Raw genomic sequence first — 72089 nt, 5'->3', positions numbered from 1 at the left:
TCGCAGCGACTCTCTCGGCTCTTGCTTGATGGCAAACAAGCTGACACTTGTCTTCTGATAACGTCGACTGCTGGCGAAGTGGTGGAGGAAGGCCGTTCGGAAGTCCTTGAAGCTAGTGATGGATCCGTCCGGCAGCCTCCGAAACCACCGTTGAGCCGATCCCGAGAGAGTTGTAAGGAAGACGCGGCACTTTACTCCATCTGTATATTGATGGAGTGTAGCTGTGTTATCAAACTTACCCAGATGATCATCCGGGTCCGTTGTTCCGTTGTACTCGCCGATCGTCGGAGGCACGTAGTGCTTGGGTAGAGGGTCTCGTAGAATAGCCTCCGAGAATTGGCGATTGATCCGCTCGGGAGATGAGTCCGCCCGGGGAGCTTTCCCTTTTCTGTCATCCCGCCTTGGCATTTCGTCTGAAGAAGATCCTCTATCTCTTCGAGCTGGTGCGGCTTCAGGGGTGCGAAATAAGGCCCGATGGAATGCGACGGTGGCTTGAGGTGCTTCCGCTCGGCCACCCGACGCAGATGTTGCTCGGCCGCTGCTTTCTGTTTTTGCTCCACAAGTTTGGCGGCCCTCATCTCGACCAGAGCGTCGAGTTCTTCTGTTGAAAGCGCCACCGTGTGTTGTCGTCCAGCCTCGTCCATCGTTCCCGTTCGGATGCAGGAGCGTTCCCACAGACGGCGCCAATTTGATCCTGTCCGAACCAGGAGTCAACGGACACTGGGCACGTGGCGCTCCCTGCTGGATCCTCGAGTGCTCCGGCGAACCTGCAGCAAAACCGAGCCGGGAGGGGTGTCCCGGCGACGGCCCTCCGACGCTCAAGTCAGGCGAGGAATAACAAAAAGGTGGCCTCAAGATGAAGACTTGCATACCTCCGGTGAAGAAATGGAGACCTTATATAGACCTCTCGAAGAAGCCTGGGCGCGCCAATCAAAGCAACCACCTGCTTTTGACCATGCCCAGGTATGGGTCTGTCAGAAGGACCATGCCCAGATATGGGTCTGTCAGAAAGACGTCCATGAGGCCATACTGCTACTGTATCAACCTTTCCATGATGAGACGGCAAGATCCTCCATCGTGCACTCTTGTGTACGGCGTAATCATCAGACATGCCGTTATTGACATCCCATATCCTGAGCCAAACGAATAGGCCGCTCGGCTAACCTTCGTACCCTCGCCCTTATCCTGGCCGAACGGACCACCCGCTCGGCCCTTCGGTCCCAGCCGGGCAGACGCCCCGCTCGGCCATTCGGTTCTCCTGCCTTGGCGTCGGAAACCCCAGCCCATGACTGGGTTATCTTTGGTTCCGCTCGGACCTACTCAGCTGCTCGGCGCGGCCATTAACCGCTTAGTCAGCCCTCCATCTGTCCTCAAGCTGAGACCCTTCAGGAAGTGGATCCCCCATTCTTACCGCCGGATCACTAGGGTTAGGGTTTCTCTTGTGCAAACTTGTAAGCTTTTGCTTGTATTTTGTTCCCTTTCCCTTTCTTCTTGTAGTGTGAACTTGTATGGCTTCTCCGCCTTTGGTAGTTACCATAAAGGAGTGTTTTCATAGTGGAGGGTGCGTGAGTGTGTGGATCCTTGGATTAGTCACCTCTTGTGAGGTGGATACCAAGTAAATCCTCTTGTTAGCGTTGTGTATTTTGTTTCTTTGTATTTTCCGCTGCATATCTTGAAGAAACAAGCAACGAAGAGCAAGACGAGCGTACCGAGCTATTCACCCCCCTCTAGCTACATAATCGGTCCCAACATAAGATTCAAAAAGTTAAAAATTGAGGTGTATTTGGCCGATAATGTTGCTAAAGGAAAGGGTAAAAGGAAGTGTCATTAATAAGTCAAAGATATAAAAGATCATGGAAGATGAATCATACGACCCTATTACTAAAATCGGTGTTAGTGATAACACTAACATAAGGTAATCATTACATAATGTAATTGCCAGAGAAGAAGACGATGATAACAAAATTCAAATTTTAAATTATAATATATGGAAAAGAGTAAAATGATAAATGAAATACCTATTATTATAGATAATTTATTAAAAAATGAAATAGTAGAAATAGTTAAGAAAGGTAGGATTATGTCTTTCAAAATAATGATTTCAAAATAAATTATATATACAAAAGTAGGATTTAATAAAAACATCAAATATAAATTTTAGTAATGTTAGATACATGATAACGCATATGTTGTACTATAGTTACAATTCAATTACCGAACCCTCTAACTAATGTAGTATAGGAGTATAAAACAACTTATATTGTCTCTTGCGGAATGCAACGGTGAGTGTGACAATCTCAAGATCAATTAGTCATAAATGGGGATTTATTTTTGGGATGCTAAAGCTAATTAGTGAATTGAAAGAAATGCAGGTAAAAGAAATCTAAATTCATTAAACTACCATGTGATAGAAATAATATCAAAATCAAAGTAACACAATCTAGTCTAATCTAACCTATCTTGCATTCCAAATGGACCACAAACACTTCTAACATTCAAACACAAATAAGGGATTGCAGAAATTAAACAACTAAAATGCATCAACTAGAGTAGCAAAATGTGAGAGGAATTAATTCAAATATGTTGCAATCAAGAAAACCAAATGAAGATTAAGTAAAGGATGTTAGGATCGATGATCGCGGCTAGAGAGGGGGGGTGTGAATAGCCGCCCCAAATTCTTCGCGTTTCTTACTACAATTAGGTTAGCGCAGCGGAAAATAAAACCGTAGAAACGAAAAGGAAGAAGACAAATCTCAACGCGATGATGTAACGAGGTTCGGAGATGAAACTCCTACTCCTCGGCGTGTCCGTAAGGTGGACGAAGCCTACCAATCCGTCGGTGGATGAGTCCCCGGAAAACCGGCTAATAAGAACACTCCTTCTGGGTGGAGAAACCTCGCCACAGAAACTTCTTGCAACAGCAAGAAAGATGTACAAAAATACAGCACAAAACAGAAGACAATATGAATGTACAAAACAAAGCTTGCCTACTATTCTTGTCGACTGGAATCCGGAGCAGCAACTTCAGGAAACTCACAGCAGCAGCTGATCACCCAGCCGACGGAAGCTCACACGAAGCTTCAGCAATGGAGAGCTCAGCAAAGCTCGCAGAAGAACTCGCAGCAGCAAGAAGAAGAAGAAGAAGAAGAAGAGAAGATGTCATAATGTAGAAGCCCTCAGCCCTTTATATGAACCTGCGAACCTGCAAGACAGAATCTAGCCGTTGTGACTCACAACGGCTAGGCCTGGACCGATCAGGCTCCACCCTGATCGGTCCAGGGTGCTGCTGATCGGTCATGGGGACCGATCAGGCCCTAGGTTGATCGGTCCCCAGACCGATCAGCTGTTCTTTCCCAGCTCTGTTGCCTTCTTCTGATCGGCCTCCTGATCGGTCTTCAGTCCGATCAGATAACACACAGAAGCTCACTGTGTGGTTACTGATCGGTCACCAGACCGATCAGCCGTATCACTGGATTGGTCCCCAGATCGATCCAGAGCTTGGTTTTTCCCAAAACCAAGTTCCAAGTTTCCCACACCAACATCCGGTCAACCTTGACCTGTTGGTACATCATGCTTAGCATCCGGTCACTCCCTTGACCTGCTAAGACTCCCCACAAAGTGTCCGGTCAATCCCTTTGACCCACTTGGACTTTCCAACACCAGATGTCCGATCACCCTTGATCCATCTGGATTTTCCCTTGCCTGGCTTCACTCACCAGGATTTCCAATCTGCCCGGCTTCACTCACCAGGACTTTCCAACTGCCTGACTTCACTCACCAGGACTTTCCCACTGCCTGGCTTCACTCACCAGGACTTTCACCTAGCTTCACTCACTAGGGTTTTCACAACTGCCTGGTTTCACTCATCAGGACTTTCCCACTGCCTGGCTTCACTCACCAGGACTTTCCCACTGCCTGGCTTCACCACTCCTGGCTTCACTCACCAGGACTTTCCACATCCGGTCCAGAGAACGAGCTACCGAGCCCTCTCTGACCACAGTCCGGAGAACGAGCTATCGAGCCCTCTCCGACTTCCATCCAGTCCAGAGAACGAGCTCCCGAGCCCTCTCCGACTTCCATCCGGTCCAGAGAACGGGCTCCCGAGCCCTCTCTGACCACAGTCCGGAGAACGAGCTACCGAGCCCTCTCCGACTTCCCATGTGCCAAGCTTCCATACTTGGACTTCTCCGTGCCAAGTCTCCATACTTGGACTTTTCCCGTGCCAAGCTCCCTGCTTGGACTTTTCACCATGCCAAACTCCCTGCTTGGACTTTTCCCGTGCCAAGCTCCCTGCTTGGCGAGTCAGGTCAACTTACCTCGGGTCAACCAGGTCAACCTTGACCACGGGTTGCACCCACAATCTCCCAAGCTTGTTCTCGTCAAACATCAAAATACAACTCGAGTCAAGTCAACTCAAGTCTGGTCAACCAGGTCAACCTTGACCTAAGGTTGCACCAACAATCTCCCATCATGTTCTCGTCAAACATCAAAATACAACTCGAGTCAGGTCAACTCGAGTCGGGTCAACCAGGTCAACCTTGACCTAAGGTTGCACCAACAAAGGATTGCAGTGAATTCTACTCAAGTCTATCCAAATCAATTAGCAACCAACATCAAAGTGTCATAGGAAGCTTTTGGGAGGTAGATGACTGGAGATGTGGGATGGTGGCACCTCTCCTAACTGAGAACAGAGCTTGTGGATGTGAGGATGGTCGAATGATAAACTTGCGGAAGCTAAGAAGTTGGAATACCTCCACACCTTCTTCACCTCTGCAAATGTCGTGTTCCCTTATGCAAGAACCTCCCAATCAGGGTGAGGATGGAGATGCTTCCCTCGATGAAGAAGGGAACCCCCTTACTTGAGGTGCTGATGATGATAGAGATGGCCAAAAGAACCCTTCTGGCCAAGCAAGGATAGAAGATGGTGTGTGGAAGATGGTGGCTCCTATGCTTGATGGAGAAAATGGAGATGAAGAGATGAAACCCTCAAATCTAGATGATGACCCTTTATATATGAATCCCTTGAATTGGCTCTCCTCAAGTGAATCAGCTCCCCTAATTTCACTGGTTGTGTTAGAGGACATGGCCAGACCGTGTCAGGAGACACGACCAAGCCATGCTCCCTACTGGAAGTGCCTCTGGGAAGGGTTGATGCTCTCCTTTGTTGCCCTACAAAATGAGAGATACTCATATTTCAATAATAATGCCATCAATTAGGAAGGATTTGAATAAAGCTCAAAATAAAGTCTTGCTCGTGAAATATGATATAAACACGAATTTAAGCACACGAGAGGTTTAAAATGTCAAGTATGAATGCAAAATAATAGTCATCAATACATGCTTCAAGCATAGTATTAGTATAAAAAAATATGAATGGCTGCTACGATCAAATAGTAAAAGTTAAAGGATGGAAAGCAAAGTATTTTTAAGGTGAGAATAGAAGCAAAAGTATTAAGAGAAATATATGACAACTTGACTAAGACATAGGATAAAATGACATCAAATTTGGAAATGATGACCGAGAGCATACTTCATAAGTCAAGAGAATGGATATCACCAAAGAAAGAATCTTGGTAGTGGAATGAGGAAGTAAAAAGAAAGTTGTGAAAAATGAATAGCTTATAAGTTACTATACACTTGTAAACAAAACTTAAATATGTTGGTGCTCGGAGCACAATATTCAACTCAGATTTTTTATGTATGACTAAGGTTAAAGTTAGGTTTATTGAGATCTAACAAGTTGGTGTTAAGCATGCAGGAGCAGGCTACTTGATAATGATAAAATCCTGGTTGGAGACCAGGCAATGTCTAAAGTCTTAGTGGAGCTAGGCAACTGAAGACTTGATTGGAAGTCAGGCAGCTGGAGCGAAGTCATGGTTGAGAATCAAACATGAAAATCCTAGTTGGGAACTAGGTGAATTAAGTCCAAGTGGAATCAGCTGGGAGTTTAAGGCTTTGCAAGACAAGTCCAAGTGGAGTAAACTGAGTGTTGAAGTTGGGCGAACAAGTCCAAGTGGAGTAACCAGGAGTTGAAACTTGGCAGACAAGTCCAAGTGGTATTAGCTAGAAGCTATAGCTTAGAAACTCAGTTTAGATGGGTCAGTTGGAGTTGGGCGTCTAGACCCAAAGTAAGTACAAGTAACTTTATATTCTCTATCATACTCATTAAGCGTAACCATTACTGGGAAGTAATGTGCGACTGACTGGGACCCAAAGAAGGTGACCAGAGGAATTCTGGGCGACTGACTGGTGATAACTCTAGACAAAGAAAATAGGAGAGTCCAGGTGATGTGTGCAAATCCATAAGTGCACGAAAGTATCATCAAGTAATAAAAAAATTGAATTCACAGGGACTGGAGATCGAATGCGAGCATATTAATCAAACTTAATTGTCTAGACTAATCGTAAATGGAGAGTGTTGTCATTGAAAAACTCAATAGGTAATGGTTGTGAGAAAAGAGAGGATGAGAGAGAAAGAGGTTGGGTGCTAGATCAGAAAGGCAATAGAGAGAGACATAGGGCAGGCAATAGCTAGTGAATCTAAATAATGAAAGTGATTCTAGAACTTCGATTTCACCTCATTGTTAGTAAACACTTGATCCTTGTTTAAATTCACATTCTCAATGATGATTAATGTAGGTAGATCCTATGTATCCGGTGTAAACTTTTGGAACTACACCACCAATCCTAATTATTGCCTACTTTCGAAATAGTTGAAATTAGAGATTTCTATCTAGAGAGACCCTGTCATGAGATCCCATAATCCCCAGTTAACGTATTTCCTACTATGTGATGATGAATTAGTGTTGATCCACTAAACTTTGTGACAACCTAGGGTTCCTTGCAACATACCAATCTACTTTCATAGCCGACTCTCCGTGTCTCAGTTTTCTACGGGTCGAAGGATTGAGTTCTTATTTTGGTTCATTCCCAAACCCTCGTGGGCTATAATTTTTATGCTTTTGGCATTAAGATCGTGTTAACATAGTATATCCAGACCACAATTCATCACATCACAGAAATTAGAAGATCAATTAAACTCAGAACATTCAAGATTGTGTTTACATCATAATGAGCTAGTCCCTAATCCTATAATCCAAAGTTTACCCCATAGACTCGAGTTTCAATCATAGATCATGTTCAAATCACAAGAGTTCGAATACAAGTTCAGAAAATCAGAGTAAGATGAGAGTATGCATAGGCTCGATCTATGAATCTTCCTCCTAACCACTGTTGATCGCTCCTTGAAGCATAATTGGCGTTAGATCCACTGGAGACTACCTCTTGAAGTTTTTTTGGGGCCCTTGGATGACCCCATGTTGATATCTCCTTTCAAAATGGTGTGATCGACTTAAATAAGAAATGGAGCAAATGAGTAACACGGGTCGTGCCCGATGGCACAAGTGCCTGTGTCGGGCGCGACGACTTCAGAGCAAGGGAAAACAAGGGCTCGTGTCGGTGGGCACAGATGCCTGTGTTTGGTACTGTATCTTGAGCACGACCAGTGTCGGCTGGTACGAGCACTCCATATCTAATGGCCGAACAGAACACTGCCCAAGCCACTAGCACGGACACCTGTGTAGAGGTGGTCGAATAGAACACGGCCTGTGCCGTTGGACACGGATGCCCGTGTTCAGCTATGGAAGCTTTCCACCTTCATCTTCAATCTTTAGTTTTGCTCCATTTCATGTCCTAACACAGGAACTACACAAGAGTAGTATTCCAAAATAGAGATGTATTGAAATGAAACATAAAGAGATGAAATCATGAAAAATATACATGCACAGTGGGTCAAGAAATGTATTAAAACATATCAAAATCCCTATATAAATTAGGCACATCAAATCCCCCCGACCAAACCTTTATTTGTCCTCAAGCAAACACTAATCTAAAATGCATGTGAATAACATTCTCCCCAACTTCAATGAGCTCATCGAATCCTATCATATAGTATCATCCTCAAGCGCAGACACTCAATCAGTTTCACCTAGCCTACATGCTAGTTACGTGTGCACAGTGCATGGTTTGTTCCTAAAGTTTCAAATTCTTTCCTAGTTAATTCATCATTCAATTATGTTCCCAAAGTTTCCAGCGTTAGACACTTACTTGCTATATGTGAGGTTCGTTCCCTCTTCAAGGGGTCATCACAAGGTCATTCATTACTTGATTGTTGTGCAAAATATGTCCTATCACCAACATGCTCGAAAAAAGGTTGGTTAGTAGCTTTAGATATATAAAATAAAATCTTACCATTACCAATCACTGAAGAGAGTAAATCATCGAGCATGGTTTCAGATGTGGGTAGGGGAGACTTTAGCTTCGGTGGTGAATCTAATAAAATAGGTGATTCTTGGGATTTTGCCTCTACTATACAAGTTCTTACACTTTTAACATAAAAAAAATTCAAATCCTACAACATCCATAGTGTTAAGTGGTTATGTGACCAAAGAAAGTGATTCTTGGAGAATTTCTTCCATAGTACAAGTCCCTACACTTCCATCCACAACATCATCATAGATAGGACAGAATATATCAGCATCAACAACAAGAGTATCAATAATATCAATAGACACAACTAAATCTTTTTCTTTAATTGATGCCTCAATTACATCATCCGCTTTGTCCTGGTTGTTCTGAGTTGCAACAAAATTTTTCCACTTGATTAGTAAGTTATGAAACCTACTACAAATATCGATTGTATGTCTTATTGCTTCACACATCTCACAATTCAACTTTTCTAGCCATAGAAGGTAGTCAGGGAGGATACTCCATTTTGTTCCACCTACTCAATATATATGGTCAATATTCATTAGGCAATAATTGATATCATGCCATGTCATACCATAGAGCTCACAATAATAATGAGAAAAATTCACACATCAAATTGATTGAACCATTGAATTTAAACATCCATTTTGCTTATCAGAAAAAAGAAAAGAAAATGTAGAAAAAGAGAAGAAGAAAAAGAAATTTTGATTAACCACATTGCTATCCAACTAATATTAATCGAAACAGTCTTTGGTAATGACACAAAAAAATATGATGTGATAAATTTACAAGTGCATGAAAATATTGTCAAGTAATAAAATATCGATCCACAAGGACTGTTGATTAAGCACTAATTGAGTTTGCAAAGTTAGTTATCTGGATAATCAAAAGTTGGTTGGAGTCACGAACAAGATTAGAAGAAAAAGAGAGAGAGACAAAGAGAGAGAGAGAGAGATCACTAAGAGAGCAAGAGGGAAAGGTTTGAGAGAGGGCTGAGAGCAGAGAAGGTCAAGGGAAGATGAGTGGTGAAGGAAAAAGTTAGAATGGGGGGGAACAATTCTAGGGCTTTTTTTTCACTATGATACTTGTAAATACTCGATCTATATTTGGTTTCTTATCCTCAATGGTTACTTATATAGGTAGACTATCCTAGGATATCCGATGTAGACTTTTGGAATTACACTAGCGTATTCATTCCAATTCATTGTCTACTTTCAAAGCTACATAACTGAGGTATTTCTTGCTCAAGATGATCCCTATCACATGATCTCGCAACCCCTGAGTTGCCTTCTCCTACTATGTGGCTATGAAATTCAATCCATTAAGATCTATGACAACCTATTGCTTCTCATGACATATTAATCTACTCTCGTAGCCAACTTTACACAATCTAGGATTTCTACAGGTCAAAAGATTAGGTTCTCCTGTTGGTTCATCCTCAAATCCTTGTAGGATACGAATCTCGTACTTTTAACATCGAGATCGCGTTTAGAGAGTAGGCTGGACCACAAACAGTCATATTATGAACATGGAATTAACTAAATACATAGTTCATACATCAACAATCATATTACAGTTACTCCATACTCCTAGAATCCGGAGTTCTACTCTATGGAGAAGGAAATATAACTAAAAGATAAAGAATATAGTAATCTACAACTCAATACATGAAATAGAGAGGAGATAATGCATATTAATGCATTGCCGGTCTTCTTGGATGAAATCCTTACTCCGAAGGTGGACATTGTTAGGACCTTCGGATAGCGGCTAGAGAGGGGGGGGGTGTGAATAGCCGACCTCAAATTCTCGTTTCTTCCTACAATTTGAGTTAGCGCAGCGGAAATAAAGAGTAGAAACGAAAATGGAGAAGATCAAACCTCAAACGCGACGATATAACGAGGTTCGGAGATGAAACTCCTACTCCTCGGCGTGCCCGTAAGATGAACGAATCCTATCAATCCGTCGGTGGATGAGACCCCGGAAAACCGGCTAATAAAAACTCCTTCTGGGTGGAGAAACCTCGCCACAATCTCTCTTGCAACAGCAAGATCAGTGTACAAGAAATACAGCAAGAAGCCAAGAACAATATGAATGTAAAAACACTAGTTTGCTTGCCTTCTCGTCGACTGGTGATGAAGCAACCACTTCACGGCAACAACAGCAGCAACTGATCAGTTGGAGTCCAGCCGAGGGAAGCTCACACGAAGCTTCAGGGATGAAGAGCTCAGCAAAGCTCAGATCGCAAGGAGGAAAAGTCAAAAAGAAGTCCCAACAGTAGAGGCCCTCCACCTTATATCAACCTGCGAAGAAGACAAAGAAGAAAGCTAGCCGTTGTGACTCAACGGCTAGACTTGGACCGATCAGGCTCCACCCTGATCGGTCCAGGGTGGATCTGATCGGTCAGGGGACCGATCAGGCCCTACGCTGATCGGTCCCCAGACCGATCCCAACTCTCACAGAGAGTTGGTTGCGATCCCTGATCGGTCTGTGGACCGATCAGCCTTCTTACTGATCGGTCACCAGACCGATCAGATAACTCACAGAAGGTTTCTGTGTGGTTACTGATCGGTCCACAGACCGATCAGAAAACCCAGTGTTTCACTGGATCGGTTAGCAGACCGATCCACTTACCCAGTCTTAAACCTAAAGCCTTCTTGATCTATAGAACGAGCTACCGAGCCCTCTCTGACATAGTCCGGAGAACGAGCTACCGAGCCCTCTCCGACTTCCACCTCCGGTCCAGAGAATGAGCTACCGAGCCCTCTCTGACCTAGTCCGGAGAACGAGCTACCGAGCCCTCTCCGACTTCCACGTCCGGTCCAGAGAACGAGCTACCGAGCCCTCTCTGACCTAGTCCGGAGAACGAGTTACCGAGTCCTCTCCAACTTCGTCCGGTCCAGAGAACGAGCTACCGAGCCCTCTCTGACCTAGTCCAGAGAACGAGCTACTGAGCCCTCTCTGACCTAGTCCGGAGAACGAGCTACCGAGCCCTCTCCGACCTCCCATGCCAAGCTACCATACTTGGACTTTTCCCCGTGCCAAGCTCCCTGCTTGGACTTTTCCCGTGCCAAGCTCCATGCTTGGACTTTTCCGTGTCAAGTCTCCATACTTGGACTTTTCCCGTGCCAAGCTCCCTGCTTGGGCTTTTCCGTGCCAAGTCTCCATACTTGGACTTTTCCCGAATCAGGTCAACTCAAGTCGGGTCAACCAGATCAACCTTGACCAAAGGTTGCACCCATAATCCCCCAAGTTCCTATTCTTGTCAAACATCAAAATACAACTTCTCTATTCTTGTCAAACATCAAAATATACCTCGAGTCAGGTCAACTCGAGTCGAGTCATCCAGGTCAACCTTGACCTAAGATTACACCAACAATCTCCCCCTTTTTGATGTTTGACAAAAACCATAATCAAGTTAGGTTAACTCGATAACCTAACTCAGGTTTTCCAATAGTTCTCCAATGTTCTTCCTTGAACATTCTCCTCAAACTCCAATGTTCTTCCTTGAACATTCTCTGGACATTCTCCCCCTTTTTGACACACATCAAAAAGAGTAAATCAAGGTCAAGAGTTTCTTCCTAATGAAAGTCCCATACCTTTCATTGAAACCCTTAATTTCCCCCTTGATACTAAAATCAACAATCAACTTAGTGATAATCCCATATCACTCATCCTCAGAAATCTTGACGAGTAAAAACTCCCTCTAAAGGTCAACTCCCCCTGACCATTAGGTAAAACTCCCCCTAAAGGTCAACTCCTCCTTGACCATTGCACCAACAATATCTTGGAGAGTTTCAACCCTTTAGAAATCTAAAGAACCAACTTCCATAGCTGAAATTTCAGACAACAGTCGAAAATCAGCATTTTGGCACGCTCTGATCGGTCACCAGACCGATCCACACTTCCCTGGACCGATCAGGATCCCCTCTGATCGGTCCACAACTCTTTGATAACGATTTCTGATTTTTCTCCCGAAATTCAGAAACCCCTAAAAAATCACAGAAAATTCCAAAAATTGTAAAATTTTGAGGATACATTCCTCATGACATATATTATCATGGAAAAATAGTTTTCTATGAAAATAACTTCCATTTTTAAATCTTGATACAAAGTTCGAAAGACTTTGAAATAGCTCAAGGTTAATCCATCTTTGTATCAACTTGTTCAATGATGAATGCTATCACTAGAAAAGCTTCATCAAGATTTTTCAAATCAATTTTGAAATGATTTTAAACCATTCAATTTAGGACCACAATCTTAGGACTAAATGTACATGACTTGTACACAAGTTTTCCCTATGATCCTCAATTTCGAATTAGGCTCAACTAGGTACAAGAACTATGCACCTTGATCCTAACTCATCATCCTAATATCTCACACACATCTAAGGTGTATCAAACACATCCAAGTCAATTTTGATGTGAGATATGAGTTTAGGTCATCTTAAGTTAAGTTCTCATACATTTTATAAACAACAATTAGATTTCCATATCAAATTGTGTTTTTATCCTTAAATCAATTTAATTGGTCATAAATGCAAGAGATGATGACATGGCATAAAATAATATCATAAGTGGAAATAAGTGCCAATGCCATGATGTCATGGCATAAAGTATGAAACTTAAATAAGGCATGACATATAACTAACCTAAGTATTATCATGACATTTCAAATAATAATAAGTTAAATATGATGTCATGACATGACATATGACAAACAATGTATGACAAATAACATATAAAGGTATAGAAAATATCTAATTCTAGCCTTAGTTGTCATTTTTGATAATTTTGATCATTTTACCATAAATTCTATATTCCTAAATGTAATAGACCTAAAATCATATACTAAAGATTTTTAGATCACTATGTGCCAATTAAATTGAGCCTAGAAAACTCCTCAAATGTGGTTGGCACATCCTAATCACCTTAGGAATAATTTTTAATTTCATTTTCAAGGCTTGATTACACCTTGACAATTCCTAAAATGCCACCTTTTGCCATGAGTAGGTTAACTACCTATCCAATTAAGGTTGGCACACCCTAAATCATCTAGCGTGAAGGAATCACGCTCCTAGGAACCCAATACCTATTTGAGCTCATTGGGTTCACTAAATATTCACTAGGGATAACTTCCCTAGCAACCCTCCTAATGACCCTCCTAGGCTTTAAAGCCTTGGTCATTTGGGACTCATCAAGATCAACTCTAGGGGTGACTCCCCTTGTGACCTTGATGATGGTCTTCCTAGCCCTAGGTCTTGTTCCATAATCGAATGGAACATTATGATACGTGGACTTGACCACTTGAGACTTAGGTTTGTGACCCAAACCTCTCATGTCCTTGGGCTTTGATTTTTGACCCTTAGACCCTAGAGTTGACTTCTCCAAATTCTTAAGAGCATTTTCTAAAGTGTCAAGTCTTGACCTCAAGACTTGATTTTCCTTCTTTAATACCTCAAGCTTTAATTTTCCATTTTTCTTTGAGGTATTCCTAGGCATATGTCTAGTTGTTTTGGGATTCCTATCTAGGTTTTCCTTAACCTTAGATGAGTTAACTCTAGGGTTGGCATTTCTAGCATTGTCCTTATCTAGGCTAACATGTTTGGCACCAAAGCACATGTATCGGTTTCTATGGTTCTCATGCTTATCATTATTGACAATTGCAATAAAACTACTAGCATGTGTCTTATTAGAATTGCAAGAATGTGCCTTAAAGGATACCTTAGGGTTTGCCTTAGCTCCCCCCATAGATGTGCTTGGTCTCTTTTCCTTGTGAGGTTGCCTCCCCCTTGGACATTGACTCCTATAATGTCCCCTTTGCTTGCATTGGAAGCACATCACGTGCTCCTTGCCCTTGCGTATCGAGACTCCGGCTTCCTTGACTTTTGGTGCCGGTGGAGTCTTCCTAATCCTCTTTGGACATTTACTTTTGTAATGCTCATATTCCCTACACTCAAAACACATTATATGTAATTTACTTGAAATTAAGTTGCTTGAGTTACCTAGGGTTGAGGATGGATATAAGCTCTCTCCTTCATCCCTTCCGGAGGTAGAGGCTTCTTCTTCTTGCTCCAATCTTGAAGAAAAACTCTCCTCCTCTTCTTTCTTAGATGTTGAGTAGCCCTCAACTTCTAATTCCATACCTCCATGATGTGAGCTACTTGACTCACTTGACTCCTCTTCATGACTTGAATTGGAGCTCTCCTCATGGAACTTAGCCAAGTTGTTCCACAACTCCTTGACATTATTGTATCTACCTATCTTACACAAGATATCATTAGGTAATGAAAATTCAAAGATTTTTGTTACCTCGTCGTTGATTATGGATTGGTGGATTTGTTCTTTCGTCCACTTCTTCTTCTCGAGAGGTTCTCCTTCTTTATCCACCGGATGAATAAAACCTACTTGTACACAATTCCAATTTACTAGGTTAGTCATAAGAAAATACTTCATTCTTACCTTCCAAAACGCGAAGTCGTTGCGATCTCAGAAGGGTGGAATCGTGACGTCTTCTCCAAGTTGATCCATTCTCTAGCTCGTGCTCCCCTGGGTATTAATCCGACGAAGAGCGACCTCGCTCTGATACCACTTGTTAGGACCTTCGGATAGCGGCTAGAGAGGGGGGGTGTGAATAGCCGACCCCAAATTCTCGTTTCTTCCTACAATTTGAGTTAGCGCAGCGGAAATAAAGAGTAGAAATGAAAATGGAGAAGATCAAACCTCAAACGCGATGATATAACGAGGTTCGGAGATGAAACTCCTACTCCTCGACGTGTCCGTAAGGTGGACGAACCCTATCAATCCTTCGGTGGATGAGACCCCGAAAAACCGGCTAATAAAAACTCCTTCTGGGTGGAGAAACCTCGCCACAATCTCTCTTGCAACAGCAAGATCAGTGTACAAGAAATACAGCAAGAAGCCAAGAACAATATGAATGTAAAAACACTAGTTTGCTTGCCTTCTCGTCGACTAGTGATGAAGCAACCGCTTCACGCCAACAACAGCAGCAACTGATCAGTTGGAGTCCAGCCGAGGGAAGCTCACACGAAGCTTCAGGGATGAAGAGCTCAGCAAAGCTCAGATCGCAAGGAGGAAAAGTCAAGAAGAAGTCCCAACAGTAGAGACCCTCCACCTTATATCAACCTGCGAAGAAGACAAAGAAGAAATCTAGCCGTTGTGACTCAACGGCTAGACCTGGACCGATCAGGCTCCACCCTGATCGGTCCAGGGTGGATTTGATCGGTCAGGGGACCGATCAGGCCCTACGCTGATCGGTCCCCAGACCGATCCCAACTCTCACAGAGAGTTGGTTGCGATCCCTGATCGGTCTGTGGACCGATCAGCCTTCTTACTGATCGGTCACTAGACCGATCAGATAACTTACAGAAGGTTTCTGTGTGGTTACTGATCGGTCCACAGACCGATCAGATAACCCAGTGTTTCACTGGATCGGTCAGCAGACCGATCCACTTACCCAGTCTTAAACCTAAAGCCTTCTTGATCTATAGAACGAGCTACCGAGCCCTCTCTGACCTAGTCCGGAGAACGAGCTACCGAGCCCTCTCCGACTTCTACGTCCGGTCCAGAGAATGAGCTACCGAGCCCTCTCTGACCTAGTCCGGAGAACGAGTTACCGAGCCCTCTCCGACTTCCACATCCGGTCCAGAGAACGAGCTACCGAGCCCTCTCGAACTTCGTCCTGTCCAGAGAACGAGCTACCGAGCCCTCTCTGACCTAGTCCGGAGAACGAGCTACCGAGCCCTCTCCGACTCCATCCAGTTCAGAGAACGAGCTACCGAGCCCTCTCCGACCTCCCATGCCAAGCTTCCATACTTAAACTTTTCCCCGTGCCAAGCTCCCTGCTTGGCCTTTTCCGTGCCAAGCTCCCTGCTTGGACTTTTCCGTGCCAAGTCTCCATACTTGGACTTTTCCCGTGCCAAGCTCCCTGCTTGGACTTTTCCGTGTCAAGTCTCCATACTTGGACTTTTCCCGTGCCAAGCTCCCTGCTTGGGCTTTTCCGTGCCAAGTCTCCATACTTGGACTTTTCCCGAATCAGGTCAACTCAAGTCGGGTCAACCAGATCAACCTTGACCAAAGGTTGCACCCATAATTCCCCAAGTTCCTATTCTTGTCAAACATCAAAATACAACTTCTCTATTCTTGTCAAACATCAAAATATACCTCGAGTCAGGTCAACTCGAGTTGAGTCATCCAGGTCAACCTTGACCTAAGATTACACCAACAATCTCCCCCTTTTTGATGTTTGACAAAAACCATAATCAAGTTAGGTTAACTCGATAACCTAACTCAGGTTTTCCAATAGTTCTCCAATGTTCTTCCTTGAACATTCTCCTCAAACTCCAATGTTCTTCCTTGAACATTCTCTGGACATTCTCCCCCTTTTTGACACACATCAAAAAGAGTAAATCAAGGTCAAGAGTTTCTTCCTAATGAAAGTCTCATACCTTTCATTGAAACCCTTAATTTCCCCCTTGATACTAAAATCAACAATCAACTTAGTGATAATCTCATATCACTCATCCTCAGAAATCTTGACGAGTAAAAACTCCCTCTAAAGGTCAACTCCCCCTGACCATTAGGTAAAACTCCCCCTAAAGGTCAACTCCTCCTTGACCATTGCACCAACAATATCTTGGAGAGTTTCAACCCTTTAGAAATCTAAAGCACCAACTTCCATAGCTGAAATTTCAGACAACAGTCGAAAATCAGCATTTTGGCACGCTCTGATCGGTCACCAGACCGATCCACACTTCCCTGGATCGGTCCAGTGACCGATCCAGACTTCCCTGGACCGATCAGGATCCCCTCTGATCGGTCCACAACTCTTTGATAAAGATTTCTGATTTTTCTCCGGAAATTCAGAAACCCCTAAAATATCACAGAAAATTCCAAAAATTGTAAAATTTTGAGGATACATTCCTCATGACATATATTATCATGGAAAAATAGTTTTCTATGAAAATAACTTCCATTTTTAAATCTTGATACAAAGTTCGAAAGACTTTGAAATAGCTCAAGGTTAATCCATCTTTGTATCAACTTGTTCAATGATGAATGCTATCACTAGAAAAGCTTCATCAAGGTTTTTCAAATCAATTTTGAAATGATTTTAAACTATTCAATTTAGGACCACAATCTTAGGACTAAATGTACATGACTTGTACACAAGTTTTCCCTATGATCCTCAATTTCGAATTAGGCTAAACTAGGTACAAGAACTATGCACCTTGATCCTAACTCATCATCCTAATATCTCACACACATCTAAGGTGTATCAAACACATCCAAGTCAATTTTGATGTGAGATATGAGTTTAGGTCATCTTAAGCTAAGTTCTCATACATTTTATAAACAACAATTAGATTTCCATATCAAATTGTGTTTTTATCCTTAAATCAATTTAATTGGTCATAAATGCAAGAGATGATGACATGGCATAAAATAATATCATAAGTGGAAATAAGTGCCAATGTCATGATGTCATGGCATAAAGTATGAAACTTAAATAAGGCATGACATATAACTAACCTAAGTATTATCATAACATTTCAAATGATAATAAGTTAAATATGATGTCATGACATGACATATGACAAACAATGTATGACAAATAACATATAAAGGTATAGAAAATACCTAATTCTAGCCTTAGTTGTCATTTTTGATAATTTTGATCATTTTACCATAAATTCTATATTCCTAAATGTAATAGACCTAAAATCATATACTAAAGATTTTTAGATCACTATGTGCCAATTAAATTGAGCCTAGAAAACTCCTCAAATGTGGTTGGCACATCCTAATCACCTTAGGAATAATTTTTAATTTCATTTTCAAGGCTTGATTACACCTTGACAATTCCTAAAATGCCACCTTTTGCCATGAGTAGGTTAACTACCTATCCAATTAAGGTTGGCACACCCTAAACCATCTAGCGTGAAGGAATCATGCTCCTAGGAACTCAATACCTATTTGAGCTCATTGGGTTCACTAAATATTCACTAGGGATAACTTCCCTAGCAACCCTCCTAATGACCCTCCTAGGCTTTAAAGCCTTGGTCATTTGGGACTCATCAAGATCAACTCTAGGGGTGACTCCCCTTGTGACCTTGGTGATGGTCTTCCTAGCCCTAGGTCTTGTTCCATAATCGAATGGAACATTATGATACGTGGGCTTGACCAATTGAGACTTAGGTTTGTGACCCAAACCTCTCATGTCCTTGGGCTTTGATTTTTGACCCTTAGACCCTAGAGTTGACTTCTCCAAATTCTTAAGAGCATTTTCTAAAGTGTCAAGTCTTGACCTCAAGACTTGATTTTCCTTCTTTAATACCTCAAGCTTTAATTTTCCATTTTTCTTTGAGGTATTCTAGGCATATGTCTAGTTGTTTTGGGATTCCTATCTAGGTTTTCCTTAACCTTAGATGAGTTAACTCTAGGGTTGGCATTTCTAGCATTGTCCTTATCTAGGCTAACATGTTTGGCACCAAAGCACATGTATCGGTTTCTATGGTTCTCATGCTTATCATTATTGACAATTGCAATAAAACTACTAGCATGTGTCTTATTAGAATTGCAAGAATGTGCCTTAAAGGATACCTTAGGGTTTGCCTTAGCTCCCCCCATAGATGTGCTTGGTCTCTTTTCCTTGTGAGGTTGCCTCTCCCTTGGACATTGACTCCTATAATGTCCCCTTTGCTTGCATTGGAAGCACATCACATGCTCCTTGCCCTTGCGTATCGAGACTCCGGCTTCCTTGACTTTTGGTGCCGGTGGAGTCTTCCTAATCCTCTTTGGACATTTACTTTTGTAATGCTCATATTCCCTACACTCAAAGCACATTATATGTAATTTACTTGAAATTAAGTTGCTTGAGTTACCTAGGGTTGAGGATGGATATAAGCTCTCTCCTTCATCCCTTCCGGAGGTAGAGGCTTCTTCTTCTTGCTCCAATCTTGAAGAAAAACTCTCCTCCTATTCTTTCTTAGATGTTGAGTAGCCCTCAACTTCTAATTCCATACCTCCATGATGTGAGCTACTTGACTCACTTGACTCCTCTTCATGACTTGAATTGGAGCTCTCCTCATGGAACTTAGCCAAGTTGTTCCACAACTCCTTGGCATTATTGTATCTACCTATCTTACACAAGATATCATTAGGTAATGAAAATTCAAAGATTTTTGTTACCTCGTCGTTGATTATGGATTGGTGGATTTGTTCTTTCGTCCGCTTCTTCTTCTCGAGAGGTTCTCCTTCTTTATCCACCGGATGAATAAAACCTACTTGTACACAATTCCAATTTACTAGGTTAGTCATAAGAAAATACTTCATTCTTACCTTCCAAAACGCGAAGTCGTTGCGATCGTAGAAGGGTGGAATCGTGACGTCTTCTCCAAGTTGATCCATTCTCTAGCTCGTGCTCCCCTGGGTATTAATCCGACGAAGAGCGACCTCGCTCTGATACCACTTGTTAGGACCTTCGGATAGCGGCTAGAGAGGGGGGTGTGAATAGCCGACCCCAAATTCTCGTTTCTTCCTACAATTTGAGTTAGCGCAGCGGAAATAAAGAGTAGAAATGAAAATGGAGAAGATCAAACCTCAAACGCGACGATATAACGAGGTTCGGAGATGAAACTCCTACTCCTCGGCGTGTCCGTAAGGTGGACGAATCCTATCAATCCGTCGGTGGATGAGACCCCGAAAAATCGGCTAATAAAAACTCCTTCTGGGTGGAGAAACCTCGCCACAATCTCTCTTGCAACATCAAGATCAGTGTACAAGAAATACAGCAAGAAGCCAAGAACAATATGAATGTAAAAACACTAGTTTACTTGCCTTCTCGTCGACTGGTGATGAAGCAACCACTTCACGCCAACAACAGCAGCAACTGATCAGTTGGAGTCCAGCCGAGGGAAGCTCACACGAAGCTTCAGGGATGAAGAGCTCAGCAAAGCTCAGATCGCAAGGAGGAAAAGTCAAGAAGAAGTCCCAACAGTAGAGACCCTCCACCTTATATCAACCTGCGAAGAAGACAAAAAAGAAATCTAGCCGTTGTGACTCAACGACTAGATCTGGACCGATCAGGCTCCACCCTGATCGGTCGAGGGTGGATTTGATCAGTCAGGGGACCGATCAGGCCCTACGCTGATCGGTCCCCAGATCGATCCCAACTCTCACAGAGAGTTGGTTGCGATCCCTGATCGGTCTGTGGACCGATCAGCCTTCTTACTGATCAGTCACTAGACCGATCAGATAACTCACAGAAGGTTTCTGTGTGGTTACTGATCGGTCCACAGACCGATCAGATAAACCAGTGTTTCACTGGATCGGTCAGCAGACCGATCCACTTACCCAGTCTTAAACCTAAAGCCTTCTTGATCTATAGAACGAGCTACCGAGCCCTCTCTGACCTAGTCTTGAGAACGAGCTACTGAGCCCTCTCCGACTTCCACGTCCGGTCCAGAGAATGAGCTACCGAGCCCTCTCTGACCTAGTCCGGAGAACGAGCTACCGAGCCCTCTCCGACTTCCACATCCGGTCCAGAGAACGAGCTACCGAGCCCTCTCTGACCTAGTCCGGAGAACGAGTTACCGAGCCCTCTCCAACTTCGTCCGGTCCAGAGAACGAGCTACCGAGCCCTCTCCAACTTCGTCCGGTCCAGAGAACGAGCTACCGAGCTCTCTCTGACCTAGTCCGGAGAACGAGCTACCGAGCCCTCTCCGACTCCATCCAGTTCAGAGAACGAGCTACCGAGCCCTCTCCGACCTCCCATGCCAAACTTCCATACTTGGACTTTTCCCCGTGCCAAGCTCCCTGCTTGGACTTTTCCCGTGCCAAGCTCCTTGCTTGGACTTTTCCGTGCCAAGTCTCCATACTTGGACTTTTCCCTTGCCAAGCTCCCTGCTTGGACTTTTCCGTGTCAAGTCTCCATACTTGGACTTTTCCCGTGCCAAGCTCCCTGCTTGGGCTTTTCCGTGCCAAGTCTCCATACATGGACTTTTCCCGAATCAGGTCAACTCAAGTCGGGTCAACCAGATCAACCTTGACCAAAGGTTGCACCCATAATCCCCCAAGTTCCTATTCTTGTCAAACATCAAAATACAACTTCTCTATTCTTGTCAAACATCAAAATATACCTCGAGTCAGGTCAACTCGAGTCGAGTCATCCAGGTCAACCTTGACCTAAGATTACACCAACAATCTCCCCCTTTTTGATGTTTGACAAAAACCATAATCAAGTTAGGTTAACTCGATAACCTAACTCAGGTTTTTCAATAGTTCTCCAATGTTCTTCCTTGAACATTCTCCTCAAACTCCAATGTTCTTCCTTGAACATTCTCTGGACATTCTCCCCCTTTTTGACACACATCAAAAAGAGTGAATCAAGGTCAAGAGTTTCTTCCTAATGAAAGTCTCATACCTTTCATTGAAACCCTTAATTTCCCCCTTGATACTAAAATCAACAATCAACTTAGTGATAATCCCATATCACTCATCCTCAGAAATCTTGACGAGTAAAAACTCCCTCTAAAGGTCAACTCCCCCTTGACCATTAGGTAAAACTCCCCCTAAAGGTCAACTCCTCCTTGACCATTGCACCAACAATATCTTGGAGAGTTTCAACCCTTTAGAAATCTAAAGCACCAACTTCCATAGCTGAAATTTAAGAAAACAGTCAAAAATCAGCATTTTGGCACGCTCTGATCGGTCACCAGACCGATCCACACTTCCCTGGATCGGTCCAGTGACCGATCCAGACTTCCCTGGACCGATCAGGATCCCCTCTGATCGGTCCACAACTCTTTGATAAGGATTTCTGATTTTTCTCCCGAAATTCAGAAACCCCTAAAAAATCACAGAAAATTCTAAAAATTGTAAAATTTTGAGGATACATTCCTCATGACATATATTATCATGGAAAAATAGTTTTCTATGAAAATAACTTCCATTTTTAAATCTTGATACAAAGTTCGAAAGACTTTGAAATAGCTCAAGGTTAATCCATCTTTGTATCAACTTGTTCAATGATGAATGCTATCACTAGAAAAGCTTCATCAAGGTTTTTCAAATCAATTTTGAAATGATTTTAAACCATTCAATTTAGGACCACAATCTTAGGACTAAATGTACATGACTTGTACACAAGTTTTCCCTATGATCCTCAATTTCGAATTAGGCTCAACTAGGTACAAGAACTATGCACCTTGATCCTAACTCATCATCCTAATATCTCACACACATCTAAGGTGTATCAAACACATCCAAGTCAATTTTGATGTGAGATATGGGTTTAGGTCATCTTAAGCTAAGTTCTCATACATTTTATAAACAACAATTAGATTTCCATATCAAATTGTGTTTTTATCCTTAAATCAATTTAATTGGTCATAAATGCAAGAGATGATGACATGGCATAAAATAATATCATAAGTGGAAATAAGTGCCAATGTCATGATGTCATGACATAAAGTATGAAACTTAAATAAGGCATGACATATAACTAACCTAAGTATTATCATGACATTTCAAATGATAATAAGTTAAATATGATGTCATGACATGACATATGACAAACAATGTATGGAAAATAACATATAAAGGTATAGAAAATACCTAATTCTAGCCTTAGTTGTCATTTTTGATAATTTTGATCATTTTACCATAAATTCTATATTCCTAAATGTAATAGACCTAAAATCATATACTAAAGATTTTTAGATCACTATGTGCCAATTAAATTGAGCCTAGAAAACTCCTCAAATGTGGTTGGCACATCCTAGTCACCTTAGGAATAATTTTTAATTTCATTTTCAAGGCTTGATTACACCTTGACAATTCCTAAAATGCCACATTTTGCCATTAGTAGGTTAACTACCTATCCAATTAAGGTTGGCACACCCTAAACCATCTAGCGTGAAGGAATCACGCTCCTAGGAACCCAATACCTATTTGAGCTCATTGGGTTCACTAAATATTCACTAGGGATAACTTCCCTAGCAACCCTCCTAATGACCCTCCTAGGCTTTAAAGCCTTGGTCATTTGGGACTCATCAAGATCAACTCTAGGGGTGACTCCCCTTGTGACCTTGGTGATGGTCTTCCTAGCCCTAGGTCTTGTTCCATAATCGAATGGAACATTATGATACGTGGACTTGACCACTTGAGACTTAGGTTTGTGACCCAAACCTCTCATGTCCTTGGGCTTTGATTTTTGACCCTTAGACCCTAGAGTTGACTTCTCCAAATTCTTAAGAGCATTTTCTAAAGTGTCAAGTCTTGACCTCAAGACTTGATTTTCCTTCTTTAATACCTCAAGCTTTAATTTTCCATTTTTCTTTGAGGTATTCTAGGCATATGTCTAGTTGTTTTGGGATTCCTATCTAGGTTTTCCTTAACCTTAGATGAGTTAACTCTAGGGTTGGCATTTCTAGCATTGTCCTTATCTAGGCTAACATATTTGGCACCAAAGCACATGTATCGGTTTCTATGGTTCTCATGCTTATCATTATTGACAATTGCAATAAAACTACTAGCATGTGTCTTATTAGAATTGCAAGAATGTGCCTTAAAGGATACCTTAGGGTTTGCCTTAGCTCCCCCCATAGATGTGCTTGGTCTCTTTTCCTTGTGAGGTTGCCTCCCCCTTGGACATTGACTCCTATAATGTCCCCTTTGCTTGCATTGGAAGCACATCACGTGCTCCTTGCCCTTGCGTATCGAGACTCCGGCTTCCTTGACTTTTGGTGCCGGTGGAGTCTTCCTAATCCTCTTTGGACATTTACTTTTGTAATGCTCATATTCCCTACACTCAAAGCACATTATATGTAATTTACTTGAAATTAAGTTGCTTGAGTTACCTAGGGTTGAGGATGGATATAAGCTCTCTCCTTCATCCCTTCCGGAGGTAGAGGCTTCTTCTTCTTGCTCCAATCTTGAAGAAAAACTCTCCTCCTCTTCTTTCTTAGATGTTGAGTAGCCCTCAACTTCTAATTTCATACCTCCATGATGTGAGCTACTTGACTCACTTGACTCCTCTTCATGACTTGAATTGGAGCTCTCCTCATGGAACTTAGCCAAGTTGTTCCACAACTCCTTGGCATTATTGTATCTACCTATCTTACACAAGATATCATTAGGTAATGAAAATTCAAAGATTTTTGTTACCTCGTCGTTGATTATGGATTGGTGGATTTGTTCTTTCGTCCACTTCTTCTTCTCGAGAGGTTCTCCTTCTTTATCCACCGGATGAATAAAACCTATTTGTATACAATTCCAATTTACTAGGTTAGTCATAAGAAAATACTTCATTCTTACCTTCCAAAACGCGAAGTCGTTGCGATCGTAGAAGGGTGGAATCGTGACGTCTTCTCCAAGTTGATTCATTCTCTAGCTCGTGCTCCCCTGGGTATTAATCCGATGAAGAGCGACCTCGCTCTGATACCACTTGTTAGGACCTTCGGATAGCGGCTAGAGAGGGGGGGTGTGAATAGCCGACCCCAAATTCTCGTTTCTTCCTATAATTTGAGTTAGCGCAGCGGGAATAAAGAGTAGAAATGAAAATGGAGAAGATCAAACCTCAAACGCGACGATATAACGAGGTTCGGAGATGAAACTCCTACTCCTCGGCGTGTCCGTAAGGTGGACGAATCCTATCAATCCGTCGGTGGATGAGACCCCGGAAAACCGGCTAATAAAAACTCCTTCTGGGTGGAGAAACCTCGCCACAATCTCTCTTGCAACAGCAAGATCAGTGTACAAGAAATACAGCAAGAAGCCAAGAACAATATGAATGTAAAAACACTAGTTTGCTTGCCTTCTCGTCGACTGGTGATGAAGCAACCATTTCACGCCAACAACAGCAGCAACTGATCAGTTGGAGTCCAGCCGAGGGAAGCTCACACGAAGCTTCAGGGATGAAGAGCTCAGCAAAGCTCAGATCGCAAGGAGGAAAAGTCAAGAAGAAGTCCCAACAGTAGAGGCCCTCCACCTTATATCAACCTGCGAAGAAGACAAAGAAGAAATCTAGCCGTTGTGACTCAACGGCTAGACCTGGACCGATCAGGCTCCACCCTGATCGGTCCAGGGTGGATTTGATCGGTCAGGGGACCGATCAGGCCCTACGCTGATCGGTCCCCAGACCGATCCCAACTCTCACAGAGAGTTGGTTGCGATCCCTGATCGGTCTGTGGACCGATCAGCCTTCTTACTGATCAGTCACCAGACCGATCAGATAACTCACAGAAGGTTTCTGTGTGGTTACTGATCGGTCCACAGACCGATCAGATAACCCAGTGTTTCACTGGATCGGTCAGCAGACCGATCCACTTACCCAGTCTTAAACCTAAAGCCTTCTTGATCTAGAGAACGAGCTACCGAGCCCTCTCTGACCTAGTCCGGAGAACGAGCTACCGAGCCCTCTCCGACTTCCACGTCCGGTCCAGAGAACGAGCTACCGAGCCCTCTCTGACATAGTCTGGAGAACGAGCTACCGAGCCCTCTCTGACATAGTCTGGAGAACGAGCTACCGAGCCCTCTCCGACTTCCACGTCCGGTCCAGAGAACGAGCTACCGAGCCCTCTCTGACCTAGTCCGGAGAACGAGCTACCGAGCCCTCTCCAACTTCGTCCGGTCCAGAGAAAGAGCTACCGAGCCCTCTCTGACCTAGTCCAGAGAACGAGCTACCGAGCCCTCTCCAACTTCGTCCGGTCCAGAGAACGAGCTACCGAGCTCTCTCTGACCTAGTCCGGAGAACGAGCTACCGAGCCCTCTCCGACTCCATCCAGTTCAGAGAACGAGCTACCGAGCCCTCTCCGACCTCCCATGCCAAGCTTCCATACTTGGACTTTTCCCCGTGCCAAGCTCCCTGCTTGGACTTTTCCCGTGCCAAGTTCCCTGCTTGGACTTTTCCGTGCCAAGTCTCCATACTTGGACTTTTCCCGTGCCAAGCTCCCTGCTTGGACTTTTCCGTGCCAAGTCTCCATACTTGGACTTTTCCCGAATCAGGTCAACTCAAGTCGGGTCAACCAGATCAACCTTGACCAAAGGTTGCACCCACAATCCCCCAAGTTCCTATTCTTGTCAAACATCAAAATACAACTTCTCTATTCTTGTCAAACATCAAAATATACCTCGAGTCAGGTCAACTCGAGTCGGGTCATCCAGGTCAACCTTGACTTAAGATTGCACCAACAGACATATCATCAAGATGGATGAAGATTGTTGCTCTAGGATTTCACTAAGAGTGGAAAACCCTCTCCCAAGGAAGGGGGCGAGCCCCTGGTCTAAGATTCCCTAAAGAAGGGCTTCCTTTACCCTTTTATATTTTTCCCCAAATTGTCCAGATCCGCCAGTTTTACATGGCTCTACCAAAACGGGATTTTCGCTCCTTAGACATAGTTTTCTCGAGTTGGACGCCGAAATAAACTTGTAAAGATTGAAATTATCTATATTTTGATAGGTAGTTAGATGTGTAACTTTTTAACCAATCTGAAAGTTATGACCGTTTGAAGTTTGGTCCGTAGTGTAATCAAAATTTGACACGGGTCATGATCGCCGCCATGACCGCTCATGGTAGGCTCTAGAAAATGGCCATTTTCGACACATGCCATGGCTGTCAGCACGATCAGACCATGGTGGAAGCTGTTGGCTCCATTTTAGCGCTATTTTACACTTGATTTCTTTCGTACGAATACGCTCGTGTAATGGGACACAAACGAAGTGTGATCCTTAATTAAAATTTCATTTTAAAAGTCTTTTGAAAGCCTTTTTCTTCATGTATACTTCATGTGTTCGACTCGATAATGAGACATATCTAGCTCGTGTTGAGCCTTTTCCCACTTCATTCTTCTTCTTCCTTGGTCAAAGGTGCACACTTGTGTCATGGGACACGACCAGATCAAGATCATGCTTCTTTCTCCGACTCACATTCCAAGGAATTTATGCTCCATTTTTGCTCCGAAAACATGTCATATCAATGAAAAAAAGCAAAATAATTCTTTAAGCAAGGAAAGTATCAAAATAAAGCATAAATAGATGAAAACATGTATGCATATAAAATATGCCAAGAGGTGCGTCAAATTATGATTAAAAAAAATATATGAAATGCGCTCATCACTTAACCATTGGATACATGTGTATTTTCCTAAGTCCATGTGCACTTAGACATACATATTAAATACAAGAAGGACCTAGCCTAAAATTATTTGATGACATATCAAAACACCACTAGGGGTATTAACATTTTCTTTTTTTTTTTTTTTCTTTTTTTTTTGATGTTCGTCAAACTAAGTTTAAATTATGATAAACCGTAATAAAATCATAATGCAGGTAATTTAAATAATTCTAGCTCCCCTTTCATTTATACCTGATTTCTAATTTTAATTCTCACCCTTTGACAACAATAAAAAGATAGGATTAGTGAAAATCTAAATTTTTCTCCCTTTTTTAGAAATTTGGTGAAAATATTTCAAAATAATAGAAAACTCTAAAATATTTATGTACAAAATGTTATTGATGTGTGTAGTAACGTAAACATGGTTTACTACTATGTTATTGTTGCGTGCGGTAGTGTAGACCATTTACTCCACTGTCGTTACTACGTGCAAGCGATAAAAGGAAGACGAGGTTGGAGAAGAAGAGGAGTGCGTGTGAATCAGTTGTGAAGAGCATCCAGACAAAAGAGAGTTTTGGTTCATGAACTTTGCGAAGAGCTTTTCGATTTCGTGATCACTTTCTGACGTCAAGCAACGATGACCAAGATCGTCTTAGGAGATCATTGTGATTTTTTTTTTTTTTTTTTTTTTTTTTGTATTTCATGCTATTAGATGTAACACAAAACACATTATTTCCCGTCACTGAAAATTAATTTTATAGAAAAATTATTTTTCAATAATTTTCTAATTTCAATATACATAATTTTTATTTTAAAAAATAGCAAAATTTGTAAGCCTATACAAATCATGAAATTTTAGCTACGGATAGAAAACATGCTTTAATTTCATAGAAAAATATTTTTCATGAAAATTTGAACTGAATATCGAGAAACAAAAAATTTTATTTCGCACATTCATATTGAATTAATCATTTATTTAAAAATATTCCTTTCTATGATCGTCTTTTTTAACATATTTCTTAAGTGGTCAGAACAAATTTCGACATCCAAAACAAATTCACGTTACTAGATTTATCAATTGTTTGTGAGTAATATAATTTTTTGACACTTTTCTAATTTGTCCCTTAGAATTTTCAAAATTACATTTTAGTCCCTCAAACCTTTTCCCTGCAAAATTTAATTTATGATCGTCAATTAATAAGTTGAGATTGTTTAAATTATAGAAAGAAGTTTTAAGAGTCTTCCAAATTTTCAAGCTTTTGATCTCAAATCTTAATTCTAGTTTTTTAATTTTAGAATGATATATAATTCCTATAATCTTTGCTAAATCTAGGCATGGTAAATTTATCATTTTTTTTTTTTTACATGTATTATTATTCATAAACATAAATAATATAATAAAAATGATAAAATCTCAGTTAGTCTCATTGGTTATCCCTGAGATGATCGATTGGACCTTATAAAATTTTTCCATCAGTCACTGGGATAACTCAAGAAGCGCGTCGTAGGTAACCCAAAAATCCAACATCCTTTTGTTGCACGTCCCATTTAGAGAAAAAATTCCTACAAATATATATTAAATCATGAGTGTCTGGATAACAATATGAATGTTCTATCGTAATATCAAAACATCGGAGACTTGTTCATAAACATAGAATCGTACGAACTATGATTAGAAGAATTAAAGTTTGCATTTAAACATAAATGGGATGATGATACCTTCTCTTTACATTTACCTTTACCTTTACTTTGGCGCTCTCCCTTTTATCCGAGCCTTTCACTTTCGTCCATTTCCATGCTTTCTTTTCTACCCTTCCATTTGGACACTTGGAAGGGTAGTGACTTTTTTTTTTTTTTTTTTGCATCTGAAACAAGTATGTGGTCTTTGTACCTTTTGGCTTCATTCCTTCGACAATTTAGATTAGAAGAAAAACTTAAATCACTGGGTTTAGAGGTTACCTTATGATTTACCTTTTTTTTTCTTATTTCACATTGATTTTTGTACCGCATCTAAAATATATAATGTGAACTTTGACTATAATCGAAGAACTTGATTCTTGATTTTCTGATATCTCCTTTATTATTGAAATTTGTTCCTCGTCACATCTTGTAGAAGTTGAAGGATCTTCACAAGACTCATCTATCGAAGATGGTCTCATCTTCAATTGAGTATGGTGCTTCCTTCTCCTCTTGTGGAGTTTATGGTTCTTCCTCGTCCTTTTTTATTTTCGTTGTTGATTATCTCTTCTAGATTCTTCTTTTCATAAAATTCAATAATTTTATGTCATAGTTCTACATCTTTGTAATCACCTATCTAGCTTAAAATATCTTTAGCTAAAACTACAATAATAAATTTCATACCTTTCTTATTACCTTTATTCTGCTTGTTGCTTTGTCCATTTCTTCTTTTGAATGGTTCTCCCTCTTTTGTACTTTGGAACTCTCCATCCATGTCTAATTACGAAGGCAACATTGAAGTAGAATTTGAACCACGTTTCCATTCTTCTTTTCCATAATGCAAATTCACCTTCAATTTTAGGTGAATGAATACTTGATCCCGTCATTCTTCCCGATCTAATTGCGTAGTTGGCAATTAGTCTTTCTAGGTAGTTCGACTCTATACCAAGTATTGGTGATGTGAAAGCGATTTAGATCGTTAGAGGAGAGGGGTGAATAACAATATGTAGATAAAACTGAGATTTCTCTAGCTAATGATTTAGCAAGGACACACATATTCAAAAAAAAACAAATATAGCATAAAAAAAGAGGCTCAAAGTTTACTTAATTTGGAATCCACAAGTTGCTAATCCAAGAACTATGAACATCCACTAAAGTTCTCCTTTTTGGAAATGACCCGGAGATGGAGAAGTCTCTTATAGAGATTAATCACAAGCAATACTGAAAGAATAAACTAAGAAATAATATATGAATGTGTTGATTCTATTCTTCGAGCTTGAGTCTCTGAGCTTGAGTCTGTTTTATAGACTTCATCTCGATCTGATCGTAATGATGATGCGACATCATCCGTTCATTTGGAAGCCTTCCGATCGACTGGATCTTTGCTGACTCGGCTTCAAGCTTTATCCACTTCAACAATAGCTCGATAACAACTCTAGATGACTCAACTTCTTTCGGTCACTTGGAGGCTATTGACGTGGTCATTCTGATCCATTTCGACAACGGGTTTGAATGACTCAAGTTCAACTTCTGGTCGACTGAGCTACTTTTGGTCTCCTAGAATATGGTCAACCTTTGTACTTAACTATTCGATGATCTTTGCCTTCTCCAGTCGCTTAGGTGATACTCTAGTTGTCCGAATATGTAGTTGTCCAGACTTCATCTTGGTCTCCTTGGCTTACTTTGGTTGCTCAACTTGGCCCTCCCAAAGCCTGTAACTATGGTTTCGTTTTCACCGCGCAATCTGTCTTCCGACTTCTCATCTCTCGGATGCATCGAACCCTTTCGGCTCGCTCCTTAGCGTCTTTCTCTCTCCACTGGTGTACTCTTTGGCAACTCTTTATATCTCAGATGCACTAAGCTCATCGACTTCTTTCCCTTGTCATCCTTCTCGCTCACTTACATCTTTTACCAAGATTCTGCCATCTCCAATGCTCTTTAGTGATCGGGTATATCCATGTTTTTAAGTCCTGATACACTTAGACACATATATTAAATACAATAAGAACTTAACTTAAACTTATTTGATAATATATCAAAATACCACTAGGGTTAGTGACAATTGATCCCTCCTTAACTAGGCTTACATTCTCGTAAGCATTTATATCACTCATAATCTTTTGCAGACCTTCTACCTCCATGTCTTCAACCTTGTGGGTGGTTCTCACCCTCGAGTCCATTTCATGTCAAGATTCCTTCCTGAATGCACGAAGTTCCATGAGTTTGCTTAATTGTGACATTTGATCCTCCTCGCATATGAGTTTGCCTCCTTCAAACTGTCCTAGAGTGCAACTCAAATCAGTCCTCAAATTAATTAAATATACCAAGTTCTCTGACCTTGATCCATGTGTCATTTGTTCCTCGCCTTTCGAGTCCACTTTGCATCATGCCTTTCATCCATCAACCCACGCCTCCAGGACCTCCAGCAGCCCACAATCTTGAATCACACCTACAATCACTCATTGCACCTTGTTGAAAGTGTCCTTTAGGCAGGACCGGATCATCTAGTCCCCTTGTCCTGGTCTGCTCTTGGACTGGAACAAGGGGATTGGTGAGAGGTAATGGTCCCCACCTGTTAACAGGTGGGGGTCCATTACCCCTACCAATATAAAAGTTGGACCATGAATTAATCTAATTTTTACCCCCCTTTTTTTTTTTTTTTTTTTTTTTCCTTTCTTTTTTAGGCTCCCTAAACCTCAGGACTCCTTGTAGGTTTTGGAAACATTAAGCACAAATCAACTTGTAGAGTCATCAAGCTCTATAAGTTCCATGTACACTATTTGAATATCTCCACGAGATATCAAGTTGATTATAAGGTGACAAATTTTTTATAATAGAATAAGGGATCAATTCTCAACGAATATATATTCTTGAGAAAAAAAACTCCTCCCACTCCTTAACTAATTTGCCTGTGTGATTTACCTCTCTTTACATAACATATGGACGGACTATGAGGGACACCTAGAAGAAGCATAATCACCTTTATTATTACAATGTACACTATTCTAAATCTCTACACAACACGCGTATTAATAATATAAGTAAAGTTTAATTCAAACTCAATATCAAATATATCAAAATAATACCACTTGTAATTATATTTCCCTGACATAAATAATAATTAATTATCCTCACTAATTAATCAATTAAATAAGAGTTAGTTATTCTAATTAATCAATAATTTAGTTAAAAAAATTAAGTATTAATCTTTTCAAAGAAATATTAATTACAAAATTAAGGATTAATTTGTTCAATTAAAATGTGAAGGGTAAATTAATTAAGAGTTGATTAAATTTTAATTTGAATTATATGAGAGTTTAAATTAATCTCTATAACTAATTTTAAGGTAGAAATATTTTTTTAAAAAATAATACAAGAGATGCAGAATTCTAAAAGATTGAGGATATTCTAAATTACAAAATAGTTTCCAATAAAGCTAATCAATTAATTGGATGTAATTTGTGTGAGCCAAGGATTAGAAGTTGAGTATGAGCTAAGGGATAAATAGATGACATTAGATAAGACCTAAAAAAGAGAACAACTAGGGTAAAGTCTTAGCATCTCTTTAATTGCCAATGTTGAATCCTTTTTGTTGCTATCATTGCACGATTGTTGTGACGACGACTCCATCTTTTCCAAATGGATGTTAGTTCATCAATACTGTAATGAGAGCTCCAAGTATGGATGACATAGGCTTAAATGAATGTCATTTAGTCAACTAAGTTTTGAATGGAACGTGATTATCCAATTTCATAGGCCCAAAAAAATTGAAAAGATATCAAAATAAGGTGCATCACCACTTACGACCCATGACCATGTTTTGTGCAAAACTAGATTATATATTCAAGAAATTTTTTAAAAAAATTATAAAGCATATTATTAGACTATAGTCAAATTTACAAATAAAATGGATTGCTTCAAAAATTCAAAATTAGTATGTCTTTTTTATTTTGTAATAAATAATTTAATTAGCTTGACAAATTGATATCTTTTTTATTATTCGTAGAGTCAATTCAAAATTGAGTCATGATTATTTTTATAAAAAAATAATAATAAATAATCATGACTAAAATTTTAAAATAGGATTTAGAATTCAAAATTCAGTCATGATTACTTATTATTATTATTTTAAAAAAAGTGCAGCACATTTTCGATCTTTTCCTTTTATCTTTTTTAAGTCTAAACAAAAATAAAATCAATTAAGTTTATTCTATAAAATATTTTGGCACAACTTATATAATTGAAATAAATTCTTCCAATTTTTTTTTAAAAAAAGATAACTCCTATTTCAATTTAATTAGCAAATCTATTTCAAACAAAAACATCAATTTACGTTTTAAAAAAATAGTTCAAATCATCAAGCTTCACCAAACAAATTGATATGATTGGAGCTAATTAATTTTACCCATTTTTGAAATTTAAAATACATGAACCTAAAAGATCAAATGGACGCCAATTTTTTAAAATATGAACTATTCAATTCAATCAATTTGAGAACCCCTACATGTGTTTATTTCTTAAAAAATATAAAACTGAAAATATCTATTTTAATTTAATAGCGTGTTCATAGAAATTATTTTTTTTAAAAAAAATATCTGATTTCAATCCACAATACTATTTTATCAATGAACTTGTTGAAATAAAATCAATTAATCTCTACAACAAAAACAGAAGTAGGCGTTGACAATAAGACTTACCTCGATTGATAGACGCCCAATGTAGCTGAAACGGATTATCTGAAAAGCACAAAAGTAGAGCAAACAAATCCTTACTAGGGAGATGCGGACCCATAGAATTAGGCATTACATCATGAAAGAAACATTTCACCCACATATCAGCACCAGGCTTTAAGGTGAGAATTGTGCTGAATAAAAGTTAAAAGCAACACACCTCAAACCTTGTTCCTTAGTTTGGCACTTATATATCATTCAAGAGCATAGCCATCCAAATGAGCAGCTTAGCACTCAGTACAGGGAACCTTAAAGAGAAAACCTTAGCAGCAAGATGAACCCACCAAGAAACTGGCATAAGTACAGTTCCCATGTTCAAAACAGTTTTGTGCACACGGAGGATATACAAAAACCACATGACAATTGCCTTTTGTGGTGCTGCACTCCTTACATATAGGGTGGCAACCGTGGAGGCCGCATATGCTGGAATCCATTCTCTGGGCAGTTTTGTGTAGCCCTTTCAGCTGTAGGTCTTTGAGTAAAGGTTCCTGGCTGTGGGTTCTGGTTGGGGTTGAAAGGGCCCCACCAATGAGCTTCACCCTCAATAGGAATCCATGGCAGAGGACTGATGCCCTCTCTACCCCATCTGTAAAACTGCTCATGTCTACCTAGGCCATCACCTTCCTGATGGCTCCTGTTTATGGACCCAGAGACTGAGAATCCATAGAATCCCCTTACTTCAGCAGAGGAAGGAGCTGCGACCGAGGAAACAAGAGTTAATCCCCTTGGTCTCATTCTTCTGATGGAACTAAATGGGGAGCCATGGAGTGATGAAGAATACAAGGATGGCTGATATATGTGATTCCCGACTCCACTATTGTGACCCCGAACCTCTCCTGTAACTGGTGGGACTAGTGATCCAGCTATATTGCTTCCACTGCGTGAAACGGACCTGAAATTGTCAAGACATTGATGAGAACAAACCATCAACTTATATAAGATTTCCACAAGAAATGATATGTAGTTCAAATTGAAAAGGTAGTAGTAATTTACCCATGCATGAGAGAATTGGGATGCACAAAGGATCCTAATCTATGTTGGCTGCTGCCATCATTTCTGGACATCCTTGCACCATACTGGGTTGCAATCTCTGCATTTCCTGATACAGGATATGAAAGAGAGTGGGGTTGCTGCCAATTATGGTTTTGCGGTTCAGTTACTGGGAAGCTATTGGTGTTCATCATTTCAGAAGAAGACTGACCCCCTAAGCTGATGGAATGCTGATGGAATAGACCATTATCAGGAAGAGAATCAGAAGTAATTGTTGCAGCACGCATGGCATTAGGAAAACCATGTAGAGCCAGATACGGGCAAACATGAGTGCTACTAGATGAATTTGAATGGTCTCGGAACATGGAATTGTTCATAAACTCATGATCTTCAATGTAAAGTGGGAAAATGTCAATATTAACTACAAAAAGTCATTAAAGCTGATGATAGTGTTAATGGGCTTACATGAAGCTGGGAATGATTCTGCTTCCCTGCATGATGAACAAATATTTAATTATCTTTGATTACAATCCAATATGAGAACAATTAAAAAGAACAAGAACAACTTAATCAAGCAGAATCTTCCCTGAATTCTTGGGCAGGAAGCTATGAAAAAAAAGTAGTTAGAATCCAGAAACAGTCAAGGTTCAAAAGGATAACAGGCAGTGAGTGTTTTTCTTCTCGTGCACAACTCATGGGTTATTACCAATATGTGCACAAAAGAAAGAGAGAGAGTCCACTTGATTTAACAGTAAACTGAAACATCTTTATGAAAATAACTGGTATGAGAATATCTTGATTAAAAAAAAGTTCCTCAAAAGTTTGCAGCTAGTACAACAAAAGAAAGCAAGCCACAACTCTTGGCCACTACACTGTGCTGTTACTTAAAATGCACGTGTAAGCTTTAGATTTGATTGAATTAACAGTGATTCCATTTTTCAGCTTAAAAACTATTTTACAACTCATGAAACTTTATGAAGGTGCCTCATAGTTGATGGCAAAAAGAGATCTATCAGAAAGAATAATGTCAAGATGACTGATGAATCAGTTACTCAGATGCATGAAAGATACAAAGAGATTTGTAATGAACTTTACACTATAGGTGCAAAAGTTAACCATGATATCTTGTCAAATGCACTGAAAGGATTCCCAGACACTCCATTTTGGACTTATATGGTGGACCGTGGATGCATATCAATATTCAAAGAAATTTGAATGTAAAAGTTGAAGACATGTTATGTACTATAAAGTTGCATTAAGGTTCCAACTCTACTCAGAAAAAACGAAAAAGGTTATTGTTTTTGCAATGGAAAACGAAAGAAAGAAAAGAGCATCCAAGAAGGTGCAACAACTATTTTAGCTCTTATTTAGATTCTGACTCTTGATGATGATGACTACCGGACTCTCATGGCTCTAACACATGAAGAAGAGGAATCTAGTTAGAGCAAAAATTACACCTCATGCACTAAAAGTGAGAATGTAGATGAGCTATACTAGAACCATCTCAAAATGATATTTTAGACATGATTAGTCATGTAACTAGAACCTTTACTATATCTAAGAAAAAGGCCATAGCATATTGCAAAGAACTCATGACAGAAGGCCAAAGAGGATTGACCTCAAGTAACTTCTGAAATCAAGGTCTATTACTTATCTCGAAAAAAACTTTGAGAAAAAATGAACAATTAAAAGAACAAGCGAACGAGCTAAAAAACTCTTGAGAAATTCACGAAGTGCTTACAAATATTTTGATATGATACTTGGTAGTCAACTTGCAATTTATAGCAAGGTCAAGTCTACGTTATTAAGCCCAAAAAAGGCCTACACATCACTTAGTGCAAGAAAGGAAAATATATATCATCCTACTTCTCATGTTATATTTCACAATCCTTTCATGTCTAAGCAAGTAACTAGAGGAATATTATCTAAAAGAATTGTTTAAGATTGAGTTCCCAAGCAATATCTTGTTAAACCTCATCATAGCCAATGTCTTTTGGATACCAAAACAATAATTTTCTTGGAAATAGGTAGACTTAAAAAGTAAACATGCTAGAAATAAATGATTCTTGAATAACATATGCTCCAAACTCGGGACCAATGCTGCTAGTAAGTTTGTAACTTAAATACAAGACACAGGTAATACATCTTTGGATGATAATGATAAATGAAAAATTATTGGGTCTACACTATTGAATTCAAGATCAATTTTATTAAAGTGTTATTAGTGGAAGGTGAGGTGACCCTTATAAGTCAATTGTCTAATGTAGGTTATAGAGGTACTCTCAACCAATTGTCCCATATGACATTTTAATTTTGGCAACTTCATTCTTGAAGGATGTCCAAATGATCTAATGCATATATTAAGTGCTTCATGTCCATGCCTGCAGTGCATGCCTAAGAGGGAGGGGCCCACATGCAAGTGCCCAGGTGGGTCCCTCCCTCTCAAGCGCGGACGCCGTGCAGCGTAACACGTTCGTATATATATATATATATATATATAATATGATAACGATTATTATTAATACCCCGTGATAGTTTTGATATGATCAACCAAGTTAAGTTAGATTATGTGTATTTGATCTTTGTGTCTAAGTGTGCAGGAGCTTAGGAACACAAGAAGTCGAGCGGAAGACGCAACTAGAGAGAAGGATGACATGCGAAGGAAGCCGACGAGCTCGGTGCATCGAGGGACGAGGTGTTGCGGAAGAGTACATCGGCGGACGAGAAGGATGCGCATGACGATCCGAGAGACGAGAAGTGAGGAAGGAAGGCTGCTCGAGGAGAAAGCCGGAAAATAGGTTCGAGTGAGCCCTATTTCAGTTGGCCAAAATCACCCAAGCGAACGGAACAGCGAAAGAGCAAAACGGAGCTGCTGGAGGCGCCCCCCCCTTGCCAACCCACTGGGACCAAGAATTAAGACTATTAAAAGTTAACATAATTTAATTTATTTAAGAAAATAATTTTATATGAATATATAGAATTTATTACAATTTTTCCAAAATTTTAAACGAATTTATAAATGTTTTAAGGGAATAATTGAATTAGAGTTTTAGAACTATTGTATTTAAGTTAGGAGTTGATTGGCCTTAAACTTATATTTTAATCAAACAACCCTACATTTTAATGAAATGTCATTGCCTTCTCCTCCCGTAACCCTTCGCGCACATGCCTCCACCATGCCATCGCCTATGCCCGAATGCCAGCGCCGCCCTCCGCTCACGTGAGCAACAACGACACTGACATCCCCTCCACTGACACACCCAACCGGGCTCCGGCAACCCCCGTCACTACCCTTCACCGCTCCCTCTCCCGTTCGCGTCTACCATCGCCGCCTCCCATGCCGCTGTATAACATGAAGGACAGCCGCAGTTGTGTTCCGAGGTCCTTGAAGCGAGCAATAAACGGCGTGCCATCGGTGATTGGTGGGCACAATACTGTTCCGTTGTTGCTCTGATGTCGTTGCAGTCGCCGCTGACACGACTCCTCCCTCCTCCATAGCCTGCCACCAGGAGCCCACCACCGGAAACCCGTCAAGGTAACAGATTATCAGTAGTTGATAAATTTGGGTTTATGCCTAATTAACGAGAAGATTAATCTAATTTGGGTTTTGTGGGTTAATTAATGATAAAGTTAATTAGATTAGCATGCTTTAATTACTTAGCGACTTATAACTTAATTGATTAATTATGTGAATAAATAATTACTGGATTAGTTGATATGAATAAGGTAAATTGGATTATTCATAATTCAGTTAATTAATGGGTTAATTAATAAGTTAGTTTGTGTGATTAATTAATAATTAATTGATTGATTAATAAGCTACTTAATAGCCTTATTGGGTGATTAACTATTGAATTTAATTACAGATTAATTAAAGATATAGATGAATCAATTGATAGGTGTATTATTGGATTAACACATGAATTAAGTAATAGGTTGATAAAACAATTAGACTTTATTACTAAGATTGCTCTTTTATTTAGATTGTCTTCGTATCTTGTACTTGTACGATTCAAGCTCGAAGCAGGCTCTCTTACTTGAAGATGGATATGATATTTTACAGTTGAGGTGGGTAGTTACCCCTTTGACCTATTTAGCTATTTCTTTCATTTATGTTGCTTAGGTAGCATTTACTTACTTACCTTGACTTCACTCTATTTGTTTCTTGAGTTTGATACTTGCTTGTTCTTATTTTAGTCTATATTGATATCTATGTCGTCTCATTGTTCTTCATGCTTGGATTGTTTATATGCATATGATATTATCGAACCATAGTGTAGCTAGTAGAGCTTTACTCTTGAATGTGATTGTTACTACTTACTTGTTATTATTGTTGTGTATGTTTATTCTTGACTTCCCACGGGATTTGTAGTCCGTAGCTACATAGCTACCTACACACCGTCTACCTACGGAATCCGTCCGTGGTAAATCGTTTCTCCCGCAGAAAATGACTAATATATCTAGACTGCCCACGAGCCCCGTCTGTGGTAGAGTGTTTCTCCCATATTTCATAGCTAGATAGCTACCTACACACCTTGTCTGCCCACGAGATCCATCTGTGATTGAGTGTTTCTCCCGTACTATTTACATATCTTGTCTACCCACGGGACCCGTCCTTGATAGATCATTTCTCTCACATACAGTGATTTACTATATATACACACTAATTGTTCACTAGACCAGATAGTGGTAGCCTGATTTTGCGCTCAATCGGTACTTGTTATATGCTTGTTTTATGTAGGATTTGTCATACCTAGTTGATCAGGTTAGTAGATGGTTATGTTAGTACTTTTGTTTTTATTAACAGATGTTCATGTCGGTTCTTTTATTTATGTTAGAAACATTAGCTGAGACTGTTCCTTTGATTTCCTTACACTATGTAGTTCATGCATTATTCTTCTTATACCCATTGAGTCGTTATACTCACTACCCCTTACTTTTCCTTTGACTTCCTAGTTAGAAGTTAGAGGATGTGTCATGTCACTCAGAGCCTTAGAGCATCTAAGTGTCGGTCTCACTCAAGTTTGGATTCTCTTTTCGAGTTGCTTGGTTTCTTTTTTGCTGCCTTTGTTTATGATTTTCTTCCCTCATCGAATCTTTGAGTTTTACTATAATAGAATGACTTATCTTGTTTAGTTTCGTATGTTCACATGTACACGCATTCATATACGCATTAGCATTTAGAAACTTAGTGATTTTATATTGTGTTAGTATTTGTGTTGGCTTTAATTGATTATGTATTCATTATTTCTCATATTATCACTAATGGGTACCGTCCGGCCTTGCGGATAAGTATATCCTCAGGGCGGCGTGACACGAACAGAGATTTCTTTGTATCTACTTTCCAATGTAACCAACTTCTACAAAACATGCATCCAAATGCACAAGGCTCCTGCTAATACAAGAACTGGTATTGGAAAAATATAGCTGTCAGCATAAAAATTTGATGCAGAAATCAGGTTAACAAAACAATTGCGCTTTTTGCATACAAATGGAAGAGACTATTGAAAAGCAAAGTAAATGACCTTTTCGACTTTATAACATGCCTAGTAATTGCATTAATAGCTGCAATTACAGTAAGTGCTAAATATTTGGAGTAGATTATATTTTTAAAACCAATAGTATATGATTCAATTGCCATACCAAAAGTGCATTAAGTTATTGCACATTACCTATGTGTTGCTACTGCGGCTTCATAACAGTCCCCACCTTAACCTATTATTTTTAATGGAGTTCTAGTTTATCACAACAAATTAAACCATGAAGGTTATGGCCTTAGAAACAAATAGCATGCAGCTAATTAAAGTGTTAAAAGTAGTATTCTCCATGAAATTGAACAATAAATACAAAGATATTTGCCTACTTGCTTATTCATCTTATTCCTGATTTTCTGTTTCTTGTGATACTTGCTAATCCTTGCTCATTTTTCGTTTATGCTTAGCACTTTATGAATTATGGCGCTGACAAAACATCTAAAGAAGGGAAATGGGCCACTTAAATACTAGGAAAGGATGATGAAAGTAACAGGTGAAGAGAATCTATTGAAAAGATTCTATGTTGAGATGTACTAGTAAGTAAAAAATGGACAAACCACGTGAATAACAGGAAACTGCAGTAACTACATCTGGAAGAAAGATTACACTTTAACAAAGATTTTAATAATGGGAATCACAAACCTGTTTTAATCACATGACGCCCATGATTGGCATGGAACAGAACTACAGAAGAAAACAGAAATCCACCTACATTCTCTTCCTATCATGATAAATATATTAAAATGTACATATGTCTTTGTTAGATGGCTAGTAGATCCCAATATGTTCCTATAAGTCTTGGTTCAAATCATGATTTAAAATTTTGTGCCGTATCGAAGTTTCAATTTATGACCAGAATAATACGATTTTTATACCGTACCATGTTGTGCCGATATGATTTCAATATTTTTTAAATATAAAATATATTAACTATAAATAAATAAAAAATAAAAAATAAAAAATATAGCGGTGCGATCATAAGATAAATAATTTTTTTATAAAAAATTATTATATAATTTCAGAATTAAAATAAATTATATATATATATATATATAGTTAATGAGATAATTTTATTAGGGTTTAATTAAGCATATTTAGATTATCCCTATTATAGCTAGGAGTTGATTGAATTATTTACCTAAGCTAGTTTAATTAAAACCAATTCACGCGACCCCTTCCTATTCCACGCTGCTAGCGACCGTGAGGATCGCACGACACCTTCGCGACATCTTAGGGATCATGCAACGCCTCCATGGCGATCATGAGGATCATGCGACGCATTTGCGGCCATCGCAGATCGCAGGTCGCATGTTAATGTTGCCACTGTTCCAATCGGCAGGTTGAACAAAATGTTTCGCCCCGGTATGACACGAGATTTTAAACCATAGGTCAAATTCCATGTAGGGTATCCATGTATGCAATGTTATCTTTGTAACCTTCAATATATCATAATCACCATCCATATTTGTCCCAACTATTCAGAGTTGACTATTAAAACTTATCTCTGAAATATAGTATTCTCAAAGAACATAAATGATAATAAAGTAGCATCGAGTTTATGGCCACAACAAGGTGCATTAGAAAGTGTATTAAGTTATAGACAATTATTTCCATCCAATCAATGACTCAAGCTTGGCATCTTCCATTTTTTTCTTTGATAATCCAAATATCCAGCTCTTCAAACCAACTAAAACTGGAGGTGACCGGTCTGGCTCCAAGGAATTTTTCCACCGACCACTAGGGAATTGGAAAGCACTCGCGGTCCGACATCCAATGGCCAACGTTTTTAGGTCTGTCATCCCACGGAAGGAAAATCATTCCTGTAGTGCGCCATAACTAGGAATTGAATCTTAGATGCCTAGTTAACTATTGGAATGCCTTAACGCTGCACCCTAAGGGCATGCTTGGCATCTTCCATACACATTGTATAAGTGGTCATGTAAAGCACTCAACCAAAGCATAAAATAATTCTGATTATAAACATTGTTTAAACCAAAGAACAGTAGACAAATGGCGAGCATTGAGAATTGGCTAACAAAGAGATGTGCGGCAAACATGGAATATAAGAATATGCAAAAGGCTCACATTAAGTGATGGGATCTTGAAAGCCAACCTCAACTAATTTATGATTTTCCAATTATAACTGAAAAAGAGAACTTACTCAAACAATGATGCCAACTGAGTAAATCCACGGAAAGGCAACCACTGAAATCCAAATGGCTGCATGAAGTAATTAGCTTGTATTACCAAAGTGCATAAACTACAAGATGGTAACATATAAAGAAATTTCAAAGGACAAGACAAAGTAAAAACAGCTTGTTTTGAAATAAAGAGCTTTCATATTCATTTCACCAATCAGAAAAGATTATTTCCATTCTGACCTTGTAGATGAATATATTTCCATATCAGAGAAGAACTATGAGTAAATCTGAGTGTCAAATAGGTAAAAAATCATTTTGTAATTTCCACGTAAAACATTCAAGGGGGAAAAACAACTCTTTAGACCAGAAGTTCCAATCTAAATACAGCGCTCAAAAAGAAATATCCAAAATAAAAATATAAGTAAATGCATCGTTGCAATGAAACCTGTTTACAAGGAAATATGTTGCATTTTGGATTCTTGAATGGAAGTGAGAGATTACCATGAAATTCTTTGGCATGCTAACCTTAAAGAAAATCAAGGTATGTCCACTTGAGCTCTTTAATGCAAAACTCTTAAATGCGTGGGTTTTATTTGTAATAGAAAAACAAACACTTGAAATCAGTTAATACTTAATACAACTGAAAAGACGAATGATGAGTTGGTAACTCTGGAGACTTGTCTTTATTTGACCAGTCAGTAATTTGAACCAAACGAGATTCAGCTTCAAGCTTTAATAGTGATAATGTTGACTCAATTGCAGGTTTGATGTTGATGTATTTCAATGTGCACTTCTGAAAATTTTGATGTTGAAGTTGAAGCATCTCGCTATTTTTGAGCTTTCAATAACGAAATATGATTTCCAAACGTGTCAATCTTACTCTGCTTCTATACCTGATATAAATCAATCTGCTCAACTAGAAATGTTATAATCAGAAAAATCAGTCTCAATTTTAAATTACACATTTTGGTTGTCAGTCTAAATTAATCATATTAGAGATTATACAATGCCTGTTAGTTTATTGGAGATGTGATATCTATCTATCTATATATATATATATATATAAACTAAGAAGTTTCTCTGAGTTCACTAAGTAAATGGTAATACCAGAAAATTTAAAAAACATTGAAATTCAGTTTTTGTCTACATTCAAAGTGCTTTCTTTATTGTTTGTCAATGTTTGAGCCTCTTTTCACCAATGACTTGCCTTAAAAACCAACTCAGTAGGTCGTTGATGATGATTGGACTCAAAGTCGTGAAGTGTTTGACACAGTATGAATCTAGATGCTCAACATGCCATTTTCTATAAGTTTTTCAGATGTAGTCGCTTGTCAATGCAAATGTTGATGTCCGTATTGAAGTGTTAACGTAAATATCAAGTGTTCCACATCAGTACAGGAGGGAGGGCAGGTGAAGAATATCAAGGGTTTATTATTTTGCTTGAAATACAATTTCCTCAACTTGGATGGTTTATGCATTGATACACTTAGTAGTTTTTAGTTTAGAAAATAACTTTACCCCTATCTCATGAAAAAGCTGGATTTCAAGTGATATGAATTTTCCGAAAATTATAGACACTTGGGAAATAATCTCCCTTCAATTCAACAAGCTCAGGCTATGTGGCCTGGTTCCACATCAGCAAACCCAATACAAACTCAGTCAAATAGCGACACCAGCCTGAGCTGAGCTGTGGTAGTGACCAGAAGCCCGAGCACCTTCCTCAGAGTCTCCCAAGTGTCCGGCGACCTAAATACTCGACCAAACAAGTACCCTATCCAGCCTAGCACACATGACACTCAACCACGTCAGCTTACAAGTACTCGCTCCTGAGCGCCTCTCTAGCTCTGTAGTGCTCGGCATCCCAAGCTCCCCTTCAACTGCTAGAGAGATCAACCTCTCGAACGCCTCTCCAGCTCCATAGTGCTCGGCTTCCCAAGCGCATGATTTAGCATTCACATGACTTGACACATAATTCCCCTCCGAAGGGTGTGGATCCCTGTCCATTCCTGCACAACAGGTCTAATCCCCAAAACGGTAGCGGGCCATTGGGCCAACATAGGCTTGCCCTTGACAGATGCAAACCATAACCTTACATGGCTCTTGCAGGGCATGGTTCCCGCCTATACGAGGTAGAGTGGGACACAAGTCATGCCGCTACAAATTGCAAAAGGTCGTTAGAAGGTATGACCTTAACAGGACTGAATGCTCATAATTAGAAACCCCTCCCCCGCCACATCATCTAAAATCACGCTTGAGCATGGTCCTTTGCCGCCATGAATCCTACCTAGGTATAGTCTCCTACCTACCCCCATAAATCCTACCTTGGGCATTACATTCTATTCTCTCTCTCTCAAACTCCACCATCAGAGTCTAACTTAAGCATCAAAGGGCTTTTTACCGAACAACTGTAGTGCCCTCTTACACGTGTTAATCCACATGTCTAGTGAGAAAGCAGATTTCTCCAGTAGCATTTTTGATGTCATTTGTGGGAAACATTGAGCTAAAAGACGTTGAGGATGGTGAGTACACGAAAGAAGAATCCGAAGGAGCTCAAAATCCTCTATAGGTTGGTGGCGACAATCTCTGGCTAATACCTTGGAAATGGAAGCGAGACCCATACATTGGGATAGATAACAATGCTTATTACCACGACAGTAGATGAGGTTCTCAAGCGACACCCAACCCTTCTTAAACCTACATGGAGGAATTAAAGCCCCAAGCCGAGCAACCCCGAGAATCCATAGCCCAAAACTCTCAAGAGGGCTCTAGGCTACCAAGTTTGTAGAGACATCATGGGGCCCAGAAGCACGGCAGAACACAAAGGGAGTCTCTTCCCGTAGAGGGACTCCCTTCTCGACAAAAATTATAGCTAAGGAGTTACCGGCCAACTTCAGGCCCCTACAAGGTGAAGAGCAAAATAGTTCTTCTAACCTAGAAGATCACGTGTAGATTTGAGAAGGCTACCCTCCTGCATCAATACCCAGACTGGGTAAAGTGTGAGGTGACCTTGGTCGGTTCTACTCGATAGCGGTTCAACACGCTGAAGTCCAACACCATTCAATTCTTTGAGGATTTTAGCATAGTATTCTTGCACCATTTCACCAATAGTAAGAAATACCATAAGACCCCTATTAGTTTGGTAAACCTAAAGCAATAAGGGCAGGAGTCAATCCGGGAGCAACTTTGGAGATGTCTTCTACCACACCAAAGGTGTTTACTAGCATCTTCTTTCAAGGCATTCGATAGGGAACATTCTTTTGATCTCTAGTGAAGAAGCTCTCTTCTGACTACAATGAGCTCTAATGGGCTGAGAAACACAACAACATCAAGGAAGCGCAATGGTTGAAAAGAGAGGCAATCACTCGACCTATCAAAAAACAGAAAGAAGGGTAGAGGATTGGCCCTCACCCCTCACCGTGGGTCAAGCCCTTGGAGCGCTTCACTCCTTACACACCCTCAAAGTAGCTAAGGGCACTATAGATCTATAAGGAGAATTGGGTTGTACAATGACCCTTGAGTTTCAAAAAAGGACCTAAGAGGACTTCATCCAACCTCTTTTACTCTTTCCACCCTACGGCAATAATACTAGGACTATTGGCAACTCAATTAAGTGTTCAAGAGGGTCATCAATTCCCATCCCCATGAGGTCCCTCCTAGTCTCCGAGGAACATTCCTCAGAGGGAGGTTGATTAGAGCATGGTCGAGCTCCCTTAAGGTTGAAGTGCGAAGAGTTTATGCCCAAGACCAATGTGATTCGCCTACTCAGAAAGAAAGAAACACCTAATAGGCGGTAGGATACTAACAATCATTCCACGCGAGGGGTTATCAACATAATCTTAGGTGATTATCAAGATGCCCTCATTACTCTATTTCTTAGAGCATTGGTAAGTGTTTGCATCATGTTAATTTTAAAAAGAAGAGCTTCTCTTATAATGTATGACTTGAGATACCCCTTTTGATCTCATGGCTCCGAGATAAGTCCTTAAATTTCTCCCAGGCCTCAGAAGTTGGCCTAGGCCTCAACATTGAGTTTCATAACTTCCCAACCTCAGGTCCATCTCTCCTAAGCCTCAAACGTCCAACCAAGTCTCAAGATCGAGCTTTATTATCTCCCCAACCTCATAGGTCCGCCTAGTTCTCAGGATCGGTCTTCTTATATTCTCTCTCAAGCCTAAGAAGTCTACCTAGATCTCGAGATCGAGCTTTATTATCTCTCTAACCTTAGTGGTCCACCTAGGGATTAATCTATATTCGCTCCTAGACCCTAGAGGTCTTTCTAGGTCTCGGGATCAAGCTTTTATTATCTCTCTGATCTTATAAGTCCACCCAAGTCAAGAGATCGGTCTTCTTGTATTCTCTCCTAGGCCTTAGAGGTCTGCTCAAGTATCCAAATCGAGCTTTACAATCTCCCTTACCTCAGACTCCTTCCTAGGTCAAGGGATTGGTCTTCTTCTATTCTCTCTTAGGCCTTAAAGGTTCGTGCAGGTCTAGGGATCGAGCTTTATTATCTCACAAACCTTAGAGGTTTGTGCCTAAGGGATCTGTCTTCTTATTCTCTCCCCGACCTCAAATGTTCGGCTAGGTATTAGAATTGAGTTTTATTGTCTTCTTGACATCGGAGTTTCACCAAGGTCAAGGGATTGATTGATCTTCTTATATTCTCCCTCAAGCCTCGGAGGTCTGCTCAAGTCTCAGAATCGAGCTTTGTTAACTCCCCGAACTCAAAGGTCCACTTAGGTCACAAGATCGATCTTCTTATATTGTCTCCCAGGCAAGTCTGTCCAAGTCTCTAGATTGAGCTTTAATATCTCCCCGACCTCAGAGGTCTGCCTAGGTTGTGGAATCAGTCTTCTTACATTCTCTCAAGGTTCAGAAGCCCCTGCAAGTCTGAGGATCAAGCTTTATTATCACCTGGACCTCAAAGGTCCACCCATGTTGAGGGATCAATATTTTTATATTCTCTCCCAGCCCTCCAAGGTTCAGCTTAGGTCTCAGATATTTGTCCAACCTTAAGGGTCTGTCTGGATCGAACTTCTTATTCTGTCCTAGGTCTCAGGTTCACCCAGGTCTCAAGAATGAGTTTTATTATTTCCCCAATCTTAGAGGTTCGCCTAGGTCACTGGATTGGTCTTCTTATATTCTCTCCTAGCCTCAGAGATCTGTCGAGGTCTCAGGATCAAACTTTATTATCTCCTCAACCTTATAGGTCCACCTAGGTCACGGGATCAGTCTTATATTCTCTTCCAAGCCTCAAAGTTCTGCCCAACTCTTGGGATCAAGCTTTATTATCTCCCCAACACTCGGCTACATTAGTTTACAAGTACTTGGCCTCCTAAATGCCTCCAGCTCCATAGTGCTCGGCATCCCGAGCACCCCTTCAACTGCTAAACAGATCAGCCTCCCAAGTGCCTCTCCAGCTCCATAGTGCTGGCATCCCGAGCACCCCTTCAACTGCTAAACGAATCAGCCTCCCGAGTGCCTCTCCATCTCTATAGCGCTCATCTTCCTGAGCGCATGATTCAGCATTACAGGTTCACATGGCTTGGCACACAATTTATCCCTCCAAAGGGCATACACCCCTGCCCATTCCAGCACGACAGGTTTAATCCCCAAAAGGAAGTGGGCCCCCGGCCTAGCACAGGCCTGCCCTTGACAGGAGTACACCATGAATTTACATGGTTGCGGGATATGGCTCCTGCCTGAATGAGGTAGAGTGGGGCGCATGCCCTACCGGAACAGGTTGCAAAAGGCTATCAGAAGGTATGCCCAGGACTAGACAATCTTAATCAGAACCCCCCACATCACCTCAAATCATGCTTGGTCATGGTCCTTTGCAGCTATGAATCTTAAACAGATATGGTTTCCCACTTACCCCTACTTATAAACACCCAGTTATATCCACACACACACCAAAAAACAAACAGTGGTGTGCTCTCTTAGTAATAGCATTTTGCTTTCTCTCAAACTTCACTATCAGAGTCTTAACTTAAAAACTCAAAGGGGCTATTGGGCTACTCCGGCCCTTTGACACGTGCTAATCCACACAGGTTCAACACTCATAGGAGGAAGCTCCATCATCAATGTCCAACGAAGAACCAAATTTCTGCAGTAACATATATTTAAGCTTATTTGGCATTGTTTACCTCAAACTTGGTATATAACTATCCTAATGACTATTGTTAGATTTAATATTAGATGGTTGTTATATATTTATATGTTTATTCTCACAAGTGGTATTAGGTCATTACATATTATGTTCGTCTTAAAGATTATGTCATTGTTATGTTTGTCTCTTCTAACATCTTCTCTTAGTGTAAATGTCTAACAACTATTTTTATATTCAAGTTACTTTTATTAAATTTAAACTAGGTAATTCAATTCTACAAATTGAGACTTGTTTGTGTTTTTGTCATCTTGAGGGCATAATTTGATTCATTGAGGTGTCCATTGGGTTTGCATGAAATTTGGGTTCAAATTATATTCAAATTGGAGTTGTACTGGCAGAGAGAAAGTAAACCAATGGCTGGGACTTAATCAAATTCATAGGTTATTAAAATTAGGAATACCCACTCCTCATCAAATCCTTCTGAGAGAGAGTTGTCATTGTCCCCCTAAATCGATAACATTGAGGACGCCGCCTCCTGCATTTTGTCATTAGAAATGCACTCAAGTTAGGCGCAATATTAACCTTTACCCCTCATCCTCTTGTATGGTTGCAAGCAACAACCTCACTCCTAGTAGGCGATTCTCACCTCACGTGAGTTTTTATTGACTAGGGGCAACATATTCTATTCACAACAACAAACAGTAAGGCCTTTTCAGCCTTCATTCAAGGTCCCTATTTGTAATAAGCAATGGCTATAGCAAGCACATTAGGACAATAGTCGAGTGAATTCCTCGCCATTCAAGGTGTTTCCCTGAGCCCTTTCCTTTTGTGTTGGCATTGTGCATGGTCATCAAAACAGCAACATTGCGTAATTTACGCACCAATCACTCAAGTTGGGTTGCAGTAGCTTAAGAGATTGCAAAGCTAAGATTAAGTAGTCACCTTCTATTTCAAATTATCTTTGATGTTAAACTATCTTTGATTAGGTAAAAAGTTGCAAAATATCATTAGCAGACAAATTGCAATTGAGCTACTTGCAACCAAGATTCAAAATTACAAACTATGTTGGAGTTTCAGTCTTTGATTGGAATGAAAATCATAGTGACATTATGACGTTTGGAGCCAATGCAAATTAAAGGTGAGAGGAAGATGAAAAATAAAAAGAAGATATGACAAATATATACTAAGTTTGAACTGAGTAACCTATCGGTAATAGTAGTTTTAGCATTATCTTGTGCGGACACAAACTATAATAAATACCCATTAACCTCAATTAATACTGATTCTTTTTGTAGCATGGCAGGAGGTATCTAGTGTTGTCATGACACGGTACTCATCAATATCTTTGATACAACAACAACACAAGAGACGTTACTTCTATGTCAAGTAGTATCATGTTTCAATGATTTATTAAAATAATGTGTCTTGACTATGTTGCTTAGCATGGTACAAGATTTCAAATGCTTATAATAACTCTTTGTTAAGATCTATTGATGAAGATAATCATTGAAAGAGATGGCTACCATGGGGAATAATGTCCCTATAGCACCCAAATAGTTTTTGTATTGTGTTACTAAAATTGTTTCCCTAAGCATGTTGTGCATGCAAGAACACTGAGAAGTGATGTTCCATGTATGTTAAAGTTTGTTTTGTCCTTATGATATCTCAAAAATTGATGGTTGAAAGTTCTCAATTTAATGCGGCATGTGGTGTTGAGTATTGTACTCATTTTAAGAGAGTAGGCAAACAAAGAGAAAAAAATCTTACAAGATTTGAGTATAGAGGTTGTGGGTGAGTTGTACGCCTTTTTAGGCATAGGGATGGTGTGCATCCTAACACTACCATTGGAGCTCGCCATAAAATTTGGCTTGAAGTGGATGTTGTGTTGCATTGAATTATTGAGATGACAATATGCCATTATGATTATTTGATCAAGCCCTTAAGTATGAGTTAGATGATGTGCAAGGAATTTAAGTGCATAGCCTATCTACATCAACAAGTCCAGGTGGGACTTGCCCTTAATTGTCTCTTATAAGAGAGGCATATGAGGTAATGTTCAATCTTTATGACACACATGTTGCCTTCAAGTTAGTTATAGGTGGAATTGTGTGGCATAATATGGAGACACACTTGTGCTCATGTACTTGATGTACAATTCACACTACACCCATTGAAAAAATTAAGGAAGCGGAGAGGGTGAGATTTGTCTCAAGTTCTAAGATGGATGGAATCACATTTGTGCCTGGCCTATCATTATCATCGAGACAATCAGATCCGCTAAGGCATCATGATATTGACTTAGACCTTAATTCTAATAGCTTGTTTGAGACGAAGCATGAATGCTTTTAGTGATATTGTATGCCACCATGAATGCTTTTAGTGATTCATAAGGATGTGATTATGGTTGTCGAGAGTTTAAATTGTGTTGATAGGATATAGATGTCAATTATGATGTTATATCAAGTCAATATACCTTGTATCATGTTTAGAGGGGTGACATAATAAATAAGTATTAAGGTTGAAAAAAAGTAGATCGAATATCCTATAACTAGTCAAATTGATATGTTAGGTTTTGTGCTGACTTGAACTTAGTGAAATTGAGATGAGAAAACTTAGATTGAAATCCTACAATAACAACCAACAACAACAACCAAGTCTTATTCCACTAGATGAGGTTGTCTAGATGGATTCGTCTACGTCATTGAGCTATATCCCCTACTATATTATCATTTATATTTAAATAAATTTTATCTTATTTTATTGTCATTAACCAAGTCTTTTTTGCTCTTCCTCTTTCTCATTTGATGTACATATGTGTCATAATTTCACATCGTCTAATTAGAACATTTATTGGTCAACTAAGTACATGTTTGTACCATCTTAAACGTATCTCTCATAGTTTTCCCTTGTCCCAACTCTCTCTAATGTTTTCATTTCTTATCCTCATATATCCACACATCCACCTTAACATCCTCAATCTCTGCAACTCTCATCTTCTACTCATGTACTCGAGTTATAGCCCAAGCACTCTGACTATCGTTTTGTAGAACTTCTTTAAGTTTTAGAACTATTTTATGATCACATAGAACACCTAACGCTCTTCTCAAATTCAACCATCCTTCTTGTATTCTATGTAAGACATCTCTCTCAATCCCTCCATCCATTTGTAAAAAAAACCTAAATACTTAAAGCTCTCAGTTTCAAACAACTCGTCATCTCCTATCTTAATAATTATCTTATTACGTCTAATATTGTTAAACTTAATTTGAAGGGGAGCCTTGACGCAACGGTAAAGGTGTTGCCATGTGACCAAAAGGTCACAGATTCGAATCCTGGAAACAGCCTCTTGTAAAAAGTAGGATAAGGTTGCGTACAATGGACCCTTCCCCAGGACCTCGCATGGCAGGAGCTTCGTGCACCGGACTGCCCTTTTCTTATTGTTAAACTTAATTTCATATATTATTTCTTTACTTTACTAAGCCTAAAACCGTGTTTTCCTCCAAAATTCGAGTTTAATATTTACTCCTTCATGTGTCTCATCTAACAAAACAATATCATCTACAAACATGTATCATGGTATCGTGTTTTGGATGTGTCTTGAGTTTGTCCATGATTAGTGTAAAAGATACGGACTTAAAGTTGGTCTTTGATGAAATCTTAACTTTATGGAAAATACTTCGGTTAATCCGTCTGAAGTCTTCACTCTTATCGTTATATCCTCATATATATATATATATATATATATATATATATAACACCTCTCTTTTCTAAAATTCTCCATATAATTTCTCTTGTGACTCTATTTTTTAAGTAGTGAATACCATGTGTAGATCTTGCTTTTGTTCTCAATACTTTTCAATTAGTTGCCTCAAAAGATGTATAGTTTGTATTGTCAACCTTCTAGGCATAAATCCAAATTAATTTTTTTGGTCACCGGAGTCTCCTTCCTTAATCTTTTTTCTATTATTTTTTCCCAAAATTTCATGGTATGACTCATTAGTTTAATACCCTTATAGTATGCACAATTTTGTACGTCTCCTTTGTTCTTATATAAGAGAACTAAAATATTTACCCTCCATTAAATAACTTTGTAAGTCATTCAATACCTTGTTTCGTAAGCATTTCCATACCTCTATTGGAATATCATCTGGTCCAACTACTTTTCCATTTTACATCTCATTTAAAGCTTCTACTTTTAAAATTTGAATTCTACGATAAAAATTTAAATTTTTATACTCATTTGACTTGCTTAAATTATCTAAGTTCAGTTGGTCATCTAAACCTTCATTAAAAAGTTGATGAATATACCTCTTTCACCGCTCTTTTATTTCCTCATCATTTACTAGTACTCTATTGCATTTATCTTTAATACATCTTATTGATCATCCGGTATTTTTCTCATATTAATGATGTTTGTTGAGTGGTTATTTTTATTAATATAGTTACTTGTTATTTAAATGAGACAAGGTAAGAGATGATGAGTTGTTGAAACGGAGAGTTTTAAGGATTTAGGATCTTTTTTTGCAAAAGGATGGATGAATTGAGAGAGATGTCTTACATAGAATACAAATAGGATGGTTGAAATAGAAGAAAGCGTCAAGTATTATATGTGATCATAAAGTATCTCTAAAACTTAAAAGGGAAGTTTTACAAAATGACGATTAGACCTATTATATTATATGGATCTGAATGTTAGACTACGACTAAAGACATGAGCAAAAGAGAGAGTTGTAGAAAGAGAATATTAAGGTGGATGTGTGGGCATATGATAATGGACAAGATAAGAGATGAAAATATTAGAGAGAAAGTCGAGGTCACATCTATTGAGGAAAAACTTCGACAGACACATTTAAGATAGTACGGACATATACTTAAACGACCAATAAATATTGCAGTTAGGCGATGTGAAATTATAACAAATATGCACATCAAACAAGAAAGAGGTAGACAAAAAAAGACTTAATTAGCAGCAATAAAATAAGATAAAATTTATTTAAATATAAATAATGATATAGTAGATGATAGAGCCCAATGGTGTAGCAGCATCCATATAGTCGACCCCACCTAGTGAAATAAGGTTTAGTTGTTGTAGTAGTATAGTTACTTGTTATTTAGTCTAGACATAGAGTGACTAATTACTTAACATACATTATGTGAATTATCAAATAGTGTGCAAGAAGTGTTACATGCAACATAGATTTCATCGGTCGAGGCTAGTTCGGCAATTATAAAGTTTCTTACATAAATTTAGTATTTTAACTAAAGTTAATTGCTACAACACTCATCCCATCCAACCTCTTGATTATTCATACTATAATCTATAATTAATACTCACCTACCCACTTATACAATTAATGTAACTTATTATCTCCACCTATCGATCTCTCATTCTATCAAAACTAAAATTTAATAATTATTTTAAATTCATCCTAATAAAATAAATAAATAAATAATCTTATAATTCACACAAACAAACTTTATTATATACAACATAATTAGAATAAAGAGAATTGAATCCCCTTCAAAGATTTATATTCAAACAAAAATTATAAAAGGATTTAACCAAAATAATTGAAATCAAAATTGTAAATTAGAAAACAACCCAAATTACCTTAAAACTTTTATTAACAACTTAAACTTTCCAATAATCCTAATTTAAGTGAAGTTTCATTATGCCAATTAATAGTCTAGGAAATTAACCTAGCAAATCAAACTCATTCAATATTATGCCAATTAATAGTCTTCCAAGGCAACTAATTGATTGAGAAATGTATCCAATTGTCGGTCAAACTAATAACATCAACCTTGACATGCCTAGGCATAGATCATTCATTATTTTTAGAAAAATAATTTGATTCTTTGTTATCATTAGCAGCTACTCTAGGAGAATGTTTTTATGTGATCCTAACGATTTAACAACTTTGTCATGAAATTATGCATATATGATGGATAATGTTCATTTGAACTATTCAAATGGTCTTAACTAGATCCTACAAATTCTAACCCGTCTTTTACGGAAGTCTAGTTTGTTTTATAATTCACTCTTAAAATATAAATATCTCATATATCTAGTAACGGTATTGTATTTCCTTTCACCATCTTGATCTAAGCAAATTTATAAGTAATGACAGAATATTTCAATACCATTTTAGGTGACTCTTTATTGAAAAATGGAATTATTTATCAAAGCTCATGTAAGCTCATGTATCGCGATACTCCACAACAAAATGGAGTTTCTGAATGTCAAAACCGTCATTTGTTGGAAATAGCTCATGCCCGTATGTTCACCATGCATGTTCCAAAATATTTATGAGGAGATGCAATCCTCACAACTGTGTATCTCATCAATCATCTCCCTATTCACTGCATAAACCGTCACACCTTTGTCTCTTCTCACCCAAACATATCCATAAATTTCCAACTTCAATAATCTATCTTTGAAGACATTTGTGTGTATGGCTTTTGTGCATGCCCATAAGCGTAGCAAACTTGACCCTCGAGCTCTTAAAACTATTTTTGTCAAGTATTCCCATACTCAAAAGGGGTATCATTGTTATTGTCCACACATAAGGAAAATATATGTTACTTGTGATGTTGCCTTTTTGAAGGTATCCCGTATTTCTCTCACTTCGCTTCAAGAGGGGAAGAATGACGAAGGTTTAAAAAGAATCGACCATAAAAATGCCATGGATGACACGGATGTGGTGTCCCAAAAATTGAAGTGGAGAACCAGAACACGCCACAGCCTGACAAGGTACGTTCCACAGTCGTGGCACTCTCCAAAATGCGCCACATCCTAATCGTGGCACATTCCACGATCGTGGTGCATCCTCAAAGGATGATGAAGGTACTCTTCTTTTACTTAGTGTTAATTTGGACACCATACCTATCTCCATGTCTGATCCAATCCAAATCAGCCATCAAATTAGTGAAATAGAGAGAGTACAACAACAACAACAACAACAACAACAACAACAACAACAATCAAGCCTTAATGATAGAGAGTATCAAGTCAAAAACAAGATATCCTAACTAATAAATAAGTTGTGAATTCTAGCCACAACTAAGAAGATGAACTGACAATAGAATCTTATAACGAGTCAGATATATTTCTCGATCTTAATATACCCTATCCTATACCAAACATCTCATTCCAAACTTTATCTCCTATTCTAATTTATCCTCCACATTTAGTGTTTTCACTTCAAAATTGTCTAGTGAATTGATTCTCAGGTCTATCATGGAGGCACTAGCTATTCCTAAGTGAAAGACTATTATTCTTGAGGAAAGACATGCTCTCAAACAAAATAATACCTGAAATTTGGTGGAATTACCATAAGGGAAAAGTGTCGTTGATTACAAATGGGTTTTTACGATTAAGTTTAAGGTTGATGGCTCAATTGAAAAGCACAAGGCTCGCATAGTGGCCAAAGGTTTTACTCAAACCTATGAGATTGATTACACCAAGACTTTTGCTCCTATTGCCAAACTCATTACTCTTAGAATTCTTGTATAATTGGTGGTCATTATATCAACTTAATATAAAAATATTTTCTCAATGGTGAGCTTAAAGAGGAGGTTTATATGAATCAACCTCTAGGATTCGAAAAAAATATGGATGGTAAGACTAGGCAAGCTCGACAAATCTCTCTATGGGTTAAATAGTCAACTCGTGCATGGTGGGATTGATTCTCCAAAGTAATCTAAAACTTTAGATATATTCAAGGATAAGGACACTATTTGTGAAGCGCTCTGACAAAGGAAAAATCATCATTCTTATAGTGTATGTTGATGATATCATCATAACTTTGAATGATAAATAAAGAATTAGAAGAAATCAAGAAAACGATGGCACAAGAATTTGAAGTCAAATCTTGGAATGGAGGTGGTTCGAAACAAAAAAGGTATTTCAGTCTCAACGGAAATACACTTTAGATCTGTTGAAGAAAATTGGCATGTTGGAATGCAAGCCAAATAACATGTCAATTGAACTAAGGGAAAATGTTTGAAGGAAAACCAATTGGCAAAGACAGTTATCTACGTCTTGTTGGAAAACTCATCAATCTCTCACATAAATGCTCAAATATTGCCTTTGCAATTAGCCTAGTAAGTCAACATATGCACTCACCATGTCAAGGTCATCTAAATGCAGTATACAAAATCTCGAGATACATGAAACAAACTCCTGGAAAGGGCTTATTTTTTACAAAGACTTGAGGATAGAAGAGTGTGTGCATACACTGATGCAGATTGGGATTGATGATAGAAAGTCAACTTCTGGGTATTGCACAATAGTATGGGGGCATTTAGTGAATGCTTAGCAAAAAGCAATCAGTGTTGGTGTGAAGTAGTTTTGAAGCGGAATACAAGGCTGCTCATGGATTTTGTGAATTCATCTAGATCAAAAGAGTGATGAAATACCTAAAAATAGTTTGAGGATACTATGCTACTCCATTGTGATAACAAGTCAGCCTTTAATATAGCTCACAACCTTATTCATCACGACATGACTAAACATGTAAAGGTTGATCGTCATTTCATTCGAGAAAAGGTGGATGAAGGCATTATTTAGTATTGAATATATTCCTACATCTCACCAACTAACTGATCTTCTTACAAAAGGATTATATGAACAAGCTCATAAAGTTCTTGAAGGCAAGCTTGGTCTCATCAATATTTATAGTCAAGCTTGAGGGGGAGTGTAGGAAATAATCAAATATTTTATCTTTGTTTGTATAGAGCCAATCATGGGTGCAAATAGGATATACTCAATTAGAATGATTTGCTAGAATACTTTATTTAGGTAGAATAGTTTTCTTTCTTTCTTTATTTAATCTTTTATTTAGTAACTCCCATTGTAATTATAAAAGGGTGTCTTGGTTCATTAATCAAAAGAAAAGAGAGAATTTTTCTTCTCGACGTGTATAACTTGATTCCTTCTATCTCATCCCATGTCGGCCACGAGCACATAAGACCACCTATCACTAACCATGGTAATATTCATGTGGCACATGAAATAAGGGTAATTTACCTGATGTCAAAATATCTTATGCTAGTATAGGGTAACGGTAAATTTTGATGATTTTGAGTGACTTGACTCAGTATCAAAATATTTGATGTCAAATACTATAGTCTAACACTTTCATAATAAAGATAAAGATGAGTTCTAACAAATTGCTTAGTTTTGAACTCCTACAAGCAAGGTTATGCCTTGGTTCATCATATTGTACAAGTTAGCCTAGCACTAGATAGAATCATCCAACTTACATCCTCTTACCCTTCTATCTCTTTTTTTTTTTTGGTGCAATGAAAATTAGGATTAACTATTACCAATTGCTTCTACGTCTGGCCAATCATCAACGTTCAATGAAGACCGTCTTCTTAGTATCAACATCCACATTAACAGATTTCAGACCACATTAGGCACTAAAACTTTCCAGCTAGTTTACTCAATATGTGCCATTTATCTCAATGAAGAAATTTGGTTGGGTAAGCACATAGGAGGACAACTCTCAGCTCTTTGCAAGGCTTCACTACAAGTTTGCGCCAAGAGGAAAAAAAAAGTAGTAAAACTTTGCAGGTTAATGACCAATCAATTATCAGTAAATGACGCTACCTTTGTTCCTCACTACTTCATTTAATGAAATGGAGTGGCATCTCCTTCATTGGTCATTGTCACCCAGCCTCGATTGATGCAGATGATCTCCTAATTTCCTGGCTGAAACTTCCACTATCTTTTTCTCATCTACCGATCTCCTAATTACCTGGCTGAAACTTCCACTATCTTTTTCTCATTCCACTATCTTTTTCTCATCTACCTGTTGTCCCTCTTTTGCTCTCTGGTCCAAATCCAAAACATTAAAAATAATAATAATAATAATAATAACTTTCTAACAAATATACTGCTATCCCCACCCCCGTGTTACTTTCTAACAAATAATACTGCTAGATTATAATTCATTGTTCTATAACCCAAATTAATTTGAGGCAAATAAACAAACAATGGAATATTAACAATATGATTAAAACCAAGAATGGTGTACTGATCCATAACCCAGGAGATAAATACCATCTGCAACAAAGGAAAGAAAAAAGAAAAAAGTCTAAAGCATCTAGAAAGATTTTTTTTACTTTAGTACAGTATGACTTAGTTAATTTGCTTATTTAGCAGCCACAAAAACAAGGAAACATAAAGTCATGAACCTAAATACCAAATATAAAAGAATTCATGAAGGTGCTTGCACCCATCATCAGTGATATGCAGCTTAAACATGAATGATGAATACAAAGGATGTAATGCCTACAGATTTCCTTAAGAACTAAATCGAGACTCAACTAATTATTAGTTTAAGAAAATGGAGTCCATCTTTCTCCATGCATGATGAAATACTGTAAGAATGCTATCGATACTTTCTCAAAAACAATATCAGCTATTACACACATACCAGCTCAGAATAACCAAGATCATAAATGTCCTCAGCTACCCAGCCATCAAGATCCAAATCAGATGAACGGCTCCCATTTGCATAAAGCCACCGACCTTTCTCAACTTTTCGACAATTTGGACATTGCATCGCTCCTTTTGAATTAAATGCAGATCCAATGCAATCTGGACATGATTATTCATCAATAAATAATAACAACAAAGCATTTGCAGTTTTAAATAACAACAAACACCAAAAAATGTAAAAGAAAAAGAAATTAAAGACAAGGTTCCAAAAAGTGTATGCAGGCCATGGTTTGAAATATCGTATTGTGTTGGGAAATCCATCAAAACTTATCATTTTGCTAAATCACTAAAACTCATTACCACTTAGCACCAAGGTTCAAAATCGTTGTGTCATAGTTTCAATCTTTGACCAAAAAGATATTGTCGTACCAACGTTTTGATACTCGGTGTCGGTGATAGATTAGTGGTTGAAGGAGGAAGGAGAGGAAGCAAAAGGAGACATTGAGTTTATGTAATTTACCGAAATGATAGGTTTCAACCGTTTCGCTCAGTATGGTACAAGATTTAAAACTATGCTCAGCATAGACAATATCTTGTTCCTATGTTTTATCTTCTTCCTTCTTCAACGTCAATTCATTACCGAAATAGTGCATCGAAACAATACCAAAACAGTATTGTTCTAGTCAAAGACTAAAATTTCAACATGGCTCAAGATTTTGAAGCTTGATGTAGGTAGTATGCAATGAACCAATAGCAAAGCATGTGCTATGGTATGTGGGGCATATCTAGTCTAATAAACTAACCTAGTCTATTAAAATCATGGTTTAAAATCACGTACTCTACTACTCGGCACAAATAATATCTTAAATGTCGTTGTGTCAATTATGTCAATAAGTAAGATATCATGCCAACACTCAACACCCCTTTGCGTGTTATCTTTTATTTTTCTTATTTAGCTCTTTCCTCCTTTTACCTCCGTTCCACCATCAACACCATATATTAAAATGTTGGCATAATACTGAAACAATATCGTTCCGGTCAAAGATTGAAACTTTGACAAGGCTCAAGATTTTGAATCTTGACTGAAATATAAAAAAGAAAAAATATGCATCCATACACAATGGCTAATATACAATAAATTATATTTGTTGCCAAATAGATTCCTACTTCCATGTAGAAGAAAAAGTATATGCAAAACACATGAGATATATCAACAATGTAAACATATAAATAGTATGCAATTAAAGAATATGATGATTATTTTGGTTGTTATTCAATTAGATGAGGTGATATTAGGATGGATTATTAGATTGATTGATCATTTTGGTGTATGGCCTAACATTACGTCATTGTAAAAGTACATTGACCGTGATTTTGAAATTGTAAATAATTGATCATGAAAAGTTGTTAGGACATCAAGATGATCTTGGATTTGAGAATTAACTACAATTTCATATCTATGAGTCAAGGTTATGCTTAAGGATAAATTGTTCAAAGTAGAATTTGATCAATAAATGGTTTAGATTATCTTATTTAGAAAGTGTAAATTATATGGTCACTTCTATTTGAGTTATAGATGCATACTTGTGATATCAATAGAAAGGTTGATCTTGGATATTTGTAATCATGTTGTATAGACTCTAGGAAGTTAGTCTTGACGTGTCATATCATACAAAGAACCCACTTTACCTTATTCTTCTACTTTCTTGAGTAATTCCACTTGCTTTGTGTTTTTAAACCTTCTTTATTCATTGTATGGTTGACTTTCGATGGTTTAGATTCATATGAAGTGGTATGATGTATACTCATGCAATTATATAGTAGCAACATGTTATATCTTATATCATACTAGACTTTAGCAGGGATAGATTCTTTCTATGTTTTGAATCTCGTCGGATAGTCGTAGATTACCTCAAAGGCTCAGTGGTGAATCGTGAATGGCATTGGGCCTACGAAAGATTCACTCTACACTCTCCCTAACAGTCGAGTCATCTAAAGATTTTAGATATTCATCCAAGTTATTATACAGTTTTCCATGTGGCTTAGCATGCAGTAATATAATCTACTTAGGTTTCTCTTTTTGATGCATAGTATGATGTAACTGTTTATTCTTGTTAGATTTGGTATGCATCTTATGCACAAGCAGATGGGCTTATGGTCATATAATAGGGGATATTTTATTGTGTCCTACTAGAAGATAGGCTATGGTCATATAATAGGCGATATTCTATCGGGTCCTTGAAGATAATATATTTCCTAAAAGTGAAAGCAAATTATGATAGTCAGATTAAGTGGCCCAGGCTATATATATAAGCTATCTAGGTTAAATAATTGATAACCCAGTCAGAGCATAATCTTGCAATGTCAATAAGTTGTGATATGGTAACAAACTAAGATTTTATGATATCTTTGAACCAACTTGAGAGAAGTGCTAAGATGTTAGTACCTCTACATTAAAAGAAGGTACAAACCAAGAAAATTATCATGTCATTTCTTAGCAATAGTGATCAATTAGCAAGTCTTTTAACCTAAGTCTTAGGAGGTTGAAGGTACATACATTTATAACAAAGTAAAACAAACTAGGATTTTATAATTTCTTTGAACCAACTTAAGGAAAGTGCTAGAGATGTTAGGACCTCTACATAAATAGTTAAATACAATAAATAAAGGTGTTATATCATAAATTTCCATTCACGGATATTAAAAAAATTGTAGAGTGGGTTACCTAAGATAAACCCTATTACAGATTATATAAATAAAAATAGGAAATACAGAGATGATTTATCTTAATTGTAGGGATACAATTTAGCTTGATTGTAGGGATTCCATTATGTCTAGATACTCTCTATATATATGTATGAGATCGATGAATAAATTAATAATATATTTTTAATTCCTCTAAAATTTCTTAGCATGATATCAGATCAAACCCTAGATGTCATTCCAAACCCTAGCCACATCTTCAATATTTAAATCATCAATTACGAATCAGAAACAATTATTTTTTTTTTGTTGTTGTTGTTGAATACATGCTAAAAATTTACACAAAAGTCAAGATTATAAATCTTTTATAATCTTTCACATTTCACATGCCAAGAGACCTAGCTTTTGGATTTTCTTCTGTTTGTTAAGAGGTCTTGTCATAGGAACTTCTTCTGCAGCCATGGGGCCACACCTCTACGTTTCCTCATTGGCTCCTACCTCACTCGAGCATTCTAGCCACTCGTGTTGGTCTCCATGGTCAAAGACTTCTTAGAGTTATCTATTGTTGGTAAGTATCGTATCAACTTTGACCTACCTGGACTTCTCTATCTGTCAACTCTTGTTGGACTTCCTTATCAACCAACGCATATAGAACTTCTTCATTTGTCAGTTATTTGGTCAACCTTAATCTACTTGGACTTTTTCAATCACTGCATCTGTAGTTCCATGTCGAGATTTCTACACTTGCATACTTGACAAAAATAGTCAATGAACACAACATTAATCTAATTTGAACCTTTTGTCAAAAACATCAAAACAACTTGGTCAATCTTGATCACTTGGGACATTATTGCACGAACAAATTGCTTATCCCTATAGCCTCCATATCCTTTGTTGATGACCTCCACCATTCCACGAGGTCCTCTGAACTATGGTTGAAACTGACAGTAACTAATGTGAAGCAACGAGAAGTAAAAGAAAAAGGATTGTGGTTTAAACTAGTAGTAGAACAATGTGAGGAAACAAGAATGAAAAAAAAAAGTTGAAGATAGTGAAATTAAAGACTTTATCCTTTTGTTTAACTACCATCACTTCATGTTTTATATTCACTTCACCTCTCTCTCCTTTTTTTGTTATAAGAAAAATCTGCAACATATTTTTTCAGATTTACCTCCTTTTTTAAACTCCCCTTTTCTTTTAAGGATAACTTATGTAGATAGTTCTATCAAACATACCAGAATACAAATGGTGATCTACTGGTACAAATCTTAACAAATCAATCTTACTTCATCCCACAATAACTGTTTACTAGGCCATTCACTGTTCTTATCTCTCAACTTTAGTAAAGATGGAGGTTGCCACCCTATGTGTGATTTTTCTTGAAACAAGAGTTGAAGCAATATCCTGTATGTTATTTTATCCATCTTCATTTTTCATATTGAATTTTAATTGTGTGGTAATATATACTAGTCCAAAATCGAAAGGAGACATTATTTCTCAAGTGTGTATACAATCTTCATCAAGAAACAAATTAACCACAGAGAAATGATATTTATCAACAACGATGTAGAGGCGTTGATAAGGGTACTTAGCCTAACATGTCTCATCAATGCTAAAGTTACATAATTTGGGACAACAAAATTGCTGAATTATTAATCATAGTACAAACTAGAAAAGCAATTATCTTAAACAAATTTCCACTGCAAAAACCAAGAAAATTATCAAATAAATTTCTGTATCAACACTACCCAAAACTAAACAGAGGCATCATTTATTATAGCAGATATGTTAACTTTGGAAGCCTGTGAATGAAGCAGAAAACTCAACTTCATGTAAAAGTTGTCCTTAACCTACAGTCACTTCATAGCACCATAATGATGTTCTAAAGAAAAATGATTTGCAACAGTATTCACATATCATTTTAGAATGTAGAAACAAATTCACGCCAAGTGCATAACTAGGTAGGATTATCCACACAGAGGACTTCATATACCTTATTCCTACAATAACAATTGATCACTAGACAAGAAATATATCATGACTGCTATGTGTTTTTGTAGCACAATCATTCAGCCAACACAAAATTTCCATACCAATAGCACTCATCACAGGTTAAATAAAAAACAAGATCTCAAGAACATATAACTCAAGTGTAATAATTGTTCCTTTAGACAAGACACAAGTAGAACCTCCAAACTGATGTAAAATTTGATAAAGGTGGAATCTTTACTGAAGGATACATTTCTCAACATCAAATTAACTCATCTCCAACAAGTCACCAGAGAACAACCAAGAATTAAAGAAACACAGATCTAGGCAAAATTGATGAATTGAACCACAGAAACAATTTTATCAACAGCAATGCAAAGGTTTGGGTAAGAGTATCTAGCATAATATGTCTCATCAACACTAAAATTGCATATATCTGTGGTCACCTGTGGTGAATCATATCATGAGATAAAAGAGAAATGGCCTTAACACAAAATTTCACTGCAATAACCAAGAAAAATCTATTACATAAAACTGTGTTAACACCAAAATTTAAAATTTAATTTACCCAAAACTAAAGAGAGGAATCATATAATTATAACATATGTTAACTTTGGAATCCCTGAATGAAACAGAAAACCGAACTGCATACAAGAGAATGCCCTTAACGCACACCTCAGCATTAAGGCTGTTCTAAAGGAAAATGAGACTAACATGATATTTTAGAATCCAGAAAACAATTAATGCCAAGTTCATAACTAGGTAGGAAAATCCACACAGGATTTTGTCTAATTTATACAATACGAATTGATGCGCTAACAAAAAGTAGACCATGACTGCTATCTTTCTGTCAAACACAATCATTCAGACAACATAAAATTTCCATACCAAAAACACTGATCACCGGCTAAAAAAATAACTAGCTTGCAAGACCATCTAAGTCAAATGTGATTATTGCTCCTTCAGTCGGGACACAAGTAGAACCTGAAACTGATGTGAAATTTGATAAAGGCGGAATCTTTACTAAAGGGTATTCTTCTAGATGTCAAGTTATTTATCCTCGACACGTCACCAAGCACAACTGTGAACTCCAATAAAAACACAGATCTAAGCAAAATTGATGAATCCAACCACATAAATTTGGTATTCCAGCAGATAGCTTCAATTTCAAATCCATCCCCAAAAAAAGAAGAACAAAAAACAGATAGAAAGGGTACAGGATGAGGTAAAAAGAAGTTGATCATCCAAGGAAGAGGAGAGAAATTGCTCACCTAAGTGGAACTCGTGACCGCATTGGAGCTTAGCTGTTGACCTCCTCCCGTGATCCAAGACTAGCTCAAGGCAAATCGAGCAGGCAGAGGCAGCTGCCGTCCCCTTCCCATCCGACGAGAAGTCCGTCTTTTCGATATCCATCGCCTTCGGATCGCTCATTAATTCACTCTACTGCTAATCGCAGATCTAATATCTTGATTTAAAAGCACCCGACGGCGTCGATCGATGGTTCCCCTCGCTTCCACCGTCAAAAAATAGAGACGACCTGAGAGAGAAAGAGACAGTGAGAAGAGAGGAGACGACGGTCTTCGGAGAGAGGGAGGACGGGAGACGGTATTATTTTAGGCATCCAGGATTTATTTCTGCAAACGATAAAGTTGCATAGGGGTGTAAAAGACTCAAGCCCAGCTTACCTATCCTTATCAGGTTCTTCAAATTTATTTATTAAATTTTTATCTAATTCAATTAATAATCATTTATTTAATATATAAAATTTATAAATTGTTATATATTTAATAAAAATTAAATTTTTTATGAGCTAATAAATAAATTTATTTATAAATTATTATAAAATTTATTCATGAATCAAATTAGCTACTATAAGTTTATTTAGTTTATATAAATTTTTACTATTGGATGATGATAAATAATTTTTATCAATCCAAAGTCAAGGTTTGGGACAACTTCTAATTATTCAAAGTTTTTATTATTTTTTTATCACCTGATATTTTTAATTGGGTAATTTTAAAAATATCTATAATAGCATCTCTTCTAAAATACCCCTTAAATTTTAATTAATATGTTAAAAAAATTTAAAAAAATATTTTACCATCAAATACTCCCTACATATAAAAGGAGAAAAGAACATTTATAAAATAATTAAAAAGAGAAAGAAAAGATTTTATCTAAATAAAATATGTTAACGATAAATCAATAAGATATCATTTTTTCTTAAAGCTCATATATCTAAGTATTTCTATCTTTCATTCACCTAAACATGTCTGGTCTGATCCTAGGAAAATTTCTCATCAGCTACAAGATAAATTCGGGAAGTACAAATGGGTCATGGGACGATCCAACATCATGAGTGGTTCAAGCGTCGTGAGCATTTATTTACCGTGTGTGAGAATCAAATCCTAGGTGTTTGAGAAACTTGTTCGTTTGTTTACCATTGCACAATGCCCGAGTGACATGAATAGGATATTATTGAATGATGAGAAAAAAGAAAGAATAATTAGAGAGTTATTTTTATTAATTTTTTAATAAAGATTTAAATAATTAACTTAACTTAAATAGTCCAGTAGGTAAAAAATATATAAATTAAATTTTTTATTACAGAGTTTAAACTTTTAAAAATAAAATAACCTTTAAATAGGATAAAAATAAAAAAAATTATTGAATAGATGATATTCTAATAATATATAGAAATATTTAGGGAAGTAAGGTATTGAATGGTTATAAAATTATTCAACCGAATAAAAGTATAATTAGTAAAGGATAAGTACTCTAATATTAGTAGGATTTAATTTAACGCTAGAGATGGATGATCATATTGATTTACAAATTTTATTAGTGATACTAATAATTCTAAACAAATAAATAAAGATTATCAGTGGAATAAATAAAAATTAATTTCACCAAACTGATAGACAAGATTCAACACTTAATTTGTAATATCCAAGAATAAACTTATCATACAGTATTTCTAAAAAGACTAATTAGCACATCAGACATGTGAAGACTAACAAAATATTGAGCATATAATGACTAATAAAATGTTATTCAAGAATTAGCATGCGAGAACTAGAAGCAAGACTATACGGAGATTGACGTGCACGACAAATAATATGTGATTTTATTTCGATTCACTCCTTTCCAAAAAGCCTCTAAGCTGGAGAAATTGTTCCCGGGATTATAATGTCATGATAGAATATCTAGATTATTTTCTAGATATTTACGGTTCGAACCTCAGCTATGGCGTATTTGTAGGAATTTTTCCTCCAAATGAGGGGCGTAATCAAAGGATGCTGGGTTTTTGGGTGGTCGCCACGTGCACTTCCCGATTTATCCTGGTAGTCGGTGAAAAACTTCCGTGGGACCGGGTCAGTCACCCCAGAGATAATCAATGAGACTAATTGGGATTATCATTTTTTTTTCTAAGATGGAGAAACTTAAAAAAAACTGAAAATAGGCTTAAGCACAATAAATACACAGACACGATAACTAGCAAAAGAATATAATACTAGCCCTTGTTGCCATTTAGAACGATGTCGTATTGCCCGTGCACAAGAGGGCTTTTTCGAGGAACACAGCGATGCGTGAATTATGTTCAATTCAAATAGCAGCATCAAGCCTCCTTGTATAGAGCTATTGTTAATGCTGATATAACACTATTCCGATCGACGGGAAGTCCTCTAGTTATCTGGACTATGCTAATGTGACTATAACTTATATTCGATCTGATTGGCTATAACTTATACTCGATCTGATCGACTGGATTCCCTCTAATCTCCTACAGCTTGGTCAATCGTCGATATTGATCAGCTCCTCCAGATCACTAGATCTCATCACCTCCAGACGCCTAGAAGCTATCTCCAGTTGCTCGAATGTAGAGGTCACCCTGCTCCTCGCTCAAATCGTCTGGAAGCTCCTAACTCCGTCAGTCAAGGTTTATCTCCAGCAGTCACCTGGACTCTCTTCCGGTCACTTGGAATTGTCGAAAATACTTCCCCACAAATAGTAGCATGTAATGAGTATGATGGAAATATTATGTGACTCGTATGTACCTTAGCTAGATTTTCAACTCTCAACCGACCCATCTAGACTTAGTTACCAAGACTCAACTCCTAGATGACTTGCTTGGACTTGTTTGCCAAGACCTTAGCTCTCAACTGACTCCTCTTGGATTTGAGTCATCAAGTTCCCATATAGAATTTTCTTTGTTTGATTTCCAACCATGTCTTCCACCACCTGGTCCCATTAGGACTTTCATCATCTGGTTCCAATAAGACTTCTACTATCTAGCTCCGCTTATATTTTCACTGTCTGGTTCTCAACTAGGACTTTCATTGTCTAACCCTACTAGGACTTTTATTGTCTGATTCCTAACCAGAACTTCTCCACTTGTCAAGTTACTTGCGCCTGCACACTTGATACAATTCTGTTAGACCACCAATGGACTAACTTTAAATTTAGTCATATACCAAAACATAAGTTCGATGTGATGCTTCCTATAGGACCGTAGGGAAGTGCTAGAGGGGAGATGAATAGCGCTTATAAATTTCTCGCTTGTTTCGTCATTCTCATCTACAAAATTAATATGTAAAGAGGATTATAAAATAATAAACTTATAAAAGGACAAGAATATACTAGGGTTTTTACTTGTTCACAACCCTAAGGTTTCTACATCTAAGGTTTGCTTATGGAAATGTTGTCAACTAACTTTTCTCCTTTTTGGAAACCTTTTGGAGGTGGAGAAACATCTTACAGATTTATGATTAATTACAAACAAAATTACGAATAAAATAAGAGCATATAAAATAAATATAAGCAAATATGTTGGCGATCGGTCTAGAAGTCGTAAGTGTCTCGCACTCCTCTTAACACTTCCTTGGTCGTACGTGCAGAATTTTGAAAGCTTTTACGAGCACATGATAGAAAGATTGGATTAGAGATTGATTCTTGAATGTTGATATGTGAAAACTGTAAGTGGATGACTATCGTTAAATAATAAAAAGATTAATCCTATAGAGACCGTAAAATTGAGTATCGATCAAATTTGTAAAGCAGGTTATCTAAAAAATCATAGTTTAGAGTTGAAAGAGAAAAAAAATCAAGTCGAGAGCACATGCAAGAAAGCAAGGAAGAAATTTGAATCAGAGGAACGATTCTAGGATTTTGATTTTGTCATGATAATTGTTGACACCCTAAGTTTTATTTACTTTTCTACCTCTATGTTTGTTTGCATATAGGTGGTCTATCCCAAGATACTGATATACACTTTTGGAATTATACCAGCGTGTCTATCTAAACTTGATGTCTACTTTCAAGGTGACCTTACTAGAGTGACTGCTTTCTCAGGGAGGCTCCTATCACGATGTTACACGGTCCTCTAGGTGTCATCCCCTATTTCGTGATACCAAGTCGAGGCAAACCCATTAAACTTTATGATAGCTAATGGTGCCCTCATGATGTTTTGGCCTACTTTCATGACCAACATCTCATGTCTCGGTTCTTTATGGATCAAAGATTTAGGTTCACCTTTCGGTCCTTCCCCGCTTTCCGTGAGATATGAAGGGTGCGGTTAGTATTACAAGCATGTATGTTCAATAAAGTTGGATCACAAAATAAATATATCATGCAATAGAAAAAAAATAAATAGACTTATAAAAAGTGTATCTATCAATACATTGGGATACTCCCTTGTCCTAGAATGTAAAGAATTATTCTATAAAGATGGAGTTACAACTGAAAGACATTGAATTAAACATTCTACAACTTGAAATAGAGAGAGTAGAAAGAAGAAAGCTTAGCTAAAATGGTTACTGATGTCTTCGGTAGGATCTCTAAGCTCCAAAAGTGGACACATTACTTTTGACGGCTCCTTGGACGATGCTCCTAGGGTTCTCTATCATGGGAAAAAAATCTCCTCCGCCGCCTAGGGCAGGGGGAGATCCCACAAATCTCATATGCTCTAAACAAGAGTCTCATGGTTCTTTTATAGCATCCAAAGCCTTCCAAAGCGATTAAATCCTTCCTAAATTGTCGAGTTGCCACCAAAATGAAGTTTTCAGCCCTTTAAACATGGTTTTTATGAGTTCCACCTTGAATAGAACTTGTAGATCTCCAAATTATCTTCAATTTGATAGATTGTAGATCTCGTGGCTCAATCCAAGCCAAAAAATATGCTCATTCAAAATTTGATTTGCAGTTTGGGTTACCTCGAGATAGACTTTGACATGACCGTGCATGTGGGCACAACTTGACCATGTCAGAAGTAGTAATGTTGACACGACCATGCTAAGGGATACAACCATGCTAAGAGGCACAAGGGGCCATGTCGAAGGCTGTGGACTCCGTTTTTGCTCTATTTTGAGTCTAATTTCATCTAGAGGAACACACCTGTGTCATGGGAAACGACTATATGTCTTCCTTGTTGTGGACTCGTTCCAAGGCTTTTTAACTTCATTTTCGCTTCAAATTTATGTCCTATTAATCAAAAAGTACAAAGAGCAGTTCCCTGAACTAAAAGAAAAAAAATGATACAAAAAAGAGATGTAAGTATGCAAAATATACTCATGCGATAAAATAAAATACATGCAAAATAATATTAAAAACCACACATAAAATACACACATCGAACATCGAGCCTCATCTCCTTTTATAATACTAGATCTATTTTTTAGATCAACCTTAAAATCACATTCAGTCGATCAAAGTTTGGTCTAGCCTGATCCAAAGACCCAGCCCCTCTCAATCTGGATTGAGCCTCCCAATCTCGTCTTTATCAATTTTTCAGTCAAACAAAACCTTTCTGAAATTAGACTCGGACTCTAGTATGGCTACCCGGACACATTAATTGACTAACTGGTTCAGGTCAAGTTTGACCCAGGTTAAGTTTGACCCAGGTCAAGTCGGACTTGGTCCTTCTACGTCCAGTTGAGTTTGTGTTCTTCTCTAGTCTTGCTTCCAGCTCTAGGTTTCTACAAGACAAGCATGTTGGTACAGGGGTTCTACAGACAATCAAACCTGTATTTTGATTATGGCAAAAGGGTTAAAAGTTAAACTATCTTGTGATCTACCAAGTGTAACTGAGTTTGCCGGAAAGTCCTAAGTGATCTTAGGCAAAGGAAAGTCCTAATTGAGGGTAGCAGGTGGAAAGTCCTAGCTGCGGTTAGGCACGAAATCTTGGTCCGGGTGACTTGACAAAGTCTTAGCGGGTCAAGGACTTTAAACAAAATCCTAGAGTCGAGAACTCTAAGTGAAAATCCTGGGGTCGCAGACACTAGTGGAAGACTAAACGGGTCATTAAGTGAATGTCCAGCATGAAGTCCTGAAGTTTTGGATGCTAAGCAAAAGTCCAGACGGTTTGAAGGACCGATTTGGCAAAAGGTGAACTTCTTGAGAGGAGTAGGTGAGGACGCGTTCCCCGAAGAGGGAATAGTAGGCGTCATTCCGACCTAGAGTTTCAACGGAACTCAAAGTCAGGACCGGATAGTCCGGAGGCAGTCAAAGTTACATTTTATATATTGTTTACCTAACACTATTTTACAAGAAGACTAACATTTTGCATGATCAAATTTTGCCTTGTCTGGTCGACTGAACGTTAGGATCGGTCGACCGAACCCTCAAGCAAAAGGATCAAATTTTAGCCTACGATGAGGTTTTGTCAGAGGGATCGGTCGACTGAACAGGGAGGTTCAGTCGACCAAACAATTGATAAACAATAAGTTGATCGGACTAGATAAGCCAGCGAGGATAGCGGGATCAGTCGATCAAATGGCAGGATCGATCGATCGAACGAAAATCTTATCCAAAGCAGCAGTATCTGGATGGAAAGTCAGGTCGATACAGAAGATCGGTCGACTGATCAGGGGGATCAGTTGACCGATAAAAGTTAAGTTGCGAAACTTGATCCCGAGACCAGTGGATCTAGATTAGGTTCAACTCGGCTATAAAAGGAGGCCTTGGCCAACACTTCAGGACAATGAATTTGAACATCTTTCGCTCCTGTACGCTACTCCAAAAACAAGTCCATGAAGCCATAACGCTATTCTAGCGACTGAAAGTTGCATCTCCAACCCTCTAAGTCATCGGTATAGTTTTTCATTGAATTATAATTGCACTTATTAATAGTGAATTGTCCAAAGTAACCATTCAATGAGTGTGGGTCTTGGAATATGAGTCTTCACAGGCTCCAAATCAAGTAAAACAAAAAATGTCAGCTTGGTTTTCGATTGCTTGGTTTTCTTTCTTACTATTCCTTTGTGTTTACTTTATTTTCCGAAAAATGAATATGAAAGTCACAAGAATTATTCACCCCCTATAGCACAACGATCCTGTTATGCCCGAAGGATGTCCACATAACTCCACAATGAC

At 38.3% G+C, this 72089-nt stretch overlaps 1 protein-coding gene across 1 annotated transcript; it reads right to left on the bottom strand.

Annotated features, from left to right (window-relative positions):
• Window positions 1–33828: 33828 nt before the first annotated feature.
• Window positions 33829–65377, bottom strand: LOC122006262. The gene is made up of 6 exons (XM_042561696.1): window positions 64991–65377; window positions 59023–59186; window positions 42492–42550; window positions 35262–35287; window positions 34800–35184; window positions 33829–34698 (listed from the first exon to the last, which is right to left on the bottom strand). Exons 1-6 carry the CDS (start codon window positions 65148–65150, stop codon window positions 34194–34196), a joined length of 1299 nt encoding a protein of 432 aa, XP_042417630.1. The 5' UTR covers window positions 65151–65377; the 3' UTR covers window positions 33829–34193.
• Window positions 65378–72089: the final 6712 nt, after the last annotated feature.

Source organism: Zingiber officinale, chromosome 7B (genome assembly GCF_018446385.1).
Source record: "Zingiber officinale cultivar Zhangliang chromosome 7B, Zo_v1.1, whole genome shotgun sequence".
Classification (NCBI taxonomy): Eukaryota; Viridiplantae; Streptophyta; class Magnoliopsida; order Zingiberales; family Zingiberaceae; genus Zingiber; species Zingiber officinale.
The sequence above is the reverse complement of the archived record's forward strand: the minus strand, read 5'-3'. Positions and strand labels throughout refer to the sequence as shown.

Excerpts from the sequence above, each read along its gene's own strand:
- LOC122006262 (XM_042561696.1), bottom strand. The coding sequence starts at position 65,150 with ATGAGCGATCCGAAGGCGATGGATATCGAAAAGACGGACTTCTCGTCG. Across the intron at positions 42,551-59,022 it reads ATCTTGGTTATTCTGAGCTG|CCATTTGGATTTCAGTGGTT; the intron begins GTATGTGTGTAA and ends TACTTCATGCAG. Across the intron at positions 35,185-35,261 it reads AGAATCATTCCCAGCTTCAT|ATCATGAGTTTATGAACAAT; the intron begins GTAAGCCCATTA and ends TTTACATTGAAG.